This window comes from Dipteris shenzhenensis, chromosome 7 (assembly GCF_047967505.1).
Source record: "Dipteris shenzhenensis isolate YYH24624 ecotype China chromosome 7, Dip_SZ_1.0, whole genome shotgun sequence".
NCBI classification, from domain to species: Eukaryota; Viridiplantae; Streptophyta; class Polypodiopsida; order Gleicheniales; family Dipteridaceae; genus Dipteris; species Dipteris shenzhenensis.
In genome coordinates this window covers 34,154,167-34,226,255 of record NC_141602.1, presented here as the reverse complement: position 1 = coordinate 34,226,255, position 72,089 = coordinate 34,154,167, and the positions used below count along the sequence as shown (strand labels likewise).

Genomic DNA, 72,089 nt, shown 5'->3' with positions numbered 1-72,089 from the left:
CTTTTACCTCTGACTAAGTGATCTAGTCCAATGGTAAGCCTTTGTGTCTATTTGTGACTGTCCGTCAAGCACATAGGGTGCCATCCACATAGGCCCAATACACATGTGCTTACCAATGGCCACATGCTGTGGCCAATGGACAGTAACCCCTCAATTCAACATCGGCCAACACCTGCAGAACAACGTATCAACTATTCTACCATCATGCCACAAGCATGAGAGAAATTCGGACCTGCCTTGAATGTCGTTGGCTAGCCTCCACACCAAGAGGAGGACAGGGAACCTGCAACAACCTCACTTTTCTAGAATTGGCAATGAGGGATGAGCATTTTTCGAGTAAAATCTTCCGAGCGTCCGAGCAAAGGAAAAAAAAAAAAGCTTCCAACTATGTAAAAATATGGCAAAAATAGATCGGAACAAAACATAGTTTCACTTAGAACTATGCAAAGTATTATAGTAATGTCTATTTTATACACAATTTTTTACATGAATCTTTGGAAATGGTGAGTAACATAATGAGATGCCTTTTGAAGAAACCCACATGTAGAGTAGACTTCTCTATGAAAATTCGCTTATGATCCTTCTTACAACTTTTACTTAATAGGGAGTGACATTGAAAAACCTCTCTCAACCTAGCCTCATGAAAGGGTTTCTCCAAAGAAACCTCATTGAAGCAAGCCATCAAAATAGTTTCACCAACGAAACCCCTTTGAAGTAGATCTTCTAAGGTAGTTTCGCTAGTACCATCGACAACAGTTTTAAAAGTGACATAACTTTCACATCCAAGTTTCAAATGTAGTCATTCAACCAGTCAAATTGATCGAAAACCCCCATTTGAGCACATATATAGGATTATGTTTTTAAAAATATTACATGTATTTTATGGGAGTGATATATAAGCCCAAGTTAATACTTACTTATTATAATTTAAATTTCTTTAAAAATATATCCATGAATCTTATTTATGCTATTAAAACACTAAAAAGCTCATCATATTGATATAAATGTGTTTAATAAGTAATTATATATGTATAATATTATTACATTGAGAGTAATTATGAGAGATGTTTCTTAAAGGAATTATTTTGCAACACTTTTTTAAGGTAATAACAAGGGTACAAAGGATGTCTATGAATAAGAAAAAATTATGTTTTATAAAATTGAATGAATGACAATTCTCTATATTTTTATGATAAAGGGATCTAATTCTAGTAAAAATAAAAGTGTTAAAATCATGTTTCCTAAAGAAATACAATTTTTAAAATCTCTTGAAAAACACGCTCAAATAAACCTGCTCATAGGTTTCTGCTCATAAAATTGACGCATCCCTGACAGTGTAGCGAAGGAACAGAGAGTGAACTTCTCAATACTCAAGAGCGGGACTAAAACCCTTTGCACGTCATTTGGACCCCCACAAAATACATTGCTCGCAAGAAGGGATGCATACACTCTCAAGACTTTGAGGAGCAAAAGAAATGACCCCGCAGAGTAGCCAGCCATTTGCTGCATATATGTCCTACCAAGAATGCCATCAAATTCAGCATAGCTGAACCTTGGCATTTGAATATGCAGCATACTTGGAAAGTTCAGCATGAAAGCCATGAAGAAATATTGCTGCTCACTATATGTCAATAAAGAGCCCATAGCCTGATTAAAGGAGATAAAATTAAAATGATGAGATATTATTCATATGCACAATGAACTAAGGCTTAATTTAATTTTTGTCATGCCTTTCCTTGGAATCGTTTCACTCGATGGATCTCACCTCATTCAATGGTCAGATGAGAATCTATCATGAGTAACTGTTCAAACCATTAAATGTTTAAAGTAATATCTGCAAATTTATCTCCTTCATGCTGAATTTCAAAAGATTTGGAAATGGCAGAAAAAAGGCAATCTGCAGCTAAAAATGTACATGGGAAATTTACAAAAATGCTCGTGTCTTATTCATTTGTATTGTTTGAGTACATCTCGGCACTTTTCTCATCTAAAGAACCCCTGGTAGAAGGGTCCCAGTTTCAACATGCTTTGGGATGGGCCCCTTTGTAATCACAATGCAAATCTGCTTGTGAGGAACAAAAAGAATGTAGTGGGTTGAACAGGGTCTGCTTTATCAAGGCATAATGGCACCAAGGTAGCAGCTTTCGAAGTATAATGAAATTTAATCTCAAATGTAACAAGTTGCAAGCAAACAGATGCCAAATTTTACTGAGTCGTAACACTCTTGGCCAAGTTTCGGGGTTGATCAACATTGTACCCACGGAGGACTGTTAAATGGTAGGACAGAAGCTGCAATGACGAGAAAGATATCAACAAAAAAGAAAGGGAAGTACAACAAAGATGAAGCATCAAAAGGACTGATGCATTACATGTAACACCATCTTGATCTTGCATGCAATAATGGCACAAAAGCAAATGCCATTTCACAGTAAGGCAGGGTATAAACAGGCAAACCTGGAAAGGGATGATGTTGATGATTGGCTGAAGACAATCCTGGACTCGAGGAACCTCAATGACACGTGATACACCATCAGGACACATGGATGCTGCATCACCCTCACTGCACATCACGATCAACCTTCCCTTTCGTGCCTTCAGTTGTTGTATCACTGATTGTTGCTTGCTGCAGACAAGCCACCTCCCAAGTAAGCGGTAGTAGTTTGCCATCTGGCATCAAAAAGATCACCTCATAATGTTGAATGTCAAACAAAGAGAAGGAAATATTACCCGGAAGATGCATCACAGGTAGCTATGACAATGATGGGTAGTGTCTCATCAACAAGAGCTAGAGGTCCATGCTTCATCTCGCCTGCTAGAATACCTTCACTGTGCATGAGAGCAACCTCCTTCACCTTTAGAGCACATTCCAATGCAGTGGCATAGTTGTAACCGCGTCCAAAAACAAGCAATGATTGTTCTTCAATTAAAAGCTTTGCCAGCTCTTTCATGTCGTGATCAAGTTTCAGAACCTCTCGAACTTTATCTGCAGAAGGGAGCAAGCATGATCAGCGTCATCCCCCAACACATCTCACACGCAACTTGGAAGAAAATATGAAATCAATGCTTTGTTAGTTCTTGTTAACTTACTTGGCAGGTTGAAGAGGTCATCAATAACAGCTTCTCTTCTGAGCTGACTTGACAATGAATCATCACCTAAGGCCAAAGCTAGCATAATTATCACAGCAATTTGACTTGTGTATGCCTGTGACAAGAATGATATGGAGATATAATATTTGGTCAGGTGACAACCTTAATGGGTGGTTTACAATGCATTATTTCACAAGAATACTCTCTGCAAGAGTCTGACCTTTGTACTGGCTACACCAATCTCACATCCCGCATTGATGTGTACACCGCAATGCGTTCCCCGAGCAATAGCACTGCCTACAGTATTTGTAATGCCCACACAAAGCGCACCATTGGCTCGTGCATATTCGAGTGCCTGAAGAGTGTCTGCTGTTTCTCCGGATTGACTCACAAAGATAGCTGTATCTTCTCTGTAAATGGGACCCTGTCTATCAAGCAAGTCACTTGCAATCTCCATGGTGACAGGAACACCTGACAATCACAAGTATTGTAAATTTGTCAGCAGAGAATAATGGAGTTTGACTTATGCAAAGCAGGTACATTTGAGTAGCGAACAGAAAGAGACTAGAACCTTACCAGATAGTTCCTCAACAATAGGCCTTGCTGCCAGTGCAGCATTGTAGCTTGTACCGCAACCAATGAAAATTATGCGCCTACTCCGTCTGATAGTCCGAAGGTGATCTTTTAAACCCCCCAAAAGAACCCCTTTAGCTTTTAAATCTCCTCCTCGTATAAGCCTTCCTCGCATTGTAGTGGTGAGTGACTCTGGTTGCTCGTGTATTTCCTTTTGCATGTAATGCTCAAAGTTTCCCTTCTTGATCTGCTCAACTTCCATCTCCAATGTTGAAAGAGCACGTTGAACTGAGGCAGGTCTGTGTATACGGGCCAGACTCCTAGCTTTGTCAAATTCAAATTTGAATATTGCTACCGTACCATCCTGAACAAAAATTAAGGTTTTCAGTGTCAAAAGTAACATCCTAATGGAACCGCTTGTATATCCTAAAATAAAGCTTCTCAAACCACATTTTCCACTCTTCCATTATCTAATTCCCAACCACCCAAAAAAAAGAAGGGCATGATAAATAAGTGTCTGTAAGTATCTTGTGAAGAAAAAAAAAGGGAGTCTCAAGTTGTGACATATGCATAAGGGAGGCAAGCCCATGTATATTCTGTAAACAAGGATATATATATATATATATATAACTTGATGAATCCGAGATAATGCCCGAACTCATCACATAAAACAGGGATACTTGCATTCTTTCTTGGAATGCAACACGTATTGGGACATGTCTACTGATTGATTACCAACACCCACGAAGAATATCAGTAGCACACCAAATATAAACAAACATCCTTCATGAAGGTGATGAAAACAAATTCGTTCGATCTTTAGACCATAAAGCATAGACTAAAGCATAGACTAAATCCGGTTGGCAAAAAGTGTCCATATTGTGTTTACAGCAACCTTGACTCTTCCAATTCAGGAACATGAGGGCTGGTTTCCTTATTGCTTCTGCATTGTGTAATGGCATTCTTGTTAAAATGGGCTTAGATGCTCAACCTACTTTGATGCGTTAACAAAGCACGACTCATTACTGTACATTGCACACACGTTGGGGGCTCAAGTAGCAGGTCAGACATTTATGTCTATAGAAATCCCCTGAGCAAAAGACTTTTGATGCAAGAAACATTTGCTGCTTACTTGTCCTCCACTGCAGTCAACTCTAACTTTGATTGATGGGAAGGGGGATCATTTAATCTAGCTTCCACATAGCTTACAATGACACAATAGGTTTGTGGTTTGTTTTGACATAATGATAAAGGAAACCTGTGATTCTTCTCTGCAGATGTGTAGCACACCTGCACTACAAAAAAGTGTCTCTGGACATGACTGCATGGCAGGCCTTCACATGCATACTGACTAAAATCCAACCAGCAATTCTATACAGTAGATACAAAGAAAAGCTAAATCTGCACTTCTAAGAATGTATCAAGCATTCGCCCATAAGGCATAGTTACCAGGGAACGGGAACATTCCGGAAAGGGGAACAGAAACCGGAACGCCGCGTCATATGACACGTCATCAATTCATATGAAATATACCAAATTATGAAAAGAAAACCACTTTTAGCAGCTCTAAACATTCAATTCCAGCTTTTGACGTTTAAAAACACTCTTTAAAAACTCAAAACTGAAATGTACATGTTTAGAAAGGGGGGCTGAAGCTTGAGAGAAGGGGGAAAGAGTGGAGAGAAGGGGTGGAGAGAAAGGGGTTGAGAGAGTAGAGGGGAGTGGAGAGAAGGGGGCTGAGAGAGCATAAGGGAGTGAAGAGAAGGCGCTGAGAGGAGAAGTAGACTAGGACGGTGGTCGTTATTTCAACTACTGGTTTGCAAAAACAAGAACTAGCACAGTGGCCTTGGAAGGGGCCTGGAGTAGTGTAGGAGCTGCACTAGAGTAGGGTGGGAGCAATAGAGCAGCTGGAGCAAAAACCTGCTCTGCAAAACGGCCAAAAACAGCCACCGTTTGGGACTGTTACCAGGCTGTAAACCCGGAACGCCAGATTTGGGCCGGTACGCGTTCCATGTTCCCGGAACGACATTCCTTGGTAACAAACTGCCTGGGAACATTCTGGCCGAGTTCCAGGGGTTCCCTATGTCTCTTCTGGCCAGAATGGCACTCCAGACATTCCAGATGTTGGAACGCCGTTCCGTGGTAACTATGCCATAAGGACAAATGGAACCTCTTTCACTGTCCTTCTGTGTTCTCGTGATATTTTTCAGCACATAAATCACACCAAAGGAAGGCAACATGGTCAAAGAGGAAAGTGGCCACACCTTCATGTGAACTACCTCGTTGTCCTCAATCACTAGCACTTTTTTTGTGTGTTCAACTATTGCATTAGCATCACTGGCTAAGAAGTATTCCTTTGGCTTGTCATAGTCTTTGGCAAGCAGCAAATCACTTTCAACAAATGAATCTGACCTGTTGAATCCAACTTCCTGCAAGAGACCCCAAAGGACGTTATTTTCTATCACAGCCGACACGTCATAAGTTGTATGTTGTCAACAATAACATCATGTAGGCAGAGATCTGATTAACTTGCCTTCACACCAAGCAGAAGAGGACTCCCCCGTTTGCAAGCAACTAATTCATCTGGATAATAAGGACTCTTGAAAATCAATGCATATGCTCCTTCCAGTTGCCTCATTACCTCCATCACCACTTGCGTGAACGGAACGCTATGGTCACCTGCAATCAGCCACACACATCAAAAAATTGCACACTGCTATTGTAAAAATGCGACGTTCTCATCTTAGCAGCCTGAAGATTAAAAAGCAGTAGCAAGGGTGAGACGTCACCTTCTCCATTATTTGCCAAATCTTCTGATAGGCTGTCATAAACAAATTTGGCCAGTTTTGGAATAACCTCAGTGTCCGTTTCCGATTCAAATTTAAATCCATGTCGCAAAAGTGTTTCTTTAAGGACCTATGTACAAGGAAATGGTTTTATTAGTCCAACTATAAATGACCGAAGGACACATGTATCGTACCACACTTATCCCTCGCAACCAGTGAGATGCTCAGGAGATCAATCTGCCATCTCATACTCTCCAAAACTCCAATATTCCAGACAGACATGCATGGCATGCACATAGGTCTATTAGCTAAAGCGGATGCTTTATTCCTGATGCCTTCAAATAAGTTCACCGACCTCAAAAGATGTTTAGTATTCTACTATGTGTGTCTACAGCCCTATGTGTAGTTGGGCCTCACTTGCCTTGTAATCATCCTGGCCTTCACCAGTCTGCAATAAGAGAGCTTGCTTTTGCTTTGAAACTTTTCATGGTCAAATGAGTTAGTACACCTTCGTCATTGGTAAGCACGCAAACAGGAAGAAAATATTGCTTCTTGTGGATTGACCTCACCTCAACGATATACCTTTTTGTTCCCCAATGGAACTTTCTAAATCTAACATCTCATACTCTCCAAAACTCCGATATTCCAACTAGACGTCCAAAGTGTGCACAAAGTGGATTTGCGGGAGTGCATTCTTCTCCTGATGCTTTTAAATAAGCTCACTAGGAGTTAGCGTGTGTGTGGATTTTGCCAATGGGTGGTGTATAGTCTTCTGCTGTGTGTGCCTATGCTTTTTTTTCACAGTGATATGTGTGTCTATACTTGAGCCTCGCTTGCCTTGTAATCACCCTGGCCTTCGCCAGTCTGCAATAAAAATTGCTTTGTGACTCTTCACACCCAACCCCCTCCCAACACACACACACTTCCCAATGGAACATATGACACTATGGTATAAGGATAGTGTCGTGCAAATTGATAGGGCCAAATTTGACATTTGGCTGCCAAATTTGACATTTGGCTTCCTACAAAACAGGCAAATAACATACCATGTAATTTGTTATGATCCCATTATGAACGACAAGAAATTCGTTTCCTTCTCCTGACGACTGGGGATGGCTGTTTGTTGGGGACGGTTGGCCGTGCGTAGCCCACCTCGTATGCGCAATGGCAGCATGGTTCAAAAAAGACTTTTGCAAATCCAAGTCCGTAACATCCGCCTCTGTTGCCAACGAAACAGACACGTCATTCTACTTCACAGGATCTGAAGATAGGCGGTTAAAATTCCCCAATCCGCGACCAATCACCCACAATCCTTTCACATAATGCGCACAAAGACGTGTGAAAGTTGATCGGAGAAAGTTCCCACAGAACGGGACTGCTGAAGCCTGCAATTCGCTACCAAACATGTCGGTCCGACAATGTGTCGGCTACTCGCCCAACATTGAAACCTGCAAACGGCCTCCGTCAAATACAAAATGACTACTTCGGGAATGGCTCACCGTGATAGAAAGTCGTCACAAGCTTCTCGATCTTGCCTTCCTGTCGAAAGACAAGGGGGGGAGGAGAGGGCAAGGAGGCACCAGAGGAGAGTTTGAAAGGGGCGGGGAGGGGATCGGAGTCAAGGGAGATGCCGGAAGAGTCGTAGCCACGATATTCGAGGCGACGGAGGCCATTGAAGAGGATTTCAACGATGTGGCGACGCTCGCGAGAGGAATTGTAGTTAAGGTAAGCGAAGATTCCACACATGGCGAAGGCGGGAGAAGGGAAGGCGAAGGCAATGGCGAGGGGAGCTTGAGCAAAATGGCTATGGCGATGAAGAAGATGATGATGATGAAGAAGAAGAAGAAGAAGAAGAAGGAAGCTTTAAGCTCTGGCTATGGCGATGACTTTCTCTTTACACTTTGCATTCTTTATACACTTTTGTTTATTAGTCAAACTTTGACTTGACTAAGACGTTCATCAGGGCTTAGTCTAAGCCAGATTTCCACGAGGGCCAAATGCGAGCACCTAAATGCTAAATTCGCACTTCACACGACTAGGGCCCCCAAATTGAAATTTGGGTCCATTAATTAATTAGTTCGCGCGCAGGGAGGAGCGAAATGCACGATTACGCTAAGCCTTGGCAAAATACTGTGCGGGGGGGAGTGGGAGACCATAATTCATCGCACAAAGCTTCTTGGAGAAGCCTCTTTCTCTTCAAAACGTTCTGCAGGCTAGTATTTATACCAGGGCAGGCTGAAGGAAGGAGGGTAGAGAAGAATGGGGGCCTGAGAAAGGCTCTCCAAGACAAAATGGGAGCGGTTGAGGCCAAAGGGGAGAGGGGAGTAATAGGTGTGGGAAGAGGCAGAGAGGGAGGTGAGGGCACAAGGAGGTGAGAGAGCGTTGAGGCAGGGAGGGAGCGAAGAGGGAGAGAGGGAGGTGACGAGGGCACAGGTAGGCGAGAGAGCAGTGAGGCAAGGAGGGAGCGGTGAGAGCAGCTGAGGAGGGGAGAGGTCCGAGCAGAGGAGCGGATGAGGACAAAGGAAGCCGGTGTAGAGTAGGTTAATATTTGGAAGCTTAGGATAAGGAGCAGAAAGGAGGTTAATATTTCGCAGGAAGCTTAGGATAGAAAAGAAAGAGGTGATGTAATTAAATAGAAAAAGGGAGAGGAGCAAGGAAAGAGTTAAATTGAGGAGAGGTGCGAGTGGCACGAATGCCTCCTATGGCACGAATGCCTCAAGTCTTTGTGAGATTTGTTTGAGCACCCAGAGTGCCAGAACGTGGGGCAGTGCACCCAGCCAGGATGAACACGCCACGTGTTCATCCCTACCAAAGCCTCATCTGCCTCCCTCCCTCGTTTCACAGTCTGCAGCTATGGAGCTGTTGCATTGCCGCTACGTGTGTACTAAACTGGGGTGCGCATATCGCCACCCCTAGGGCTGTGGGTGCCCAAATCGACATTTGCACCCCCTACTCATGGAAACAGGCCCAATCTCGTTGGCTCACACGTCTGGGTTTTGGAGGTTGCTCCCTCGGCCCCTACTCCAACCTGGGCCCTCCTTTCAAGTAGGGGCTAGCGGAAAAGCTTGGCTACTGGTTACGGAGAGGGTCGTTTGCAAACCACCCCTCTCGCGTGAACGCATTCTTAACCCCACAGCTAGGTTTCAAGCTCAACCCATCCATTCCTTTGGGTATTGTTGCATATGCCAACTGAAGCAAACACGTGCGAGTTTTGGAGACCCAGATCATGCTGACCACCTAAGACAACTCCCTGTACAGCCACCAAATATCTCTTCACTCAACATAGTCCGTCCCACGAACTACTCCCCTAGCCATCAACAACCTTGTCATTGCTATTTAGCCATCTCAGAATGTGGCACCCTTTCATGAGACCAACAACCTTCCACAAGCATAACTAGCAAATTTCCCTTAGTTAAACACATCCGGTTCGTACATTGCCCTCATTGTTTAATGTCAAAAATTAGGTGACACTTCGTGGGCATTGTTTGCCTTCTTTAAAGGTACCTCTTGTAGTTTAAATTTCTTAGACCTCCTTCAACATGGAGAATTGCCGCATAAGGTTTAAGTATCACAATCTTTAGACCCTTGTGTCATGCAAAATGGTAATTCAGCTTCATTCACATGAGACAGAGGCTAGGGAATGACGACAAGGTTGTCACCTTCCCTTTGGATTACATTGATGATGATAGCCTCATCTCATACAAACTTCCTCACTTTTGTGATGTCCTTCCCCAATGTGCTTGTCACACTTTCCATGTCATCTCCATAAAATATCATGATTTTATTTGCTTTTCATGGATCACGTGCCACATTTCAATGCTTTCAAGAAAGATGGGTGTTGTATGATAAGAGTTGGGCAATCATGAAAAGTATGAAAGTCAAGACACATAGCCCAAAAGGTAGGGCCTGATAGATTAAACTCTACTTGACAAATTCTTTGCCATTAATGTCATTATAGGAAGTGCAAGGAAACTTTAACTATCAATCCAAAGTTGCTACCAGTGACTGAGGCAATTGAAGTTGCAACAATCAAAATCTAAATTGAAGGAGTCCCACAACATCTTTTCAAACTACAAGGTAATAGGGACCCCAAGTAATCGAAGGGGAAAAAAACTAATTAACAAAGGAGAGAGTGGATAGTTTAACAGGATTGGAGTATATAGAGTTTTTGTAGTATACTTGCACATGTATTGAGAGGATAGTTTGTAGGGCTCACCTATCTCTTGGGATATCAAATCTCAATAAGAAGAGTAAGAGACCACAAGAATATAAGAAGAGTAAGTATGTTGCAAGATTAGTAATAGATTGATAATTATGTTATTTAAGGATGTTATCACACTTTGTTGATACTCAACATTTTGTTTATTTTTAATTTTGCTATAAAGACACTTCTTAAACTAACAAAGTTTATACATACTCAAGAAAACTTAAATTGGCACCAACCTCACTCAAGGCAAAACAATTAATGCTCATGCTATTTTTCTAAAGAAGTGAATTTTTGTGCCTATTGGATGCTATAAAGAGAATGCAATGTGCTACCTTAACTCATGATATGATACTATGACTAGGTTATTTATCAAATAAATTGTCAAGCATGCGATTGCCCTACAAATGTGTTCATGCATATTGGTTGGCACCAAAAGAATCATACATGCACTTGTCTCCCAAAAGTCCACACTTGCAAAAGATCGCTCCCAACAACACGATACCACTTCTTGATACATAACCTAAAAGCACCTTCACACTTTCTCATTGCCAAAGGAGCTCAAAGAATATAATATTGAGCTCCACAATAGGCAAGGGAAGTATTACTTATAAATGATGATGAAAAGGTTCATGTTAGCCTTTTTGGAACTTGCATCCAAATGGGTTTGTATTTATTGCATGGTTATAGAAAGCAAAAGAAACCAATCATGAAGTACAAACACAAATCATAGAAAAGAATAAGTCTCATCTTCAACTCATTTTATTTCCTACAAGGTGTTCAAGAAATTAAAAATCCTACAAGTGAGAGCAACACTTTTTTATTTATAGACACTCGTAAAATCCAAATTTTGAAAATGGACTAGTAAGTTGAAATCAAAGGCATAGAAAATTAGCACCTTTAAGATACAAAAACATGGCACTTGAAACTTTGGAATTTGAAATAGCAAATTCAAGTTAATGAATATCAAAACTTTCTTTATTGAAATCATTGATTGAGTGCCCCATAGCTTCAAAGTTGAAGGCACCTATGAAGGTCTAGGGCTTAAGGCCTGCTTTTGACCAAATTTTGTAGGTCTTTGACCACCCCCCTTATTTAAGCTACTTTTTATTTAAATTTATTTATTTTAAAAAAACACCCATGAAGGTGAGCAACAAAGTTACTTAGAATCCATACATATGCTTGGAGTGATCAATCCAATATAAATATGATGATCTGGATATTATTTTAATTAAAAAAATTTACACCATATGTAGTCTAGTTGTGAGTCATATAACGTATTGATTTCTCAAAATTGCAACTTTATATTGTCTTCCATTATTATTATAATTTTATAGACTTAATGATGGAGATGCTTTTGTGAACATGACAATATTAAAGTCTCCAAAATAATTAGTTCCACTTCTGTCAAATAATTTTAAAATTTGGGCAATATTATTTGTGGAGATTTATATTTAGATGTGGGTAGTTCCCAAATGTTAACTATAATGCATGACATGGACATAGTAATGATTTCTATGCCTTCATATTGGGGTATGGTTAAGTAGTTTATTGTGCTTTTATTATTAAGTAGAATTCAAATATCTACGCTCAAGAATTTGTTAATAGACTTGAAATTTTTTGGCGTGTATGGTTTTGACATTTAGGATTTTCTACTTAAGGTTTTGCATCAACGGAGTTTGTAGAGATCGCTTAACCATGCAAAAAATGACAAGCGCACACCTCCCTCCTCGTTTCTTCTCTCCCTCTCCTTCTCATCCAAGATATGTCTATTCTCACTTTGCCCCTACCCTGCCCTCTCTGCCCCCCCCCCTCTCTCTCTCTCTCTCTCTCTCTCTCTCTCTCACGCGCGCGTGCCTCTTCCTTCCCTACCATCCCCTTGTAGGCAAGGACTATTGATTGCCTGTATGGCTCCTCTGTCTAGTGCTTGTTGCTTCTCCACCTATTGCTTTGTTGTTGATTGACCCTCTATTATTGCTTGTTATGCTACTACTACATGTTACTTGTTTCTTTACTTCTTATTGCTATTGCAATTGGATGCTTATTGTTGCAAGCATTTTGTTAACATTTTCATTCAAATAAAAGTAGCATTCACAATAGTCATTTATGGTCCCAAAGAGTGAGAATAACGTCATGACATTGGTAACCAGGAAAAAAAACAATTAATTGGATAATATTACCTATCGGTAGTGGCCATATTACCAACAATAAAAGGCATATTATTGGTAGTGGTAGACCTATTAGTGGCAATAACTAGCCTATTACTGATAGTAGTAAGCCCTATTACCAATGGCAATATGCTTATTGCCAATAGTAGTAGCCCACGAATATTATCGGTGGTAATCTTTCTTTAATTTTGCTTGTTGTTCACACAATGAGTGTTAAAGTTGCAAGCACTTTTTATTCAGCAAGATTGTAGTCCATAGCTCCTGCATCTTGCATACTAGGGTAAGGTGGACCATAATTGAGTCATGAGAATCTAAGAGAGGGAGAGGGAGAGAGTCAAACAGTGTTCATTGCACTTGCAGAAGTGGTTGGCTACTCCGATATCTTTCATGTTGGGGTAAGGGTTCACCACAACTACAAGCCAATGAATGCAATTGTAAACATGCAATGATGGGTGAGGTTACCAGCATTTACTTTCCTTGAAAAGTTAGATTTGGTTTCTTTGGCAAGATTGTAGTCCATATCTCCTGTAGCTAGTGTACAGGGGTAAGGTGGACCATAATTGACCCACAAGAATCTAAGAGAGAAAGATGGTGAGAGATTGAGTGTGCATTGTGCGTGTAGAAGTGGTTGATTGCTTCAATATCTTGCATGTTGGGGCAAGGGCTTACCATAATTACAAGTCAATAAATATGATTGTGAACAAGGAGTGATGGGTGAGGATTACCAAAAAGCGAGCGAGGAAAAGCGAGCAAACCAAAAAAAGGGAGAAGGCAAAAAAAACAATCAAAACAAAACAATAATAGATTGACAAATCTTCTATTTTGGTAGCAAAAATATCTTAGTTTTTCAAAAGTCCATGAGAGAGTTGGACCTATGTCATTGCCAAGGCATCATTAGTAAAGACAGGCCCTATCTTCGCTCACTTTTCCTCATGCATTTTTTGGTAATCCTCCATAATCAAGTTCTCTCTTTGCACCAACATGAGTGAGATCACCAATGAAATTATCAAAAGTTTCCTAGGACTCCTTGAATAGAATACTCCACATTAGATGCATGTCTCTATGCTTGGTTTTTGAAACTCTATTCACACTTGGAATAAAGCCCATGTTTTCTGTTTGCAAAAATATCCCTCCTTAATGACTCACTCTTTTTTTTTTTCAAGAAAATTACTTCATTAAGTATGATTGAAAACCACGAGAGCAAGCTCAAATGCGGGAATACATCATGCTATGCATGAGGAAAAAGAAAACAGCTCAAAAGGAGCTAATAAAAATCCAAGGTAGAGGCTGAAAATGCCACTCAACCCTGAAGGAGACTCAGAGAAGAAAGGAGATCCTCTCCAAACTCTGAAAAAAGTAACTCTCCTGGCAGTGGGCTACTCTAGAGGATCCTTGCATGCTCGCCCAGATGGCCATCAGAGTGTGTACTGAGTCGGTCCAAATACTGGCCATAGTCTGAGAGGGGTGAACCTGGTTACCCTCCATCGCCACTGCAAGAACCTATTAGGGGAACCACCGTATAACCAAAGTCTCCAAGACCCCAGTGGAAGGAGAATAGGATCGGGGTCAAGATACCACTATGAGTCCGTGCCCCACTCCATGACACCTACAATCCTGACATTAGGCTAAAAGGCAACCTCCAAAAGAATATTATCAGAATATCTAGTAAGTTTGCCTCCCGGCTGAACATCAAAGACTAGGGTATCCTTATGTGGATCTTGCAGGGCAATAATCTGTAAAGGAATGCCCATCCCTGAGAACGCTTCCCACCAAGTGATTCTGTGATTGGCAAGTCGTATGTGTCTATCCACTCTGTCGGAATGGCTGCCTCTATCTGATGTATCATGGCTGCACTCCCTCTAAGGTGGCCAACTTCTAAGAGTCTCTAATCCTCTTGAAGTCTCCTAAAGGCTTGCCAGGTGCCTACTATAGAAGCAAGTCCCCTCTCCCATCTAACCACTGCATATAGTGTGACATTCCAAGTGGCCTGCCATGGTCATCCAATATCGAGTAATTCCACATGACTAGATGCCTATGAATTTCTTCACAAGAGGTGGGTGGAACTCTGCAAAGAGTGTTTTTGAAGCTGCCCCAAGCTTTCAGAATAGCAGCCATGAGAGGGGAAGGGGGAGATTTGAGATGGGCTGAAGTAAAGATCCATCTAATGTTGTCCATCCACTCTCCCCCATGAGATGCGGTACAAGATTGAATGTTGCACGAGAAGAAATCTTTTCAAGGCTCCTGTTCAGGCATCAATCCACGTACTAGGTGGCGACTACCAATTGTAATTGACCTATTAATGGAGAGTAAGCCTATTATCAGCTAGAATCAGTCTTTTATTGGTAGTAATTCTCCTATACTAGTGGTAGTGCCACAACAATTGGTAGTAATCAAACCGTTATTGGTAATAGTCCATGAGTTTCTATCTATTGTACCCGAAAGGTGCATATGGATGATTGTGCCCATCATTACATGAGAACATCAAGCACATTCATAAATCTATGGCTATGCCGAGATTGCTCATCCCTTATATAAGCTTCTCATAGTATTTATCTGGATAGAGGAATGCCAAGACTCCTTTGAAACACTTAAGCTTGCATTGGCTTCAGCACCTATATTGCAAGCATTGGATTGGAACTTGGTATTCCATGTGCATATTAATGCCTCAAAATTTGCAGTAGGTTGTGTATTGGTGCAACCAGGTGAGCTCCTCTTATTCATCCATGAATATATAAGTGCATGACAAAATGGCGTAAGTCATGCATAACAAGTTAAGATCATCATCAATTCATTTTTTTGCCTTTCATTTGCCCCTCAAAAAACATATGTTTTTATATTTTTCACATGCTATGTTGTATTGCATTCATCTAGCATAGTCATCCATACTACTTGTTGCTTCTTTACTGATGAATCTCTTGCTACTGCTTGTTGCTTCTCTGTTTTTGCTTGTTGCTTGTTGTTGATTACTTCTCTACTCCTCCTTTGCTTGTTCTTTCTCCATTTTTGCTTCTTTGATGTTGTTGATTGCTACAAATGGCTACTCTTACTTTTCTATTGCTTCTCCTCTTGTTTCTCTCTTCTTTTTCTCTTGCTACTCCTTTTGCTACCTATTGCTACTCTTGCTTCTCTATTAATGATGCTTCTCTTATTGCTTTTCTAATACAAATTATTTGATGCTTCTTCTCTTTCTAATGCTTACTACTTGCTTTGTCACCATTATTGCTTTTGCTTTTGTGCTTGAGCAATTAATTCAAATGCTTTTGAGTAGCTTGCAGTCAACTCAAAATGTTTTTGTGCTTGAGAAGCCTTTCAATTTGAAATATATTGCATTTGAGTACCTTGCAATCAATTCAGTAGCTAGATTTCAATATGTATTCAATCTTGCTCTTTTGCTTTATGCTCTCTCTCTCTCTCTCTCTCTCTCTCTCTCTCTCTCTCTCTCTCTCTCTCATGCACACACACACACACACACACACACACACACACACACACACACACACACACACACACACACACACACACACAAACACACACACACACACACACACACACACACACACACACACACACACACACACACACACACACACACACACACACACACACACACACACACACACAAACCCAAATGACCATTGCTTTTTAAAAACACAAAAGAATATTGCTTCTCTTCAAAGGGAAAACATAACACTTCTCAATGCAAAATAAATGTTAGGAATAACAACATTCATAGGAATGGGTGGAGATAGCACTGCAAAAAGGGACATTGCTTTTTATTAAAATTTGAATATACAAGGTGTAAACTATGGCTTCCCACATGATCCCTAGCATTGTTCTATCCATGGGGATGTGCCCACATCGATGATGTGTACAAGTGGATGGCCATTCTCTTGGGTAGCCATAGAATGGGGGTAGGTATACTCTTAAGTGACCACGTGGATGGTGTGTACAAGTGGATGGCATTCTCTTGGGTGATCATAGAATTGGGTTACTTCTTGCATCCAATGAGCTACTCCAAGTGCCATGCAATGCACTCTTTGTCTGGTTCTAGACTAACATAAGGTTGCTAAAGGTCTATGCATGTCCTCACCATACACCCTATATAATAAAAATATCCACTACTCCCATTGAGAGTGAATTCTCTAGTGGAAACCTATTCACTATAATAGCAACTATCCTAATTTGTGACTTTCACTTGTTGTTGACATGCTCTCACATTAGGCTTTTACATCTGTGATCACTTAGCTAGATTAGGTTGCCATTAGGTGGCACTCCTAAACTATAATAGCAACTATCCTAATTTGTGAATCACACTTGCTATTGACATGCTCTCATGTTAGTCTTTTAGGTTTGTGATCACCTAGCTAGATTAAGTTGCCATTAGGTGGCACTCCTAAACTATAGTGCCATCATGAGGTCTCATGAGTAGATGGATGTAGTCTGGATCTCACACAATATTGATGTGGGGAGCACATTAGTAACCATTTGAAACAAAGGTCACTACTTGGTCACAATTGTGCATTGGTAAGCTAAATCTCTCCATTTGTTTGATGGAAGAAATCTATTATCGATCATTACTAATGTTTTGAGAGTTTGGTACATTACCCATGTGCTAGTACACATCACTAGACATTCTGACAAACACAATTTGCATGACATTGCTTGCATCACCACGTGCCCATAATGATCTAGTGACAAACCAACCATCCTTCTCAATGTATTAAGATGCAATTCCCATAGTCTCGATGGAGTAGTGCTGCTTGTTCCACATGGGTACGGTGGATGCCCTCCAACTTCCACCCACAGTTTGTGGGAAATTTTGCCCACGAGGTTGCATGCATAAATCTCCAATTCCCCCAAAACTACTAGTAATATTTTCGAATCCTTGTGAGGAATTCATCATGTTGAAATTTGAAATAAGTGCAATGGTGTAAACTATGAAAGTTGAACAGAGAAAGCATCAAGGATTTAAATATAACATGTTAGCACATTTTAACATAATATGTCAAAGTACTCATTGCTATGGGAGGAGATGCTCTCCTTGAACCAAGTGGAATAGGCAGACATGTCAAAAAAAACCTATAAACCCATCAAAGGTAATGGGTGTGGTGGCATAGATAATTCCAAGTCTAAGGATTCCAAGATGAGCTCTCTTTGTCTAAGCTCTCAATCAAGGAGTCTAGGATTAACTAGCTTTGCCCTATTTACAAGGGAAATGGCTTGGTCTGGTAGGGGGATCTCTTCTCTTCTTCATTATTGATTTATGCCCTCCTAGTCTGGCATAGAATATGCCATCATACACGATTGGATATTAGCCCCAATAGTAACCACACAAAAAATGTAGATTAATAACCAAATATATGTGCTCACCTTGATTTTAGGATGCTAATAGGTCATGTACTCTATTCATTAGGGACATTTGTCTTGCTCTTGCCAGATAGCATGCTATCATCATTGCTTATACATACACCCCACCCCTATAGGAACAATCTAGGACCTCATCATACCTAGCACAATGACCTATATATCTCCCTCTTGGATGAGCTTCACATACCATTCACTTTTGCCAAAATGGAGGTTGAAAGAGTCAGGTAACCAAAGAAAACACCCTCATGACCACCCTCATGACCTTAGCTCAACCAATCTTGTTGAGCTTTTACAAAGCATTAAAGACCCACACATCTTACCCATTTTAGATCTTAACTACATATGACACTTATATAGAGGAATTAACATAAGAAGTAAAAATGAGTGTGTTGAAGAAGAATATCACCAAGAACAACTAGCTACCTTCTCAGAATCAACATTGGAGCACTCACACAACACACAATAAGAGTAAAATAGGGAGCTCACAACATACAAAATATGGAGCTGGCCCCACAATAGTGAAACAGAAGACAATAATCTCGGTTGATAGTACGCACTAAAGAATGTACAAAGTCATCATGCACACACTGAGACAATAGGCAAGGTTGATAGTGCGGCTTAGAAAATGAGGTATAGGAAACAAAATGTGTTGAACTACACTTCTCTGGCATGTTGGTGGAACACATATGAGCAACTGCCCTAATTTTGGTTGTGATTGGCTTCTCAATTTCAATGTCCATAAGTGATTGTTGATGTTGTTTCTTCTTTTATTCTCTTGAAATCTTTCAATTCTCAATCTAGGCACTACAAATTCCCTTAGAACCACTGCTTCTAATCCAAAGGTTAAATTGAAAGTCCTGTAGCCATTTTATAAATTTCCAAAAAGAAAAAACTGTTGAATAGAACATATTAATAATTTGGATCAAGATTTTGTTTATGGAGTCTACCTCACCATTTGCTTGTGGATAATAGAATGTTTATTTCTCATGTATGATCATGTTGCATTTTGTCAAGTGCTTAATCACATTATTTAGGAAATGCCTCTTTGATCACTAACCAATTCAACTGGACAGCCAAACTATGTCATAATTTGTTCATACAAAACTTTTGCCATAGATAACTTAGTTACTCATAAAGCACAAGCTACCACCCACTTGGTACAATAGTCCATTGCCACAATAATGTATTTGCTACTTGTGCCACACACAAAAACCTTGAATAGCCCCATAGAATGCAAACCTCATTTTGAAAACAAAGGATCTTAGAGATATTTCTAGAACTTTATCCAAGTTTCCAATGTGAATCAACTTTATGGGAATGCAAATTGAATCATCACTTTGTCCATGTGCCTTGTTAATAAATCCTTATTAGAATGCTTCGTGGATCTGAAATCTAAGGAGAAAGTACACCTAAATACAATCCAATAGGACTTCTTCTTGAGGATCCAAGTAGGTCATATGAAAGATGATCCCCTAAGCATCCTCTTGACCCCCTCAAGATAGCTATAAAAATTTGCCACAAGCCTACTTTTGATGTGATACACATTGCTGATATATTAAGCTAAATTGCCAAACTACAAACTTAGATGTATAATGAACAAGGAAAAATAAGCCAAGTAATATTTTGATGTTCAAGAGCTCCCAAATTTAAATGGAACATAAGAGTCCAATCAATACTTATCCCTCTATCCAATCTTAATGTTGGTGAATCAAGATAGTCAAATCCTTAGCATATTAAAGAGTTTAAAGAAGTCAAAAAAATCTAAACAATATGGTCTTAAACATTATAGACTATCATATCTCAAAATTTGTAGATATAATGGTGCTAGCGTTCATGACCAAAACACACAAGTGGTGATCCTTCCATCTTCAATCAACAACTCTAACTTGGCAAAGTAGTGAAGAAACAAATTGTGGCCTTAGAGTCTTTAGGAGACTTCTCTCAAAGGTTGAAATTCTTTCAAGAGATCCTAGAAACTCTATTCTTATAAGAGGAGTAGAATTTAACTAGTAGATAGTCCAAGATTTCATGCAAAAACAAAGCACATTAATGTAAGAAAAAAGTCTTAATCCTTAACAACGTCAAATTTTTTTAAACAACAATTTGGAATTTGTAGAATCAAGTACAACTTAAGACTAAGAAATGATCATTTAAGTTGTACATTATGTACATACTTCTACTGCATAGATATTTTTATTTGGCATTTATTCTAATTTTTTCATTTCTAATTTTCAAATCTCTCCATTTAAAAAATGTTAAAGTACTTTTTAAAGCACCTCTACCTAGTGCAATTTATGAAGGGTTGTCAAAGCTATAGATCTAGTTGCACTAACTTATGTGGACTAAGAAGCCTAACCCTATCCATTCACTTTATATATGTCAATTTTACTTCATATTAAATTGCGTATAAGTAGTCAAGTGGTGTGTGTACTCCTATCTCTTTCACCCCTTCCATGTGCCACATAATGCTAAGTTTTCCCAATGCCAAGCAAGATGCAAGTTGTTAACCCTATTATGAAAATTGAGCCTTTACACCAAATGTCAAGACTGAGCATAAGATCATGCCCATGAAAAATGTCAAGAGTGAGCATAAAATCATGCCCATGAAAATGTAGGTGCAAATAATTTATCACTAAATAAGTAAACACAAATCAGCATCTTCCTATTGAGAGCATATAGCTGTTTCTATGATTGGCATCGGGTAAAGAGGGGACCCAATATCAAACTCAATGAATGAGTATAGTAGTACTAATTGCTATAATGCTAAGTAGACTTAAAACATAGTGCCAGTGGTGCTAAGGATGACCCAAAACACTTCAAGCCAAAGGCAAGGAACAAATCCAATAGGAATACCAAGCATGAACATGGAGCCACAAAATGGTACTTGAGCTAAGCTTGATCCTAGCAACAGAGATCTCACTTGCTATAGCCCATGCATGCTAAATGATTATTAGTGGTACATTCCCTACCACCCACTAGATATATCCTTTCATCTAGGGAGTGGCATGCTCACCTCAAGCACAGGCTTATAAGGGCCGGTTATTGAATAAGGCATACTTCCCATGTTTTGTGACGAAGTAGGAAATGATGGAACTTCAGATGTAGGGTTCTTATTTGTGGGCCTTTTGGATTACTCCTTTGTCCACTTTGTTCTGGCATTTAAAACTCCTGAGGTTGTCTGGGGACAAACTCACCTGTATATGATTGGCTTTCATCAAAGGATGTATATGGTGGTAGCTGATTGCTAGTAGATACGATGGGACTTGGTTCCCTAAATATTGCTTTCGACACCGATGGTTGGACTGACATTTGAGGTTCTATTCACATTGTATTTTGCCTAGCAAATGGGTTCAGCATGTCTATTGGTTCAGTTAGTCCAAGCCTCCCCATCATGTTAGAGAAGGTTTCCCTTAATCTGGCTAGTGTAAAAGGGGTAGGAGACTGGGGATTGTTAAAGCTAGTGCTTGGAGCCACTGAGGCTCTAACTCTGGAGGGTTCTACCATGTCTCTGTCTAGGCTCATGGACTCTTTTGAGCTAGACATGTCACCTTGTGGTGATTTTATAAGGTGTAAGAACCGATTTTCAAGCATCCTGACCCTAAGAATGTAGAGCTAGGTGTGTAGGTTAGCAAGAGGGTATTCGAGGCACTATGCTCATGCTTAGATCAGCTCTTAGGACTCTTCCTGATCTTAAATGCATGTGTTGGTTAGCAAAGTTGATAACCCAATTCTAAGTTGATTCTGCTTCGATGAGGGGTCTTGGAGCTCCAGGTGCTAATTCCTAGGTACTTAAATTCATTGATCTCCAAGGGATTACTGCATTAATGTTACCAAATGTTACCACAGTGAGTTGCTAATGCAACGACTTGATAATGCGATGGCATGATAACGTGGTGACTTGCTAATGCAATGACTTGATAATGCGACGGCTTGGTAATGCAACGTGTTGCGATATAGCAGCCACTTGGATGCATTAACGACTTAATTGATGCAAAGGGTTGGAAGTCATTGCATAGCCCTAACACTGCAAGTTGACTTTTGATCTGACAACTGTCAGTAGATTTAGTGACATGTGGTAGGCGGTAGATGAACTGTTAGTGGTAGGTGTGTCAAGATTTAATGCAATGGTCACTACGTTATTAATGTAGTGACTTGAGGTCTCTCTGCATTATTAACACAATGACTTGAGGACTCATTGTGTTATGCTTAATGCAGCAAGACAAAGGCACTAAGTTTTGCAGACTGGTTTTTGCAGTTTTCTTAATTTTTACAATTTCTATTCAAGGTTTGAGGTGTGGGGAGGATGCTATACTACCTAATCTACATAGTGCAAAAAACAACAAGAAAGATCAAACTTTTTAGGAAAAATGGGCTATTTTGCAAAAAGTGATAGTTTTCTTCTTTTAAACCACTTTGAAAATCACTCCTAGCATCATTTCTTAGTATTTTTGGGATTGGTATTACACACACCTTGGCAATCACCTAAACTACCTTTTTACAAACTTTGAACACTAAAAAACAACAAAAGCACTTCAAAATCACTCCAAATGACTTTCGACACCTCTCTTTCACTCACACCTTCCTATACACAAAAAACCAACACCTTTCCTATATAATACTCATTGTTGGTAAATGGCTAGATAATGAGAGAAGCACATGCAATGCAAAAGCACACTTGGAACTCCTCGACAATAGCACCAAAAATGTGTAGTCCAGTGGTGGTGTCATGTGGATCTTGCAAGAACACTCCGATGGAGTACTTGTCCAAGCTACTCTGGGTTGAGAGCAATGCATGCAAATGCCATCCACTAGTGTCACTCTAGTGACTCATGACTTGTTCTGATCATGGATCCATAAGGAGAAGAAGAGGGAGGGGAGAGGGAAGTGGAGAAGGGAGAGGAGGAGGAGAAGAAGGAAAGGGGAGAAGAGAGCATGGAATTTACGGAAGGCACTATGAGGGAACGAGAGAAAACTGCATAGAGGAGCAAGAGAGCTTATATTCCAATGTGTACAACCAACAAGTGACCAAAGTCAACCATTTGGCCTTTTATACATGCCACCTTTTGAAGGGAGGTCCAACTCTATTTCCTTATACCACTCTCTTTCCTCATTCTTTTACAACGTCTTGGGCCCATCTGGCTCCAAGGCACAATCCTAACTCCTTCCTAGCTCTATGGACTTGCCACTATCCATCAAATGACATTGCCATTTAATATGGTTAACCTGAGTATTCTAATGTAGGGGGATAAGGGTTGAGTAGTCTAGTGTAGGAGTTTGAGGGGCACAAGAGTAGATAAAGAAAGGCGAGAAGGATTGTGAATGTAGAATGGGTTTTGGATTTTTTTTTTCTTTTTGGGGGGTTTGGAGTTAAAGGAGAGAATAGATATGAGTAGTGGAGACTAGGGATAGAGAGGGAGAGAGAGGGAGAGAGAGGGAGATTATAAGGGATGGAGGGAGCATGGACACAAATATTGATAGTCTTGAGGGAGCATGGACACAAATATTGAGAGTGCACAAGCACAAGACTGTAGTCAACACATACCCAAAGGTTGTGGAATGCTTTGCATATGATTTAGTTTTTATACATGAGCCTTGACACTTCATTTAGGTCTATGTCCTCTTTCTAAAAGATTGATTACAACTATCTTTGTTTTGTTCCCTTTAACAATCTAAACTAAAATCAAAGGTTTATACAAAAAGTTATTGTGTGAAAATGGCATCCATTAAGAGAATTCTGATCCTTTTTCTTGTGAGCCCATTTTGGGCAACATGTTCTCACAAGACCTAGTATTTTGTCTATCTAGAACATGGAATCATAAATTGAGGGATATTATGCCTATGTTTCTTGGAGACTATCCTAATTTCTCTTGGAGATCTATTCTAAGGATAGAGTTTATTACATGTGGAGCTTTGCCACCCAAGACTCAACATATACATGCAATTCTAATGGTATCCTTCATTACATTCTACTTGTACATAGACTAGTGCATTTAGGGTCAATTGAGAGAGAGAGAGAGAGAGAGAGAGAGAGAGAGAGGGAGAGAGAGAGAAAGAGAGAGAGATTTAAATCCTATTTCCCTTAGGATTTTATTGCTTTGTGATAGTCTCACGAATCTTGGAATAACAAGGGTCTAGATTGTGCTTCATTGCATGCTTCCTTTACTTGAATATCTCCAAAGAATAAATTGAATGAGTTATTTTATGTAATGTAAGAGATGAAGATATGTAAGTATAGCAAGTCATTCACACCCAATAAACATCGATGCACAATTGGATAGCAATAAGCTCTTTGTGGCTTGGTCATGCCTTGGTGTTGAGGTTTAAAAACTTATCACAAAAAACTCCCATTCTTTCTCTTCTTGCGAAGAAGCTACTACCGCACACTCCAGAGATACGGCCGGTAAGGGAATTAATCCTTCCAACATATAAACCTAGATTTATTATACGAATGGAGGCTGAAGCGTGAGTACGTGTGCTTGCACAACATGGTGCCTATAATTTCCCAACCATTCTCCATTCTTTAGAGATTGTGGCCCCTATGAAGCCCATCTTCCATGCTCAAAGCAAGAAAATTTGTGACCATAAGAAATTTCTCCTCCAAACAACCTATCCTCTAGCCCTTTCCTCACCTCACACCCATCAAAGCCCACATTTGCATGGACATGCAATGCAAATGGATGCAAGGTTCTTTCAACTTCGAGCAACCAAAGGAGTCATCATACATAGGGAAAAGGGTGAACTTTTGCTCACTCGACTCTCTTTGTGGAATGCATGCATTGAAGTTATGGAGAACTATGTCATGAGACAAATAGTTGATTGCTTGGGAGGAAAGATTGGAGTGGATGTCAAGCACTTGTATTGAATAGAAGGTTGCATTACTTGAATGGAAATAAAAACACAATTCTACACTTTAGGGAAGCATGAGTTGAGACATGCAAAACAAATCATTTCGAAAGCAAAATGGGATGGATTGATCAAGGTATAGAGTCCATTCCAATGGGTGGCATGCCTTGTTAGTGTTTGGGCTACATCTGTTTCGTGAGGAAAGGAAGAGCCTCATACCTATAGCTCCAACCTTCCATAGCATTATGCATCCTCACCTAAAATTGCCATTGCTTCTTCTGCAGCTTGGCATGCTCCTCTCCTTTTCATCTCAAGTCCATTGCATGTTGGGCTTCTTACTTCCTCAACTCTCTCTTCTACTTGCATCCTTTCTTCAACTTAGACACTTCATCTTGGTTTAACTTAGTTCATCCTACTTAGCTTCTTTGGCTCTCATGCTCTCGATGTATGATTTCAATATGAGGATTAAGGAGTTTGTGTAGTCAATGAAAGGTTTCTTTGCTGCCCCTCTAAAAAATCAACATGGAAGCATAATGAATAAGACATTTTTCAAAAAATCATTATATTAACCAATGTGTATACCTTTGTATTTTTTCAAAAATCATTATATTAACTAATGTGCATACCTTTGTATTTTTGTGAGTATATCGCATAATATAATCATCTAGCTTTCTAGGCATATCATTTAAAAACATGGAAACGTGTTTGAGGAAGGGCTCCTTTACACTTTTTCTTACAACCTATTCAAGCTACTATTTAGTGCATATGTTAGCCTTGATCTACCATGAATGTGTGTGCTTTCTGTCATTTGTTATGCTCTTATATCAAATCTTTGATTGCATTTGGCTCCAGCATCACTCCAAGTTCCAACATCTTGATTTCAGTCTATGGGGAACAATTCTAATGTACTAATTTGATATAGAACGTGGAGCCCCCGCAAAGATCGAGGCATTGAGACAATCTAGCCTACCTATGGTGGGATAATGGAAGATTGAGTAGCTATAGAAATGGTAGTTTTTCAATAATTCATTGTATGCCAAAGGCAACAAACCAATCCATCTCTCTAATGGATAGGAGATATGCAAGAAAGCATACTGTTTTATTGGGAGTGGGAAGCAACCGAATTTTGGTAGTTGTTGTACACGCATGGCTCAAAGGAGGCAAATAGCAGGTCATGAAGTGATTCTTTGGAGGATTGGAAACAACTAGATTAAGGGGAGTGTATGATTGTGTGATCAAATTGATTTTGGGAGACAATCACATAGTAGGGTTACAATGCTAGTATAAAGAATTCTATATGCGTGCAAGTGTGAACATGATTCTAGAGATGTATAAGGACAAAGCGCTAGGTAGATGGCTAGCATTGAAACATGTAAAGGAAGGATAGGCAAGGGAGGAAGGGGATTCGCTCTTATTGATTGATTGCATGTACAAGATCATAGCCAAGGCTCTTGCTGACAAGATCAAATTTATATTGGCTTGTATCATTCATAAGAGACAATATGGCTTTGTCCAAAGTAGGAACATCCAGGATGCTATTCTTAATGTTGTTTTGGTAGTTGACTATGCAATTCTCAAAAATGAAAGATTTCTAATGCTTACTCTAGATCCCGTAGGGCCAATATGTAAAAACCCCATATAGCACGCACGATCAAGGGGTATTAAAAAAACCCCCTACCTATGGATTTTTATAACCTAGATACACCCCTTCTATAAATTTTGAGATGATTAAAGTACCCCTGATGTATGAAATTTTCACTTTTTGAATTGAAAAATCCCATATGTATGTATATTTGCTGTAACTCCATAAAAATATAAAACCCCTTTTGTTGATCACACATGCTATCTTACATATTTCTTAGTGTTCCCCTCAGGATCTAGATTTGGAGAAGGCATATGATAGATTAAGTTGGGGTTTTATTCTCTTCACAATGCAAAGATTGGGATTTGGTGAAGGTTAACGTCTTTGCTAGAGTCCCTCTTAGTGGTTATTTCTACAAATGATTTATGGGTCGGTTAGGCAGCAATGCCCGCTTGCACCTTTGTTATTTGCAATTGTCATCAAAACACTACCATGCTAGATTAACTATTTGCATAATCAAGGAAGTTTAAGAGGATTAGTGTTGTCACATGGATTTATGTTGTTCACAATTTTTTGCAGATGATAATACCAAAATACTTCAAGCTACAAAAAACAATGTAGAGAGCCTACAGAAGGTCTTTGAGAACTTTGCCTTGGTGTAAGACTCGAGAGTCAATACAACAAAGACTGCTGCTCTCTTACGTGGCTTAGATGAAATGCTTGAATGGTTAAGTAATTTGATTATAAGTGGATTCAGATCCTGAGATATTTAGGATGCCCTATTGGTATTGGTATTTCTCTTAATGCCAAGTTTTACTGGTTTGAGTAGAAGATGACACTTAAGTTTGAAAAATGGAAACTGAAGAAACTATCTCTTCTAGGAGATTGACTGTCATCAAGAATGTGATCTCATCTTTTGCTGCTTATGCATGTTAGTTTTTTGGTTCCCCTATAAATGCCTTAGTAAGTTGGACACTATTATGAGGAGTTTTCTGTGGGTAGGTCAGTGGCATGCAATTGATTGGGTGATAGCCTTAGCTTTGAGATCAGAAGGAGGTCTAGAATAAAAGAGAAACGTGATGCCTTATGTTCAAAAATACTCACCAACCTAGGATGTAGTCAACCATGGGCTAATATTGCCAGGTACTTGATTTGTCTAAATGGTATTACTAAGCCATGGTAGGATAAAATTATCTCAAAATTTTATTGTCAAAATTCAGTATCGGAATACTTGGTAAGATTGGTTTAGATTTGGAAAGTGAAGGCTAAGATGATTCGCTAGAGAGGGCATAGATCTTTCAATGGTGACAAATCCCTTGGAAGATCAATCTGGCTGTCGACTTTTGCTTTTGAACAGGAACATTCACCTATCTAGTCTCATCCAAGATTGGTTTGGAGATGCTTTAATAAAGGTTTCAAAACCTCTCGAGAGTTATGGGACCTTGGCAATCCTTTGATGTATTGGCAGTGAAATTTAAATCAAGGAAGATAGGCCTTCTAGTCAGGTATATAGATTTTCTTATAGTTTTAAGGGTTTCTTCACTTGCAGGAAACCTTTAATGAGATGCTCTACCAAGAACTTCAAGAGTACTACCCCACAAGGATTGCCTCTGCGGTTTGCTTGCATTGGCGAGAACATGCCCTTTGATAATGTTGCAAGGTGGAAGTTCAGACTTGTGAGCTATTGGAAAGCTATTCCTTTATTTAAGTTTAATCTTCTATTATGGAGACTCATAGCATGCAAACTACTAGCTAGAGACAGGCTTTCAAAGTGGAATTAGAGGATCTCACCATTATGCCCGTTGTGTAAGATTAAGAAGGAATCTCACTTGCATCTGTTATGGGATTGTGTGGTAACTAGAGGTTTATGGTTGAAGATTTGTACATGGTTGGAAGGTTTCTCTATTTTTATCCAATCTATTTGGAGAAATTTGTAATCGGTGACAACAAAAGATTGAATGATGCGGTGTTTAGTGTTTGGCAACTTATCAAACTGTTATTATCAGCCACATTTGGAAGCACATGAATGCAGTGGTGTTCAACAGAGGTTTCAGATGCTCGCTTTGGCATGAAGAGATAATTTCAGATATAATTGGCCTACTATAGTTTTTAGGAAAGAGACGTCAACCCTAGGCCTTGGTGGCTAAGGTCATCTTATAGCTTCTCATATTCCTCTTTTTTATTATTTTTAATAAAATTTTGACTTTTGTCGCAAAAGCTAGAATTCTCTTCTTTTGCACATCTTCAAATGATCATCCATCATAGGATTGAATCTGTTGTATCATCTTCTACAAACTATACTGCCAACAATCAGTGGAATCATTGAGTTGAATCTATGTTAGCATCTGCAAACTGTTGCATCTTCATCTAATATAGAGAGATGTCATTTTAATAAAATGGAATAGCACCCACTTTGAAATGGTAAAGCATACACTATGTAATTGAACACATGCTGATCTTTTTTCAACGGCAAGAAGCAAGGTAGTGGTCTCATGAGTCAGGAGTCATTGCCATGCTACAGAGCACCCATACAATCTCAATGCCAATTCTTGGACCTAGGTGAATTCTTGTTATTTGTCAATGATCGAAAAGATAATGCTATCATCCATGCAAAAGAAAGTTGTACATTCAGCAAAAAATTTAGGCTCACAGCTTGCAACTTCACATTGGCGGCGGGTAGGTGAATATCGCCTTTTCAATGGAAGATGTTGAGATTTGTTGAAGACTCAAAGACTTCCATTTTGATTGCTTTGATTTATGTTCCGCTTGAATGTTAATGTCTCCATGGTGTTTGGATTGGGCAACGAATGGAGGTTTGCTTACACTTTAGTGTGGATGCTTTAATGTATTTAGCATAAGCACACATGATACAAACACAAAATGACACAGTCAAGAGTGTCATGATGAGCATTGATTCATCAACCTTAGATACACTCCACCCTCCTTTGCCATCACATAAGTAATGATCTTTTGGGATTTTGTCATATTCACTGTCTCCATTGGCACCCTTAAAATCTTTAGGATATTTCTTGCCTTTAGGTTTTGGGCTCCCTCTTGAATTGGCACTACATCCCCCATCTCCCAAACTACCCAAAATCTCTATGGCATCCACAGCATTCTATGCATTATTAGGGGTCGACAAGGGTGCAATGCACATCCTAGTTCCCCGTAGGACCTTTAATCCTAGTTCCCTGAAGGACCTTTAATCATCTACTATAGTACTATTTCCCACAACCTTTGCCACATCTAGGTTTTGGTGGCAAGGCTGCTTTTGGTAAGGAAGCGCCTTATGAATTGATCGGCTCTCTATTGGATGGCCAAATTTCACAACTCTTGAGGGCAATCTTGATGTTGGTCTTTGTACAAGAAGCTAGTAGGGCCCTCAAAACAACTTTAGCCAAGTTAGCCTTAAGGACTAGTGTCTTGTAATTGACAACTTGCCATTGACTTGTCACAGACTTGAAATCTTGCTTACAAAGGCTACAAAAGAAAAATGAGAATATCAATCCCCCTCTGCTTTGCCTTCTACACAACATCAAGGCTCTATGGCCATTGATAATGAGAAGGTGTTTATTGTCACCCCATTTGGCATTATCTTATGGAATGTTCTAGCCATGCTACATGAATAGTTGGCTTGTCATTTAGGCCTTGTTTGGCATCTACATCATTGCCCTATTCTTACCTTGGGTGAGAGAGTTCAACATAGCTTTCTTCCCTTTGAAAATGTAGTAGTTTGGCAACGTCACTCCATCGCCATCACACAACAAAGGATGGTTAGCCACTCTTATGTGTCTCAAGTCAATCCATAAACTATCCTTGTGCCCTTGTTCATGAGAATACACATGCCTCTATGCTTGCATCCTTATAGGACTTCGATCTCATCTACATTCCATATATTGAATGGAGGATAATCATATTTGCCATACATGTACGCTAAGTATCATGGAATGTCTTCACCACTTTTGGTTGGAGATGATGGACCAAGACCTATTAGTGCTCTCAACTACATGAAAAGTTATGTCTAGGTGCCTTCTTTGTCCCACTAGCTCCTCGCGAGGAGTCGTCCTCGTGTGAACTCTTGCGTACTAGAAACAGGAACGAATATCCATTGTGAGCATTGGTTGAGACCCTTTCTCTATTTTGTTGTCCAACCCCCACCCAATATGTGAGTGCAGACATAGTCATCTTGTATGTATGAATACATTCTCTTAGAGAAACCCCATTATTGGCACTCGTGTCCTCTTGCAAAGTTGCAATAGAGAAGATCACAATCTTCCACACTTGGCTCTTCAATCGACTGGGGTTATGGGATGGCAGTTGGCTATACAGGGGTGTGTAAGGACTGACTTTCCCTCCTTGTGCTAAACGAGTACAATGGGGCACATAATTATCCTCGAAAATTTGTCACTCTCACGAAATGGTCTAATAGGCCCCCTGAACCTTCCTGCTGGTATCCCCCCTCCCCCTCTCCCTCTCCCCCTCTCCCCCCTTCCCTCCGCCCCCTCCAAGACACACTCACTCGCTCACACACTCTACCGATTGTTGCTGATGGCCTACGTACGCCGAGGGGAAGTAGAGGAGATGCGCTAGGGAATGGAAAACAGGCAGCGAGCTCAGGTGGTTGGGCGAATTGCCGATGGTGTATGCTGAGGGGGGCAGGAGAGGAAAGGAGAGGAGATGATGTGCCTGGGAGGGGGGAAAAGAAAACCAAAGTAAAATTTTAACACGGGTAATTAGAATTTATAATTTTCGTTCGTCTTCATCTTCCTACAATGCAAAGCTTCTTCTCCCCGCCATAGCCGGACTCTTTCTCAAGCTCTCTCCGCCATAGCCACACTGCCCCCCAGCCCCCCCCCTGCCCTCCTTGCTTCCTCTCCTCCTCACCTCCCTCCCCTTGATCCGTTTCCCTCCTCCCCCTCAATGGCAGACTCCAAACCTGACTTTTCTCGCGATTCCTCCTCCTCTGTGGGCGCCACCCCCCCCTTCCGCCTCGACCCCCCCTGGAGCTCGCGCGGTTGGTTTTCTTCCTCCCTTTTCTTCTTCCTCTCCAAATCTTCCCTCGTCCCTCCCGCAGAAAACTGAAGGCTTGCGAGTTTTCGAAACAATTTCGCCCCCAGCCCTACCGACGAGGTAGTCGATCCTTCGCGTGCTTTTTACCCTCGCTTCTCCGGCGGTTGCTATCCGCCCCCCCCCCCCGAGGTGCCTGGTTCGAAAGGATCAGAGTATCGCCCTGTTCATGACCAAACATCAAGTTGCCCGTTCTCTGTTTTATGGCTCTCGGAACAATTCTCCTTACACTTCTCGGTGGGCATTAAGTTGTAATGGCATTAGGGTTGTGGGCCCTTTATATGCTCATCAATTAGGGTTCCTGTAAAATGTATTTCTACTATGTCTGTGTGCGCATCCACACTTCTCTGAATGTTTCGTGTCTGCTGTGCATCCAATCGTGCTACAGGAAAAGCTGCATTAAAGCTTCAGTGGAGGCGTTCAGATTTGCGGCGCATAATTATAGTAGCGACAGAATGAGGTTTGAAGAGTTCTATCAAAGAGCCTCCACATGTCCTCTGGCCGTGGGACGTGGTCGAGGCTCTCAAAATATAGTCTTGAGACATTTTATAAGTTCTGTTTCCCTGCTGTGCAAGCCCCTCCCCTAGGCCCATAAGCTCAAGAAAAAAAAAACCCTAGCCTTGAGTTTTGGCACTTGGGTTTTAGATCCATTTAGATCAATTGGAAACCAGATTGTTAGGCAGTTGTGCCAAATTTGAAGGAAATCACTCGTAGCAGACATTAAAATTGTGCTTCCTAGCTCCATGAGCGCAACGAAAGGAAAAGTCCTCGCATGTTTTAGCTGTTGAATGTGACGGCCTGTGAATGTTCGATTACTTCTGTTCTCATTTCCCTTCAAGCCTACCGCGCATGCAGAGCCTACTTTATGGGTCGAAGGATGCTCTCATGTACAATTGACACGTTCTCCTCCTATAAAACATCCATAATTGCAACGGTTGTTGCAGTTTGAGTAGGTCTTGCAACGTGTTATTTTTGGAAGGCCTCTAGTCCTTTGAGGTGAACTTTGAAAATTTGGAAGTACGGCAAAAGGTTGAAAGTTTAAATTGAAAGCACAAAGGCTTTGTATAGGGATCCAAATTTTTTTTCGTAGGAGGAATGTATTATCATAAGTTTTGTGAACTTAATTGTACAGCAAGTGGAAGCTATTGAATTCCTTAGAACTCAATCTTATTTAGGTTTAGAGGTTGATATTTGTGATAAACAACAACCTGAGTATGCTGGGTTAAATATTGTACGAATGCCTGACAGTAACTCAAATATATCTGATATGGCTAAATAAGAATTGGTTATTTACCAATTCTATAGGTTCTTTCTTCTCGGCACAAGTAAGAGGCTCATATCTCTTAGTAATTTAATCCTATTATTTCTCAAAAGGGAGTATAATACAAGGAAAGTAATGAAGAAATCTACAATGTTCCAAATTGTAGTATAACTTTGGAAGTTTGGGTAAGTTTATAAGCTTTGGATATAGAATCAAAATTCGAAATGGGAGATTGAAAGCCCTTTTTCCTTTTAGTTCTTAGCCTTGTACGAATTTTTTTCAAGTTATCTAGTCTTAGATATTGTTTTGCTTTACTATCTCTCCCTCCCCTTCTCCTTATGTAATTAAAAAATAAAAATGAAACAAAATAAAAAATCAATTAAAAAACTTATTTACTTGTGATTGTTTTGGTGTTTTCTTATATTTTCTTTTGTTTTCCTTTGTTAGAATTGGTGCTTCTTTTGTTTTTAATAACATGATCCTCTCTCTCTCTCTCTCTCTCTCTCTCTCTCTCTCTCTCTCTCTTTCTCGCGTCTTGAGTTGGGGTTTTATAGCTTAGTAAGCATTGGAGATTCTAGCTTTTGAAACCCACATGGAAGCTTATCCTTGGGTACTAAGAGAACATAAGTGTAGCTTTGCCTAGTAAGTCATTTATTTTCCCCCCTATAATGCATAATTTTGTTTTATGTCCCTTACAAATCCCTTCTTTTCTTGTCTCTTTTTTCCCTTCCTTTGTCCTTTCGCTTATCTACAAAGAATTTAATTTGTAAGATTGGATATTATCTAGTCTTATGAAGGTATAATAGTATTTTTTCTTTTGAGCATAATAAGAGAGAATTAGTAGAGTATGTTGCCACATGAGCTGAGGTTGATGATCTTTTTATGGGCATTGTTCTTGCCTGAAAAGTGGGCTTCAGAAGATAATTTGTTCAAAGGGTATGCACATGTATGAGCCCTACTCGAGACTCATAAAGTGCCATGATTGCCCATATGATCTCCTGATTGTATCCCAACTCTTGTAAGCGTCTAATGAGTGGGCTCTTGGCACTATGTCAAGAGCCTTGCGGGAGTACACAAAGCAACAATTCACACCTTGTCTCTGTGCCTTGGCCTCCTCGATGATCCCCAAGTGTATGTATATGATCCATGGTATTGTGATCTACTCGAAAGCTGGCTTGTCCCATGGCTTTGAATCGTAGAAGCTCTGCGACGAGGCTAACCTCTGTGTCAAGTATTGTTGCATATATCTTGGACATACCTTGGCTAATCATAATGGTCCTGTAGTTTTCTGGCCTCATGAGATCTCTTGCCTTGTGTATGGGTGTGATGGTGTTAAAAGTCCAAGTTTCTGGGAAGCTTGTGCAAACCGCTTTATTGAAGAGGTTAGGCCCTCAGTCATTGTGAAGCTTTTGGGCTGTGTGTTTGACACCGTCGGCTGTGAAAAGTGTTCATGAAGTGGGGAGAGAGAGAGAGAGAGAGAGAGAGAAGTTCCTTTGTTGCAACACATGGTCATATGTCTTATAAATGTCAATTTAATATGATTTGGAAATGATAGTGTCAAAAAATTGTCATTGTACTATTATCGTGATTTTTGAAATCCTTTTCTTTTATTTGCAGATTCCATAGGGCAAGAGAGCCATATTCCTCTTTCGCCTCAATGGCTCTTTTCAAAGCTTGGAGATGTCAAATCCTCACCGTCATTGGGGGTAGGAGAAATTTCTTCTATTCTTTAACACGTTCGCATAGAATAGAATATGTGAACCACATTTTACCTTATTTTGCAAATATTGACAAAGTATGCAATGGGACTCACAAGAATCTATCTTGGCCAAATAGGTAGTATTAGAACATGCATGTTGGTTTACAATTGATGATGTATTGATGGGATACAAATGATGTTTACTTTAGTTGCAAATATTGACAAGATTCTATCTTGGCCAAGTAGGAAATGTTAGAATATGCATGCTAGTTTACAATTGATGATGTCCTGATGGAATAGATATGGCGTGTAGGCTCTAATTGTTTTCATGTTGGCACAAGCAAAGGCTTGGGTGTAAGATTGAATTTATTGAAAGATGAGAAATTAACAATGCGCATAGAAGCTACCTATGTAGGTTAAAGGTACAAATTCTTTGAGAACTTGAGACGCTCAAATGGGGCATGATGTTTGAAGTTAACAAAGCCTAGGATAAATCCAAAGCTCTATGCGTCATTTGTTGACAAAGAGTGCTTATTGGCATATGATAGTTGATAGCATATTTCATGGGTTTACTTTTGAATATTTTGTATTAAGAGAGAAGGTCTTTGACAAGTCTCGTTTAAAAATTAGATGCTTCCTTTGGCTTCCAAATGTGGTCTAATGGTTTTGTAAATTGAGAGAGAGAGAGAGAGAGAGAGAGAGAGAGAGAGAGTAGGGATGGATGACGGGGGCAAATTTAATTGCTGCAATTAGAGGAGACCAACGACTTCTATATAACAGAGGCACTCCCCTATCACTTCATACTCCATTCTTGAAGATTACAATTATATCATGGCTGCTGCCTTATTAAACTTCCTAGTCTCCTTTCCCCTCCATTGTCTCTTCCTGCTCGAAGCTTCCCCTAAGCTTGTTTTAATGATTGCTAAGCCCCCTCAATCTTAACCCTTGTTTCCTTTTCTCACATTCAGCCTATCTACAGTGGAATTCCTATTCTTCCATTCAGCCTATCCCAAGTGGCTCTGTTTCAGGGCCTCATGCTCTTATAGGCGCACTATTGGTGTGCCCAATTGATGGGCCCATGGCAGTCTATGGTGCTGCCATATGCCATTGTGCTGCCTAAGTGGCAGTGCATGTGCTTCAAGGTTTATGATATTTATGGCACATGTATCCCTGCTGTTATCTTCACAAGCAGTTGTAACTTGGATAAAGAGGCGTGGACTGCTTTTGGATTATCTCTCTCTTGTAGTGCTAGCCTTTGTAACGGTTGAATCTGCCCTTAACCTCTGAAGTGCTGACTGAAACTCAGTATGAATCCCGTTGTATAAATGGATGCTCAGATTATGTATGGGTGTGTGGTTATGTATGTGTGAGAGCATATGTTTAAATTATGGTCTACGTCCATCGTTGGGCGCTGATTGTTGGTGGGGATGTCATAGTAGCTAGTCCTTGCTATGTGTGATGGAGGTTTTGGTATTCAACCTCATGAGTGACTGTCATGAGATAGAAATGACACTTTTTGTTATGTTTTTAGAGGATGAGTCTGGGCATGTTCCCGGATTCATCTAGATATATGCTACTTGTAGCTTGCTTGGTTCATGTGCCTTCCTAACATGAGAGCTACCAGCATTCTACCATCAGCCTTGGCCCTTTATCTTTTTTACTGGATTTGTGCAGCATTCTGGTATCAGAGCAATTTTTTCTGGACGATTCTTGCTTTGATTGGCCTTAAATTTGGAGCAGAGGCAGCTGAGGTGGAGGCCCACATGCAAGCCAAGCATCATACATCAGGGGGATATGCCACCTGGTTTTCATGTAGGCAGATTCGCCCTTTGCAAGGATGCAAGACATGTAGCCCGATTTTGAAAATGTGTCTTGGGTAGAATGTCGCTCAAATTATAATCAAAACTTGTCTTCTGTATGGAAAGTTCTGAAAACCCCCTTGCCTGGGTGTCAATACCCCCAATTTTGTAATGTTCACACCATTTTTGGTGTGCAGGACCCTAACAGAGGCGAAACCTGTTGTAACATCAAATTTCAAAATTTCATAAGGAAATCCTAAATACGAGGTCGCCCTCTTATGACAGTCCAAAGTTCAGTTGTATCTGCTTATTTTTCACACACACTTGCACCAAACTTGGTGAGTCGTGGAGATGTGGCAAACAACATACTCACGAGAGTAGTTTAAATCGTTTTCAACATTATTTTAACTCTTTACACGCCTTGGATTGATTAATTTGCAGGTTTTCTTATTGCATTTCCTGCCGCAAATCGTGGTACAAATGGGCCCACAGAAAGGTTTTGGGTTCAAGTGGAGAAAGAATGAAAGTGTGATGGCCCAGAATTGGCCACTTGGGGGTTCTGTTAAAAGGTTCTATTCTCATGGTTAACAATTTCTTGAAAATCTGCTCAATTAAAGACTCAGCTTTAGAAACAAATTGAAGTCTGACACCAGTTGAGAGGCCAAAGTGGGGGCCCCCACCTGTAGGCTAACTTTATTCCAACACAAGCCACCTTCAGGGTTTTACCTGAACAAGACCTAGGGACCAAGACAATCATATAAAGACTGACCAAGCTATGACAAGACCTTGATTGGGTTGAACATGGGCGAGTCGTGCCCATTCAAATGTGATCATTGTGGTCTCTTTATGACACGATCCTTTTACTGTTATGCCTTACGATGAATTGATAATCAATCTTACCCAACTAGGGCCTAGAGTGATAGAACAATCTTACCCAACTAGCACTCGTCTGATCACCCTTACTGAGCTAGGGCCCAGGGGACTCTGAGTAATTTAGGTGAACACTGCAGGTGAGGAAGTTGCTGAGGAACTTTATAGCAGCAAGGAGTGATCTTGCAGTAGAGGCTGTAGGACTGTTGAGCAGCAAACATTTTGTTGTAGATTCCTTTCAGACCAGAGTTTTCTGCCAGGGATTTATGGCTCTGCACAGAGGTCACTGTCAGGGTACGATCAGCAAGCACAAATGAGACTGGAAGCAATTCGAATGGCAGTGTGAGAGACAGAGCTATGGTGAGCTGAGCAGAAGCAAAGTGAGGCAGCAGACTGAAAGGTGAAATGGGATGTAGGGAGGCCCAAGCATTGGCTGACTGGTTTGTTCCATTGTCGTTGGAGCTGACCCGCAGCTGAGATGATTTGGATGGGTGCTTTCCCGATTGTTGCTGGTGGTTGCTTGGCTGACAGAGGGGTGTCATACTTCTCCATTGATTCGGACTCTCTAGCTTACAAGATCCAAGCTCAACAGGTCTTCTGGATATAGGCACAGGATGCGACACCTCACCTTGCACACGGCTCAATGGGTAGGCTGCTACGTCATTTCTGGACGATTGCACAAACCACACATTGGTTACACAAACAAGTACTGCCCGTACAAATGAGACAAAATATGTATGAACAAGACACAATATGAGTCATGCGCAACGATCTGGGACAAGCTAATTCTTCATGGATAAACTTGGCACTGCCAACGATAGAGCGTACTGCACCCACGAGCTGCGTGCAGGCCTACATAATTTCATACACCATCTCTATGCTCCTCTAACCACTTGGAGTTTGTCAACCAAATATTAACTTTCCAAATGGACGGATGAGAAATCTGGTCGCTGTTCTCTACTTTTTAATGGAGTGATTCACTTTGCACTTTAATAGCGAACCCCAACACATACTTGACACAAATTAACCTACCACACAAATATGGACTAAGCCTTCACGGACAATTGTGTAATTAGCTGAAGCTGTAAAAATAATCGGTTTTTAATTGGGATTCACATTTTTTAACAGTCCAACATGAAATGCTATAATTATCTGTGAACTTCGAAGTGAAATGCTGTGGATCGTGAAACTTTTTTGTGGCCTTTATGTTGGGATTTGAACCTGGAGCTTTTGCCTTTGTATTTTGCCTTGTCATGATACTCTGCAGTTTGCTTGAGAAAGGCCTGCCCACCAGCCATTTGTAAAACATCCATTGCACTCTGCATCATCAAAACAATGAAATAAATATAAGATGTTATGACTTTCTTCCCATCAAAATTGGCAAGAGAGGTGACCCATCAAGTAGTCTAGGCTGTTTTTCAGGTCTATTATGATACTCCAAGTCTAGTGTTATCTAGAACAATGGTGCCCTCAAGAAATGGATATGAAGTATTTTCAGACCCTGTATAATTTTTGACATTCTGATTGATTCTGCCTTTTCTTGCACTAGAAAATTGATACGGGAGTCAAAATTGTGATCCTCTAATTTTGTTTCTTTATAGGGATTGCTTAATTGTCAATTTGTCTGTCAATTGTATGCAAATAAAACAATGAAGGATGCCGTCTGGAGATTGAGTACATACCTATGGGCATTTCAATGCACTTGCTTTTGGGTCTGTTACAATGCGTGTATGCCCATGGTTGACTAGAAACGTTGAATTCATGTCTTTTAGTACCTGTGTTTAACTTGAATTCATGTTTTTAAGTACCTATGTGTAACTTGAATTATGTGCAAAAGTGACTTACTGTCACCATCTTGTGTAACATTTGCATCATATGCTTTGCAAGTGGTTTGCATCAGCCATTGTTTATGAGACAGTCTTTTTGAATTTTGTTCAGAACAGGAAAAAAACCCTGTAGAAATTTTATCTTTGACGTGTCGGCATTTAGCCCGGAAAGGGTTTACTTTAGATGCCATGTTGTGAAGTTAACAAAATTAAATCTTTATTCTACGGGGCTTTGCTGTTTTTCAGGAGTCTCCCCATGTGCTTGGGATCTCAAGTCAAGCTGGAAGTGGTATTGATACTTCAACAAAGGAGCGCTGGCGGGATGGGGCACGTGAGACTGACCGGAGGAGAGACTCTTGGCGCAGCATGTCCATGGAGAGTGAAGGTGGACGCCGAGAACGCTGGTGGGAAGAGGAGCGGGAGAATGGTTCTGTCAGTCGGCGTGATAGGTGGAAGGAAGGGGAGAGGGAGGGCGGTGAGATCCGGAAGGGAGACAGATGGTCGGAGGGTCCAGGTATAAAGGAGATGGGTGAGAGCAGGCGGCCTCCATTATCAGAGCATCGTGACACTACTTTTGAGGCTCGTAGGGATAGCAAATGGAGTAATAAATGGGGTCCAGAAGACAAAGATTATGAGTCTCGTAGAGATAAATGGATAGAAGCTGAGAAGGAAGTTGATGGGACTCATGAAAGACTTGGTTCTGATCGTGATTATGATTCTTCTCGTGACCGGGATAATATCTGGCGACCTCACTCCTTTGCTTCTCGTAATCGGGGTGAAGTTCCTCCTTTGGGAACAACCCCGCCCAAGCAGGCCCCCGGTTTTGGTATAGGTAGGGGCCGGTTTGATACACCTAGTAGTGGCTTTACTGCAGGCAGAGGTCGGGCTAGTCCTTCAAGCAGTGGTCCTCATAATGGATTCCCAATCTCGAGTCCAGTGGGGGCTCCTCTTGCTGATAAGTGGGATGCCTCTGTGCAAGGTTTTCGCTATTCAAGGGCAAAGCTATTGGATATCTATCGCCAAATCAATGCATTAGCCTCATTTGCTAAGTCACCAGAGGGTCTTGTGGAAGTTTACCAGCTAACAGCATCAGTGCCGCTCAGGCCATTGGCTCTTTCTGCCCCTGACAAAGAAGAAGAGGTAATGTGGGACCTTCTTTAAGGTTATATTTTGTGGACGATTTGAAAGGTCCATGTCAAGAACTTGCATTTCCTTGATAAATTTTGCTTGTGGATTCTTGTACTTTCAGGTGAGAATACTTTGAAATCCTGAGTTTCTGTTCTGTTTCCTTATTGCTGCTTTTTGGGGAGAAACATGATAAAGCTGGACTGTGTGACAATGAGTTGGAATTAACATACAGTGAATGCTGTAGGCTATCCTGGAAGGGATAGGGAAAGGAGACATTATAAGCAGTGGAGCTGTTCACAATGCAAACAAAGATTCAAATAGTAGCAGGAATTCTGATGAGGCTTCTCGCACTCGTGGACGAGGGAGGGGTTATGGTAGGATATTGACTGAATTATAGTGGTTGATCTCTTCTTTGGGGGGGTGGGGTGGGTGAATTGCATTTAAAATATAACTCTTGCATATGTTCTTGGTTGTGCAGGTCCGAAAGAGTCTTCATTGGATAATATTGAGGATGAGGCACTTGATGTGCACAATGTAAGGGAGTATTCTACTGGAGATGGCATGGCTTTGAAACATAAATCTTCATTTGAGTCTGTAGAGAGTCGTGATGCATGTCATTCAGCGATACACACAGAGGTCCACATAGAGTTCGAAGGTAAAGAGGCTGGCATGTATCAGAAAAAGGTCTTATGATTCTTCTGATATTTCTCTTGCTTATGGGTAATGCCTGTGTGCTAATTGGATCTTGTTCATTTCCTTATGATTTCAGGAAGTGTCAACGATTCAAATGCATGGAGGCGTTGTAGAACTCTGGAGGTTGATGATTCAAATGGGAGAAAGGACACAGCGATTCGGAGTGATGGGATCTGGAGGCGCACTAAGTCGGGGGAACTTAGGGAGGAGAGGACTCGAAAGATGGACAAGGTTGCTGCAAAAGAAGATCAGGTCCGGGAGCTTGGCCATTCTGAATTGGACACCTCTTCAGCTAAAGAGGGCAGGAGTTGGAAGCTTGAGAAGGGAATAGAGGAATCAGAAAGGGAAAATAAACAAAGTAGAGGTGCTGCATACATCTCAACCTCGAAGAAGGATGTCAGTGAGGGGGTTGGACCTGATGATTCAGAAAAAGTAACAGGCCTATCATATGGAAGTAGCTTCCATTCAACAGGTGGAAATTCGTTTGCTAATAAGTCTAGAGATCAAGAGAGGAGAGAGGGTTTTAAGTGGCCAAACCGCATGGTTGCGCCTGAAGATCTCTCTCTCGTATACACTGATCCTCAAGGAGAAATCCAAGGTCCTTTTCTTGGAGCAGACATTATTGGTTGGTTTGAAGGTGGTTTTTTTGGCACAGATTTGCCAGTCCGTCTTGCTGATGCGCCTGACGGCACTCCTTTCATGGCATTAGGCAATATGATGCCACATTTGAAGCCAAAACCCCGAGTACCGCCGGGCTTTGATTCTTTCAAACAGTCAGAGGAGCCTAAAGACATAGCTGAGAAAACTATTGTGCATACTCTTCCAGTTCTTCCTCCAAATAAGACATCACTGAATGCTTTTGGTCGAGAACCTGGTGAGCGATTATACATGCCTCATCTTGATTCAATGGTTACTTTGTTACTGTGAAAAGTACTTTTTTTGTAGTTTTCAAACTGCCAATATGTCCAAGACAATATGCTGCCTCTGTTTTCTCTTGAAGAAGCCTTGGTTGTGTTTTATACTTAAATGTTGTGTAACTGATTGTGTTTTTGGCTGGACAGTTACAGCCATGGACACGTTCTTTGATTCTCAAGGAGGAAGTCAATTGGAATCATTGTCAAGTCCAACAACTGCACCGTCAAAAATGACAGACAGGATGGTGGTAGATGTAAATCTCTCTTCCAGTGTAAGCCTGCCACATGAAGTATTAGATCCGTTTAAAACTCACCTATTAGAGCAGCAGTCAAGGCAGCAGGCAATGCAGCGGATTGGTCATGATCCTGTGAGCATTCCATTTCAGCATCAAATGAATCAGATGCAACAGCCAATAGTTTCACATATGCTTCTGCAGCAGCCCATGCCAGGAACACCTGTTTTGGGACAACTGCTGCATCCAGGTCTTCCACCAGACATTAATTTGAACATGTTGCAACGTCAGCTTTCAGCACCGCAACCCTTACCACCAAGGCAGCCAACTGCCCCTGTGCTGGACCAGTTTTTAAGGTTGCAACAGCAGCAACAGCAACAACAATTGCCAATTCCTGTTCTAATGGAACAGTTATTTAGGCAACAGCAAATGACAGCATCGGAGCAGCTCCATCCCTTTGGTCAAATAGGTGCACCTCAAAACCCCCTTGCAGGTCAAATCTTAGTGAGACAGGCACAGGATGTTTCAATGGCGGACTCACGAGCACAACAGCCCCTACTTTCTGGAAGTTCTGCCTTGGAACAGCTGCTTCAAACAAGACGCTCTCAGGACTTATCCCTAGAACTTCTAATGCATCAACAGCACAAGGAGGAACAGCAACAAGCGTGGCAATTAGCCCAGCAGGGTAACCTTGATGGTAGGTTTTCATCAGGAATACGAGATGTGGGTGACGTTGGCCAATTTATGCACACACTGTCGTCTGCACCTGCCGGTCTGACTCATGAAGCATCACAACAGCAGGTACATCAGCAGGCACCACAGCAACATCTGGAACATCAGCTGAACTTTCCATCTGTGCACATGCAGCCTACATATTTTTCTATAGATGCACAGACACTGGATGAGATGCAGCAGGGGAAACCTGTGTCTGATATGTCTGTGCAGACATTACCTGCTGTGATCACTGAGAGACTCTTGCCTCTGGAGAGGAGTCCCTCGGCAGAGCCAGATGTGCCAGTGGTGAAGCATGTGTCAGATTTTCAGGAGCATGTGACACGATTTGGAAGGCAGAAGAGTGTAGGAGCATATGAGTTGTCATCACCTTGCTCTCCAGAAATGGATCACTTCCAGAACGAAATGCAAAAGATAGAACCAGCTGCAAGGAATGCTTATGTTCCATCAAGCATTGCATTATCATGTAGCGAGGCATGCTTGCGCGATAAGCCTTTCTCTTTGGACACTGACAATGAAGTCATCACTGACTTAAATGAAAGGGAGCAGTCTAATGAAAACGTACAAAAATACCAAGATCAATTGTTAATAGATGGCAAGGATCTGCAGAAGTTCAGCCATGGAGTTTCTAAACGAGAGGAGCTATCTTCTCTCTCCATCTCTGCTCCAGTAGGGCATCTTTCAACAGCTCCTCCAATTAGTCCAATAACCTCTAATGAACTGAAGGGTTTGATTCTACCTTCTGTTGAAGAGCTTGTAGACCATAGTAAGACATTTGGGCCTGTGGAATCCCAAGCCCCTGTGCAACCTGCATGGAAGATTTCACCCTCTCCAAAGCCAAAGTCACTCATTCAAATACAAGAAGAAGAAGCAGTGATGCAGAAGGTGGAATCATTCCGTAAGCGGGAAGAAGATGCAGCTCATAGCTCAAATGTGGGATCATTGTCAGCAACAAGCAACATTGGTCCATGGACGTCATCATCTGATACAATAGCCTCAAAGTCACTCAGAGAAATTCAGGAGGAGAGTGCAATAAATGCAACAGTTTCTGGTGGATTACTAAATCCAAACGTTTCTACTATAGGAAAGGTTGACGATTCTGTGCCTTCATCCTTGCCTACAGTCACAGTCAGCTCAACAGTGCTTCCAGTTGATGAGCTACCATCAAATGTTACTGCTGACATAAGTTCTGAAACGTTCATCAAGCTGGGTTATCATGGTGGTAAACTGGCAGTGTCTGCAGCTCAATCATCTGAAATAGATGATAAGGATTTTGTGGAGCCTAAGCTGGTTAAAAAAAGTAAAAAGCGCAATTCCAAGGTGAAAGCGGCAGCTAGCAAGCAAACTCCCGTGGTCATGTCTGACTCGGCCTGTGTTGCATCTTTTCCAACAAAATCTTCAGTGTCCCGGCAGAATACCAAGGAACTTTCTGAAGAAGCATTACCCGCTCCATCGCTAGGACCTTCTCTTGGAGACTTTTTCCTGACAAAGGAAGATTCGCAGACCTCTCAGCCCATGCCTGCATGGTCAGTTGATCCAAGCAAACAACATAAAGCTGCAGTTTCTCTGAAAGAGATTCAAGAGGCAGAGAAAAAAGCGAGGGAAGAACACCAAAGGCAGCTCCAAATAGCATCTCAACAGCAGCTTCAAGCTCCTGCCATTCCGAAGGCATCAATCCCTGTTAATTCCAATAGCTCTAGATCAGCTTGGCAGACTTCTGCAGTGCCGTCATTGCAGTCGCCAATGAACAGCATTAATACCTCTTCACAATCACTCACGACTCTCGGTAGATCCAAGAAGCATGTTCCTGAGGATGATGAAGAGCTTTTCTGGGACTACACTGGAGTTATCAAAGCCAGTGGGGGTAATTCAAAGCCATCTGCCAAGACAGAACGGTAAAGTCCTTGATGACATCGTTCTTGACCTCCGTTCAAAAAGGGAAAGAGCCTCTTGTGGAGGAAATAGGTTTTTTTTAAAAGGACACTATCTCATTAGACTGGTTGATAATAAGGGACAAGAAGCTGGTGACTGTCACTTTTGAGGGGCTGTAGTCTTGTGGTAGGCCAGGTCCATGGATTAATGGCTATTGATTTGTGTTGCAACAGGCTAGATAATGTGGCAGTTGCAATTAAAAAAACTCAGGCTTTGAAGGCTGTCTCTAAAAAAGAGTCAGCAGAAGATGACCGTGATAGCAACCATAATTTAGTTGCTGCTATGGGTCATAAGGCTAGCACCCACGACTTTCCATCTTTACAAGACTTGTCTGCACCGATGAAGTCCTCTGGTCCAACCAAAGGAAAGAAGCAACAGGCAAGCAAACATGCAATAGCAGGTAGGGTTTGTTCAATGGCAGGCTTTTGTGGCTGATTTCTAGCTTTTGTGGGTAGAGGCCAATTGATATGCATTTATTGATGTTCAATGTATCTAGTGTGATTGATGTTCCATTTTGCAGCAATGACACGCTTCAAGTTTACTTTTTGCTAAGTATCTCCTTATTGTACAGCATCATCAAAGAACGTGGCTGACAGTGCAATTGCAGCCTGCAAGGTTTTTCGACAATGGTGTGAGGCCCAGTTGAAGAAGTTCACAGGCAGTGATGGTATCCTTCAGCAAGTTTTGTGGGAAATATTTATGCTTAATACCATTTGAAATGGAATTTGCAAACTGGTTATGCATATAATATTTAGTGATAAGTGAAATGTTCTCGATAAATTGAACATATGTACATGTACATTGTGCACATGCACGAAGATCTAGATTCACGAGTAAAAAATAGATATATAGATACACTAACAAACCAACCAACCAACCTGCCTCTTAGAGGGACCATCCTATCTCTTTCCAGACCCAATGGAAAGGTCCTGTACAGATACAACAGAGTGCTCTCCCTAGTTAGTAGCCACCAAGGCTCCTTGTGGATGAAGAGGAGGAATGATGAAATGGGAGGGGTGCAACCTCTTCTTATAGGGAGGGCTGGAGCCTCCCATATGATCTGGCCTGGCAGAGGGTTGCAACTCCAGCCTCCCCTTTGACCAAACCTGGCAGAGGGATCGATGGCCAATCCTAGATGGCCTGCCACGTTGCACCTTGACCAATGTGGCCCCCTTGTTTTTGATATGCTTGGCCTACCCTCAGCCCTGCCCTTGGCTGATATATTCTCATCAGCCTAGTTCTCTGGTCCTAGCTTGTCTTTCTGATTGTTCTCTCCTGATATAGGATCATTAGTGATTGAGCAACTGAGGAGTGACCTAGAACCTTGAGGGGGGGAGTAATGGTATTCAATACAGTTACAAAATGCTAATCACTTTGACAAAGCAGGCTAGGCACAAGAGCCTTCTTGTCAAACTCCTTGCAAATACTGGCAAGGTGGTCTTTGATGACCTTCAACTTGGAAGAAGTTCGCATCAATGAGACTAGTTGACATTCTTGTGAATTTTTAGGTTTGCAGTCTTGTGTCCATCCTTCTAGATCATCCAAGCCTCTCGTGCTTGAGCTAACAAAATGGGGTAGGGTGTCTAAAGGCCAATTTTCACCTAAAATGAATAACTTGCAGAAACGTACCTGGTTCTTTATGGTTGCCAGCAGGCCCATACGGTCTTGTCTTGTTTATGAGCAATATTTGAGAGAGGAAATGTCTTGGAAGTTGGGTGCACAAAACAGTAGTTGTGAGGGAGTGAGTATAAATGAGAATGTGGTCCATTTTAGAACTAGTTGATTAGGATGTTATATATACAAGCCTCATGTATAGTGTGCACAGCTGTTACATCACTCAGTAACTCTAGGGGACTCTAATCCCAAGCTGCCCTCTGTTTTATCTTACTCAGCCCACTGTTGAGCAGTCTAAGAAGAGAAATAACGAGAGGGAGATTTAAACATCGGTTTCTTAGTATTTTATTTGAGCGACCAATAAGCAGTTTTGAAGAGCGTATGAGAACCTGTGTTCTCAAGGCTTCCTTTAATGCACTGACCCGGTTTTGTAGTGTTGGATCATGCTGGCAGAATACGTTGCTAAGGTGCATTGAACATGCTGAGCTCCTCTTGACCTTGGAACAGTTACTGCTGGCACAAGTTGGGTTCTACTTTTTGTTTATCTTTAATTTTAATCCCACCAACCATGCGATCACTTGACTGCTAGTTATACATTGCTTCGGAATTGAAATTCAGCTATAGTCATAATAAGAAAGTCATGAGAGAGAGAGAGAGAGAAAGAGAGTTTCTAGTTTTTTGGAAGTTTTTGTTTCTTGACTTGCTTGTTTATTTTTGCTTAAGTCACCTGCTTCGTTTCTTCTTTATTTCTTGTTTTCATTCTCTATTGTTTATTTGACGTATTTTAGTAAGCACTGGGTTTGCCCAAGAGACTCCGCGGGTCTTTAGAAACCCAGTATAGCTTATGCTTGGGCACTGATGACGACATAAGTGTTGCTTTGCTTGCTTAGTATGTCTTCCTTTTGCTTTTCATAAAAGTTTTTGTTTACCTCTTTTTTCTTCTTTTTCATTTTCTCTCTTTTTTTTTTTTTCCCTTTGTAGATTTTTGATCTTTAGAACAACAAAATTTCTAAATTTGTATGATTGGACTTATTCAAGTCTTACAAAGGTATATAATAAGAAAGTCATGAGTCCCGAAGTTCAAATATGCAGTGCATTCATCAAGAAGGGAGTAAAGGTAGCGAGGAATGCTTAAGGAGTTTGAAGGGCGGTGGGGGATGTGTTGTGGTAGATATTTAACCTATTCTCTCTCTCTCTCTCTCTCTCTCTCTCTCTCTCACGTGCATGCTCGTGCGCATTTCTTTTTCCTATTTTCTACTTCGTGTCTTCCTTTTGCTATCAAAGTTTTTGTTTCAAAGCCTAGTAAGCGCTGGGTTTACCCAAGAGATCCTGAAATCTTTTGAAACCCAGATGGCAGCTTATACTTGCAAGTGTGGCTTTGCTTACTAAGTTAGTTTCATTTTAATGTTTTAGCATAGCTTTGCATACGAAGTTACTTCCATTTTAAAACTTCTGCCATATCTGGTGGTATAATATGAGCCGGGGTGGACATCAGAATCTGCCTGAAAGGACTGGAAAGCTAGCCTTGGTATCTTTCCCTCACTTCGCTTGTATGGCAACTCTTTGCGCCCCAAAGGAAAGGCGATCAAACCAGAGGGAAAGGGACAAGCAGAAAGAGGGAGAGGGTGAGGAGGAGCAGGGAGGGAGGGGAGGCTAGGGGGAGGGCTGCCGCAAGGAGGGAGGTTCACCAGGAGCAGGGAGGCCGATCAAGCGATGCAATACTTACGGGGAGCTCAGAGTCGGAGTGCTTGAAGAAACCATAGCTAGTGAAAACGTGGCTGTATCTCCATCACCTTAACAGAAAGGTTTGGATCTCCATAGCTATCTAGTCCAAGCTTTGGATTCTTGGGGCTTTAGTGGGCTGAGAAGATACTGCACAAAACAGGTGGTACCCTCTCCTTGACCTCCCTGCTGCCTCTGGATGCAGCCCATGGTTCACCTGACTCCTCGCCTCCTGGTGCAGCCAAAGTGTGAGACTCTCAGTGGATCCCTGGGTCTTTCTGCTGCTGGAACTGCAGCCCTATCTGAGGCACAAAAGGATGCCTGGACCCCCAACAATGGGGTCCTATTTTAGCTCCAATGAGGATGAATCCCTCCGTATCCACCAACACGAAATGTGCTGGGAGCAAAAAATCAAATGTATGTGTGATCGATGTCGAGGAAACGATTATGCGCTCAATACACAAAGTGATGCTGTGGATGTGAGTGAGAGAATCAGAGGGAGAGAATGTAGTGGACCTCCGAAGAGAAAAATAGATACAACTGAATAATGAATTCTCAAAGGGCTGAAACCCTCACTGTATGAAGGGGCTGAAACCCTCACTGCAAAACTGGAAGACTAGACTACCTAGAGGAAGTGAATCCTCACTAGATCCTTGAAGAGGCTGAGGCCACCGTGCTGCTCTGCTGCGGTGAGGCCTCGGCTCTGTTGCTTTGAAAGCTTGAAGGCCTTAGGAGTGGATGAAGAATGAGGGCCAAAATCTGCCCTTTTATAGCTATTAGGTCAGCCTGGCCGACTTGGTCAATGCCACTGTTGACCAGGTTGGTCAAAAAAGGTCAACTCTGTGTTTTTTGACTAGCGATGACATGGGGTTGACTGTCTGTTGACTGTGTGTTGATTGTTGACTACGTAGGGCTTCCTACATGGCTGTACGGATGCTTGCGTGGCAGTTGACCTGGCTGCCTACGTTGCACTAGCTAGCATGGCCACGGGCTTGTGGATGCCTGAGACATCAGATTTGTCTTCTGCTCTGCCCACTGGCATCTCTCTGATCCCTCTCTGTTGCTGGTCTACCTCCCCCTTGTCCTCGTCATTTGGGGCTCACAGGTGGGGGGTGACCCCTAAAGGTCCAACAGAGTTAGGTAGTTATGAAGATGCCACGTGGATGTTATGCTCAAGTGCACCTTTGATGAATTATACTTGAGTATAGTTTAATCAAATTGGAAGGAGGTTGCATAATGGACAACAATGGATAATGTTATACCCCTGTAAACTCGAGTGCTTGCTCCAGTGTCTCGCCTCTGCTGCACCTTGCTTGTCTTCCCTGTCGCCTAGCCTACTTGCAACCCTACCTATGGAATTCCTCATCGCCTTAGTAGAGCTTTGGAAGCTCATGATGTTGGTGGGGTGTTCTTGAACAGCTGAAGCTACGTTTAGCAGTTTCTCTCAACAAGTTGGCTATGATCGAGCAGTGTAGCAACAACTCATCTATATTGCCTTGGCTGCCTAGCCTTGGCTTATTTCCCGTGATGGCTGCTTGCTCTTCAAGGACTTGATCCTTGAAGTAGAGAAAAGAGGAGTGAAGAGTGAATGAAAGAGAGTGGATGGAGTGTGGTGGCTTGGAGAGGCCAAGCAGAGTTAAAGGCAGGGTGAGGCAAGCGGATGTGAGAGGTATTTCAAATAGTGCAGCTCCTGTCACTTTTTAAGTTCTGAGTGATTGTAGATTCATACTTGTGAAAGTTTCCTCAAGGAAACCACGCTCTGCAAAGATGTAGTAGGGCTCTTCTTGTCAAATAGACCACTGTATCATGGGCTTAAGAATTTCCTTTTAATCCAACGTGTACCATTCCGATTCTGCTATGATACTACCTGTTTATGTCAATATGTTTTTTTCATTTCCTGTCTTACTGAGCAGTAATAAGCAAATGAAAGCCTTCTGATGCAAATCACAAATATAATTTATATCACCTCCATTATCACGCTGAGTTTCTTAATGTGTTCTCAGGAAGCTTTCAACACTTAAAATCTTTCCCTTCATGAAGAGATCCTAGGGTTCTTAAATATTCATTCGCGAATGTGATATAATATCACGATGGTTCATTTGTTTGTGCTCGAGCAAATCATCAAATGTTTGCATGGTTGATCTTTGAGATATTTGTGCTTTTGGAACAAGGTATCCGAGAAGTTTATGCTAATGTTTTTATCAGTTTGTTTCTCAAAAAGCTTTGCGATCTCGATCTCAGTAGTAAGTACTTTAGAGGTTTTGCCATTTGTGGATGAAGTAGATCGAAGCTCTCTCTGAATATTCTTTTGACATGAGGTTTTTTCACCGATCTCAAAGTCATTTGTGGTTGCTCCCAGGCATCTCTTCCAATCTGGGGTGGTTCATCTTAACATCTCTTTTAAGATGTATTTTGTACATCTGCATATTAGTTCCAACTGGCTGTAACTCTGGCATCCTTTTGGTTCACTTGTTTTGATGTCTTCTCCCTCATCTCATTATTAGTGGACTGCATAATTGTAGGCCATCTTCTCCCAGTTCTAGTGATGCCCTATGGGCCCTGGTATGTGCCTTGTAGGCATAGTTATAGGCACTTAGTTTATTTTGTGCCTTTTATGCCACATAGGACACTTAGTCATATGTAACACCTAGGACACTTAGTCCTAGGGTCTAGGTACAAGTACTATGTACTTCTCTTTTCTTAACACTCTAGTTGAGGTGACGGCGGATATCCTTCGACCCTTGTACCTTGTACTTGCTCTTTCGTTTATCGATCCTATAGTGGTATCAGAGCTCAGTTCGACTTGTATCTTGCCCCCGGATTTGCATCTACTTCTTCATCCGTACAGTTCGTACGACTGTACGGACACCTATACACACAGCCTGCACACAGGACGTACAGCCGTATAGAAGTTTTCGTACTTGCTCTGTATTGCGTCGTACACTTTCTATACAGCCGTACGCTTTGCTCCATACTGTGCTTCGAACCTGTTTCGTACATTGTACTGACGTTCCGTACAGTCACGCACCTGCATCATACATGCATCTGTACAGCCACGTACTTGCATCGTACATGCATCCGTACATTGTATCTGCTCCGTACATCGTACCTGCACCGTACATTGCACCTACTCCGTATATCCGTACAAGTATATATGTAATGTTCATACAGGTATACTTGCAGTGCTGCCCGTACAGCTCGTACTTGTTCCGGGAGTTCCGTATAGGTTTTGCATGTGCGAAGCTATATACATGACATTCTCAAAATTTGGGGCTTTTGAGGGCTTTTGCTGCCCTTACCTTCCTTTTACTGTTTGAAGTCTTATCAAGCTATTTCAACAGTTTGGAAAGCCTACCTCTTGAGGTCTATACGTTGGGACAGGGGACAGTTGCACTTTTGCAGTCACTTTGTGGACAGCAAGTCCTAATTTTGCAGTTGCAAGCCTTGAGGCTATCTTTTGGGATTTGGTCTGCAATTTCTTGTTTGATTGTAGTACATTTGGGTCAGATTGCAGGATATCGAGTCACTTTTACAGGACATTGGGTCACATTTGCAAAAATCTCAACAAAATTTGGGGCTTTTTAGCATTTGCCCTCTTTTTGGCCTATTTGCCCTAATTAAATTTGGGGCTTTTGCCAGATTTGCTGTTTTTTGCAGTGAACATTGCCTGACACAGTCACATTTGGGTCAAATCTGCATTTGCCCTTTGATTTGGGTTGGAAATTTGTAGAACATTTACTTATAGATATTTGCTGTCATTTATGATCTATTTGCTGTCATCTATGGACAGCCAGCTCTTTGCAGTGATAGCCTTGAGGCTTTTGGGTTTTCAGGTCTTTTTCAGGGTATCCCATTTGCAATGGCTGGCAACAATCATGATCTATTTGGCATTCTTCGTGAAGATGATAAGTTGGATGGCACCAACTATCCGATGTGGTTGTATCTCATGAAACATATTCTTGTTGCAAGGCATTTTTGGAATATTGTTTCTGGGGTTGATCTGAGGCCAGCCAATGCTACAGTGGTTGCCTCTACTGCTGGTCCCTCTGCAGAGGGTACTCCTCCTGATGCCTTACCTTCTAGCACCCCTGTTGTTGCTCCCCCAACTCAGGAACAATTAAGATGGGATGCCAAAGATGCAAATGCACATTCCTGTATTGCTTTATCATGCAAGAGAATCATTATTCCACACATCCGATCTTGCAGGACAGCAAAGGATGCTTGGGACAAATTGGCTTCTCTTTATCAGATTCACAATAAGGCACGTGTTGCATATTTAAGAAGGCAATCGCAGGAAGTCAGTATGAATGAAGGTGACTCTATGGATGCATACGTGACTAAGGTCAAGGACCTCATGGAACAACTTGCCAATATTGATGAGGTGGTGCCAAATTCTCAGCTTGTCAGTACCACATTGAATGGATTGTCAGATACATATCAAGGGTTTGCTACAACCCTTCGATTAGTGGCCATGGGTAATATAGACCACTACTCTTTTGATCAGCTAGTCACATTGCTTTTGCAAGAAGAGCAAAGTCGAGCTAATAGACAAGCTATTATTCCTGATCATGTATTTGCTTCACAGCAGACATGAAGAGGCAAGGCTTCCAAGCCCATGGGCAAGCCTAAATGTGCGCATAGGAATGGCAATTCCTCCAATGCATCAGATAAGTCAAAGAAGAAAAGATGCATTGGAGATAAGTCAAAGAAGAAAAGATGCAACTATTGTCGCAAGCCTGGACATGACATTTCAGAATGTAGGAAGCGCATTGCTTCGGAGAAAAAGACAGCAGGATTGACAGTTAATGCCTCACATGCAATTGAATCCCACGAGCCAGAAGATGCTTCACATGCACATGCTCTTCAGGATGATTGGGCATGGGCTGTCCATTGCTCATTTGATCCCTCCAAAGTTGAAGCACTCTTTACTGCTAATGAGGGGACTTTGACCAGCAACATGAGCCTCCTGCAAGCCCTGCAACAAGCAATGATCAGCCAGTACCCCATGCTGATTTGCAGGTTTCTCTCATAGTTACTAGGGAACGTGAACGGCAATGAAACATTGACCCCTTGCGGAATGGGAATGCCCAAATCCTAGGGAACGTGAATGGGAAGGGAACGCCATGTCACCATACCCATAAACAAACATACTGTTCTATACATTAGAAAGCTTAAACTTAGAATCCAAGACTAAATTGCTTTTGAAATTTGGAGTAAACCTTAAGGACTCAAGACTCAGGACATAGATGATAGTTCACGAATAATCATTGATAATAGAATCTAGATTAATCATTATAGCTTGCCAATGGCATACAAAAGCAAAGTCCATCAGAGACAAGGCACAAACATATGAGATTATCTTGAGTCTTGGAATCTTGAATTTGGATAGAAGAAAAGGAGAGTGACACCTCCTACCACTGAGGCTCCTAGAACTTAAAAAACTAGCTGCTACATGCATGATCCACTCAACACTGTCAACATGAATGATCAATCTTAATCTGCAGCATTGTGGTTGCTACCCTCTTCCTCCTCTTCATCATCTCCATCATCTGGATGATCTCCATCTTCTTGGTCATCTCCAACATCATCCATGGATGCACCCACCACAGGAACAATTTACTGGCGTGTTGCCTTACCATTCTTCTCCTGCCATCCAATGAATTCCTCATGGTTGTACCCCGCATTCATCTTTTGAAGCAAATTTGGAGTAAACCTTAAGGACTCAAGACTAAATTGCTTTTGAAATTTGGAGTAAACCTTAAGGACTCAAGACTCAGGACATAGATGATAGTTCACGAATAATCACTGATAATAGAATCTAGATTAATCATTATAGCTTGCCAATGGCATATAAAAGCAAAGTCCATCAGAGACAAGGCACAAACATATGAGATTATCTTGAGTCTTGGAATCTTGAATTTGGATAGAAGAAAAGGAGAGTGACACCTCCTACCACTGAGGCTCCTAGAACTTAAAAAACTAGCTTCTACATGCATGATCCACTCAACACTGTCAATATGAATGATCAATCTTAATCTGCAGCATTGTGGTTACTACCCTCTTCCTCCTCTTCATCATCTCCATCATCTGGATGATCTCCATCTTCTTGGTTATCTCCAACATCATCCATGGATGCACCCACCACAGGAACAATTTACTGGCCTGTTGCCTTACCATTCTTCTCCTGCCATCCAATGAATTCCTCATGGTTGTACCCAGCATTCATCTTTTGAAGCAAACGTAAGAGCTCGAGCTCTCATGGGTTGAGCTAGGCTACACAGGTCAATAAGTGGGGGTGGGAGGCCACGCTGCCAGTGGCTCAAGACACTTAGTGGTGGCTGCACATAATGCCAAGACTACAGGAGAATGGAAGCATGAACATGGGGGTGCGGAGCAAGGGAGGAATGACGAGTTTGCATGCACAAACACAAGGTCACCTGCCTTTTGTGTCCCAAGTCTATTCCTCTTCTTTGATGCAATGTGCCCAAAGCTACTCCACAAGCGCTCACAAGGAGAGGAACTTGCTCCTTGACTCAAAATGTGGATAGCCAATTTGTGCAACAAAGGTGTATCAGCCCCATAATCCTCCCACCATAGAGCAGATCTTACAATATACCTGTCCCTTTGTGCATCCTCAGAGCCACACATTCCATATTTCTTCCTATAAAAAGCCAACTCATCCTTTACTTGCCTTCGTTCTTGTGCATCTGGTACCATTTGCTTCAGTATCTTCTCCCATCCTCGCATCACCTCCTTATCTGACTCTTGCTTGTTACCTTGAAATTTTGGATCCAACACATAAGTTGCAGCATGCAAGGGTGAATGATAGGAGTTCCACCGCTCCATTGCCAAGTCTACTAATTCTTGCTTCCTGTCAGGATTAGTCACCACCTCCTTCACATTTTCAATCATTTTGTCCATCCCCTCATAAACTTTGCCAATGCATGGCTCATCACTATCCGTAAGCCTCATCAAAAGGATGATGGGCTTCACTATTTTCACCATATGATTGACATCCTCCCAATAGGCATCAGATAAGCATAAAGACTTGCATTCCAAGGCATTTGCACTCTCTGATTCCTTCCACGCCTCCCATTCATTACACACAACAAGCTGCCTTAGAGCATTTTTTACCTCTAGAAGACGCTCCAACATGATGAAGTTGTATGCAAAACGTGTCTCTGAATACTAAGAGGTCTTTGGAGGCAAGCTTACGATACACTGCAAGAATGTAGTGGTGTCGTGTGATAAAACCAATAATATCCTTTGCAAAATCAATTATTGGATGAACCCAAGCAAGCTTCCCTATGTCCTTCAGCAAGTTATTCAAGCAATGTGCCATGCAAGCACTAAAAGTGAGCTTAGGATAATGTGCCTCCAAAATGCGACCTACTGCCCTATTGGAATTCTCCCCATCTGCTATGAATTGAATGACATAATCAGCCCCCACCTCATTAATAGATTCACTCCACAAATCAGCCAACCTCTCTGCTGTCTTTTTGCCCTCTGAGTTATCAATGGACTTCAAGAAGCATGACTTACCCCTGTAATATGCAACTATGCCCTGAATAGATCGACTACGTGTATCACTCCATCCATCACCCATCAAGGTAGCACCAAATGTCTTCCATTCCTCTTTAACAAGCTTCAAAGCCTTCTCTATGCTGTGCTTCTCTCCTTCTAAAATCTTGGTTCTCAAAGCTTCATAAGATGGCGGTGTGTAAGAGGGAGGCTTAGAGCTAGGCAGGCTTGATTCTCGGGTTGAGTGGCAAGGGTACGAACTATTTATAGCCAAAAGCTGCAATAGCCCTCACCATATCCACAAAATAAGGATTGCGGGCTTGATTCAAGGCAATGTCACCACTATAAAAAAAACGCCCCACTGCATCATCTACCTGTGCTCCCAGGGTGCCAAGTGGCATCTAAGGAAGCTTGTTTCTTGCCCTTCCCAAGACTGGAAGTGGCAACTGAAATGGAAGGCATTGCTGAGACTGGAATACTTGTAGACACTGCACTTCCAACAGGCGTAAAAGCTCAAGCACCATGCTTAGATGCATTTGCCAATGCTTTTAAGCATAAAAGAACATTTTGTGGCATTGAAGGACATATGCTAATGCCTTTGTTCTGCTCTCCTAACAAGTGAGCTTTCACTCTCACTGAACTGCCAGTCTTTGGCTGGCCACAATAGCGGCATGTCCATTTTCGTGAACCTCCTGCAAGCAACTCCTCGGGATTTAGAAAGTCCACTTCCTTCCACCAAGGGGATTGGGCATCAGGGCGTGGAGGAGCCATGAGAATTCAAACTTCAAAGTTGATTGTTGTAACTTGTTTGCTGCTCTCACAGTTCACTGTTAAAGCAACAAATTGAAGTCCATCAATATCAACTTGGTACATTGCACAATAGGCTAGCTGTGCGTAGGCTACCGTAGCGTAGGCTGAGCGATGGTAGCGTAGGCTAAAGTAGCTTGATAGGCTATAGCGTTAGCAAGCTGCTAGGCATAGGCTAGGCGTTGCATGCAGCCTTGCAGGTCGAAGCAAGCTTGCAAGTAGCGAACACGCAGAGCATGGAGGTTGACTGCAAGCGGGGAACACAGAGCGGCGAATTGCGCCGATTAGATTAGGATTAGATAATTTGCCCCAAATCGTTACCTGCATGAAGGGAACGGCTTAGGGAACGTTCGGTAGACGTTCCACAAGGGATATGGAACGTTCCATAGCCGTTCCAGAGGCTAGACGTTCCATAGACGTTCTCTTCAAGCTGAGTGAAGAGAACGCCGTTCCAACATTCCATAGCTATGGAACGGCGTTCCCTGGCAACTATGGTTTCTCTTCCAGCACAAAATGATCCCACTATTCATGATGCAGTGATTGAAGAAAGAGCTGTCAATAGACAGCAAAGGCAAGTTCCCAGATGGCTTCTTGATACATTGAGGGACAGCAAACAAGATCAGCCTTTTGCTGCCCGGACAAGGTTAGGGAATAGATAGATGATTGTCACTTTCTTGAGTTTGCACTCCTTGCTACAGCTTGCAATGAAGAGCCTTTGTGTCATAAAGATGCATTTGATAGCAAAGAGTGGATGGATGCAATGAGAGCTGAGTTACAATCCATTGCCAAAAATGACACATGGGAATTAGTAGATCTCCCTCCCGGCAAGCATGCCATTGGTACGCGGTGGGTCTACAAATTAAAAAGAAAATCTGATGGCAGTATAGATTGACACAAAGCCCGTCTTGTTGCAAAAGGGTATGCCCAACAAAAGGCAGTGACTTTGAGGAGACATTTGCTCCCACATCCATGATTACTATCATTAGATGTGTCATTGCCATTGCAGCCCATCACCATTGGCAAGTGCACCAACTTGACATCAAGACTGCTTTTCTTCATGGGGATCTGCAGGAAGAAGTCTATGTCACACAACCTCCTGGCTTTGAGGTTATTAAGTTTGAAAACAAGGTCTGTCGGCTTAGAAAAGCCCTTTATGGTTTGAAGCAGGCTCCCAGAGCATGGTATGCTAAAATTCATGCACACTTACTATCCCTTGGTTTTCATAATAGCTCGACAGAACCCACTCTTTATGTCCGTGGGAGTGGATCTGATTTTCTAGTGCTGATTTTATATGTGGATGATATGCTCATCACGGGCCCAGATACTCAGCATATTGCAGCTTTCAAGGTTGATTTGCAGCAGGTTTTTGACATGTCAGACATGGGACAGCTCCACTATTATTTGGGCATTCAGTTTGCTCATGTTGAGGGGGGTATCATGATGTCATAGTCCAAGTATATTGGACAGCTCCTTGTTCGTTTTCAGTTCGCGGATTGCAAGCCAATCTCTACTCCAGTGGACCTTGGCTTCAAATTTTCAGCTCATGATGGGAGCGCACCATGTGATATCACTCTTTACCAACAGGTTGTTGGATGCCTCATTTACTTATGTCACACCAGACCTGACTTACAGTATGCAGTATCTCAGCTCAGCAGATTCATGCACATGCCCAATTCACAGCATTCGTAGGCAGTGAAGAGAGTTTTCAGATAGCTCAGAGGCACTCAAGATTTAGCCCTCTTCTATGGTGATCAGGGTTCACTTACCATGCATGCTTACATGGATAGTGACTGGGCAGGTTGTTCTGACACCAGAGTGTTACTTATCGGCAATTGTTTTTTGCTTGGCAATTCATGTATCTCTTGGCTTAGCAAGAAGCAACCAGCAGTTGCCACATCTAGCTGTGAGGTTGAGTACAGGGCAGCCTTCACCGGTACAGTAGTGTGTCTGTCTTCGACAACTACTTACAGATCTTGGTATTGGCCAGACATTCTCCACTATGGTCTACATTGACAGTTAGAGTGCCTTGGCCGTTGCTCGTAACCCAGTGTTTCATGTGCGTACCAAGCACATTGAAGTTTATTATCATTATGTTCGAGAGCGGTTGTCAGCAGGAGACATAGAGTTGTACTATCTTCCTATAGAGGACAACATAGAAGATTTGTTTACAAAGGCACTTTCTCGTCCCAAGTTCGAAGTCTTCCGACAGGCTTTACACTTGGTTCCCTTTGTTACGTGATCTGACATACCTTGTACATTCATAGGTGGCTATATCCTTTTGGATGAACATGTGCCACCATGACGAGAAAATACTAGGTATTCTGAGAGGTTTCCAGAATACTTCAGTCCATACCATGGAGGGGGGTCTGTAGGCCATCTTCTCCCAGTTCTAGTCATGCTCTATGGGCCCTGGTATGTGCCTTGTAGGCATAGTTATAGGCACTTAGTTTATTTTGTGCCTTTTATGCCACATAGGACACTTAGTCCTATGTGACACCTAGGGTCTAGGTACAAGTACTATGTACTCTTTTCTTAACTCTAGTTGACGTGACGGCGGATATCCTTCGACCCTTGTGCCTTGTACTTGCTCTTTCGTTTATGAAAGGGAAGGTCAGAGGGAGAAGAACAACAGAGAGAAGGTGAGAGAGAGAGTGACACTGAAGATGCGGGTGTGAAGTGATAAGCCACACCACAAACTCATAGGTTTTATTAGGATTAGGTTTTCCCCCTATGACTGTCTTAAGACAGTCATAGGTGTCATATCTTTTAATAAAGGGGTGGCAATGTGCCTTTACCCCAACAACCTCCCACCTAAAGGCCAATATGCTTAAAGGGGAGAAAAGAATAAAAATTACAGCAATATACAGTTACTGTATACAAGACCATAAAATAAGAGTGGTCTCATCCTAATCCCATGATGTGGCGGCAATGTGCAAACCGCTCTGTAGGCAAGCTCTTAGTGAGCAAATCTGCAGGATTATCATCAGTATGCACCTTCACAAGCTCAAGTCGCTTGTCTTCCAGTACCTCCCTGATGAAATGATATTTCACATCTATGTGCTTGGTCTTCTGATGAAAGACCGGATTCTTTGCCAACATGATAGCACTCTGACTATCACAATGCAAAACTGGCATATCTCCTGTAATGCCCAAGTCTCCCACCAGCCGAGTAAGCCATATTGCTCCTTGCAAGCCTCAGTGGCTGCAACATATTCAGCTTCAGTAGTTGACAGTGCAACGCATTTCTGCAACCGAGACACCCATGATATAGCACCTCCTGCAAATGTGAAAATATAACCGGTAGTAGACTTCCGGTTATCTGCATTCCCTGCATAGTCTGAAAACCATGCACCAATGCATCCTGCCTACCATAGCATATGCACAAGTCTTTGGTACCCTTGAGATACCTCAAGACACCTTTCACTGCTTCCCAGTGCCGCTTGCCTGGATTTGCCATATACCTGCTGATGACTCCCACCGCAAAAGCAATATCCGGACGAGTGGCAACCATGGCATACATCAAAGAAGCAACTGCAGATGCATACGGCACCTTGGCCATTTCAGCCTTATCATCATCTGATCTGGGGCTGTCCTTACTGCTGAGTTTTAAATGTGGAGGCAACGGGGTACTAATAGACTTCCCCCCCTCCATTTTAAACCTCTGCAGTACTTTGTCAATGTACTCCTTCTGTGACAGAAACAAAAGTCCCTTGGACCTGTCACGAGTAATACGCATGCCAAGAATATGGTTGGCATCACCCAAGTCTTTCATGTCAAAAGACTTATGCAGTTGTTTCTTTAAAGCACTAATCTCATGCTGAGATTTACTGGCAATCAGCATGTCATCCACATATAGAATGAGTAGCATCAAACTGCCATCCTTTGCCCGTTTGGTGTACAAGCAATGATCAGTCTCACACCTATGATACCCTTGAGACTGCATGAAGGCATCAAACTTCTTGTACCATTCTCTTGGTGCCTGCTTGAGTCCATACAAGCTCCTTTTGAGCTTACACACAAGCTGCTCTTTCCCTTTAACAGCATATCCCTCTGGTTGACTCATGTAGATCTCATCATGGAGATCTCCGTGAAGAAAAGCAGTCTTCACATCCATCTGACATAAATCCATGTCCTCATGAGCAACAAGAGCTAACACTGCTCTCAAAGTAGTCATCTTGACGACAGGGGAAAAGATCTCATCAAAGTCAATGCCCTTCTCCTGCTTAAATCCCTTGGCAACTAATCTGGCCTTATACCTCGGTAAAGCATTTGAATCCACTTTGACTTTGTAAACCCACTTGCATGGCAAAACCTTTCTGCCTGCAGGTAGCTGCACCAAGTCCCATGTATCATTTTGAAGTAAGGAGTCCATTTCTGACTGCATGGCTTTCTCCCACTTCCTTTTCTCTGTTCTTCCCATAGCTTCCTTGAAGCTGGAAGGCTCACCACAATCTGTCAGCATGATTAAATCAGCCACATTGTTGGCTCCTGGAACAAATCTGTCAGGAGGCCGTTGTACACGGGTGCTCCTCCTAACAAAATGTTCCGGATTAGGCTGCTGTCCAGCCTGTTCGTCATGCATGACGGGTGGCTGTACCACCATATCTGGCTGTTCTACAGCCCCATCTGCTGGCATATCCAGTGGTGCATCATTGGCAAAATTATCTGGCTGATTTCCAGCCTGTATACCCTCTTGAACAGGGTTATCTGCAGCAGCCTGCTGCTGCATATAAAAGGGCATTCTTTGCTGTCCAACATCATCATAAATAACCCTCCTGTATTCCATAGGTTGCACGGGTTCCTTGTGTACACTATCCTCTTTAAAGATGACATCATTGCTGCGTATAATCTTCCGTTTAACGGGATCCCATAACCTGTACCCCATTTCACCTTCGTCACCATAACCCATGAAGATGCATCTGAGAGACTTTGGCTCCAGTTTGGTGCACAGTTCTTTGCGTACATGAGCAAAGCACTCGCAGCCAAACACACGTAAGTGCTTATATGAGGGTGGCTTGCCAGACCACACCTCCTCTGGCACTTTCAACTCCAAAGCCTTGTTTGGCGACCTGTTAATAATGTGAACTGCTGTTTGCACGGCTTCTGCCCAAAAGCCATGGGGCAATGCAGCATAAGACAACATACATCGAACCTTCTCCTGAATAGTTCGATTCATCCGCTCACTTACACCATTTTGAGATGCATTATGAGGGGCTGTGAGTTCCTGTTTGATGCCCTTAGCTTCGCAAAACTGCTCAAAAGCATGTGACACATACCCCCATTATCGGATCTGAGGCATTTCAGCCTGCGACCTGTCCGATTCTCAACCTGAGCGACAAACTTCTTGAAAGCATCTAAGGCGTCGCTTTTATGCTTCAAGAAATAGACCCACACTTTGCGTGTGGCATCATCAATAAAAGTAATAAAATACTTTGCACCCCCTAGTGATAACTGTGGCATCTCACACAAATCAGTGTACACTAGATCAAGCGGTGCTCTATTCTGGGGAGTTCTCCTCTTATGAGGAGTCACAGAATGCTTGCCAAATATGCAATGATCACAAGTAGGCAAATCTGAAAAAGAAAGAGACGGCAGATAACCCAAACGTGACAGTTCTTGCATTCCTTTAACAGACATGTGTCCCAACCGGCTATGCCACAATGAAACCTTTGGCAGCTCGGTTATGGCAACAACATGATTACCCACACTGGAAACATAAAGAGGGTACAAGGTATCACTCTTATAACCCTCAGCCACTACAACCTGGCCATCAGTAATCACCCATTTGGAATCCCCAAATGTGGTGTGGTAACCACTGTCATCCAACAAGCCAGTGCTAATCAGATTTTTCTTGATTTGCGGCACATGGCGAACACCATCAAGCATAAATGACCGTCCATCAGGGAATACTATCTGTATATTGCCAATCCCTGCAATCTGACATGCATAGTTGTTCCCAAGGTGAACAACTCCATGAGTACTTGTGTAAGAAGTAAACCACTCCTTATGAGGAGTAACATGAAAAGAAGCACCTGAATCCAAGAGCCAGGTGTGCATGTCATGGCCATCAATAACCAATGTGTGTGCAATTACAGCGGAAGAACATAATACCTCATGTCTGTCACTGTCACTGTCCTCTGCTGCAACATTCACTGCATCCAAGTCATCTACCTTGGCCTTGCCTTTGCCTTTGCTTCCACTGCCTGCATCCTTTGCTTCAGCCTTCTTGGCTTTCTGATCCCGTATAAACTTGAAGCACTTAGACTTCACATGTCCCTTCTTGCCACAATAAAAGCATTCAATATCCTTTTTACCACGGGACTGACTGCGGGATTTGGACTTACTAGCAGATCTCCCCTTCTGCTGAGTCCTGCCTCTTTCCTGTACCTGCAAAGCATTTGAAGACTTGCTGCCCGCATTATTTTTCCTGCTCATCTCCTCCATGAGGAGAGAGCTCTCTACATCAGCATATATAAGAGTGACATTCGAATTAGACAGGGTGGTCTTGAAAGTATCTCAACTCTCAGGGAGGGTACACAACAAGAAAGTAGCCTTGAACTCCTCATCAAGGTTCAACCCCTGTGCAATCAGCTGTGTAAAGATGGCATTGAACTCACTCAAGTGTGAGGTCATAGCTGTACCTTCCTTCATGCGAAGATCAACCAGCTTCTTCAACCAATACACCTTATTGGCTGAACTCTTTTGGGCATACAACTCTGCTAGCCTTTGTTGCCATACACCATAAGAGGTCTTTTCAGCCTGAACATTGTACACAAGAGAATCACTGAGAGAAGCATGATAGCAGCCCTCGCGGACAGATCTAGCTCCTCCCACTCATCATCTGACATCCCAGATGGCTTGACACCCTTCACCCTTATGGGCTTAGAAATCTTCTTAAGCAGAAGTACATTCAAACACTGTTCTGCCCATAATGCATAATTGTGTGCCCCTTCCAACTTCTTTATGTTCAGAATTGATGATTCACTTCCCCCTGATGCCATATCAGATAAGGAAAGTACCTGACTCCCTGTAAGTCAAAAAAGACTGAATAAAATTCTGATTTCTCAGAAAAACCTGCTCTATCAAGAGCCAGGAGCACTCACAATAGTGCTGTTTTTACTGTCAAAAAATCTGCAGCAAAACAGAAAAAATTTTTCTCCAGTTACTGTACCTTTTGACACACTGTACCGTGCTCAAATAGGCATAAAACAGTAATTTCAGAATGCTGCAGCTGTTCCACAAGTGCTTTAACAGTGCATCATCAGCCGACAAAGCACAAAACACTGCTGTCCTGATCACTTCTCCCACCTCAGATGAGGTATTGCACTGATTTTATATGCATAAACCACTTGTCATACACTGTTTTGTTCACTGAAAAGAGGCTCCAGACACTTCAGCCTGTCACAAACCTGCAACAGAAAATGGGACAAATCCCAAGCAATCACCCTCCTGCCAAGGGGATAAAAGGCATCTGAAGGTCTCAAACAGTAACCCAAGTGCTCTCAAGCAAAATCTGGGCAAAAGCCCTTTGATTTGACACCTGTACCAAGTGAAAAACACCTCAACACTGAGGTAGCATACAAAATATAGCGCTCTCTTGGCACTTTCACCTGACAATGCAATGCATAAACAGCCCTGTGTACACAATAACAACACATATCCCAACGTACAGACACTAAAGAGAAAATCTTTTGAGCACTGTCAACGATGGACAGTTAGGGACCGAGTAAACTCGATGCGCCTTGGCCAAGCGTGGCTCAACTGAGATTTTCAAAAGGTGTCGTACACAAAATGTGACCTGCAAGAAATGTCACTGAGTACACGGCGGAAACAAGACTAATGTGGGCTCCTTGGCTCCACACTGCCTCAAGGCATACACTGCATAAGCTTCCAAGGAAAAGCCCTTTGAAAATGTCACCCAAAAGCTGAGATTTTCACTCAGCAAAGGCATAAAAGTCCTCTGCAAAATCAAGGCATTACCTTCCCAAAACAAGATAACTGTGCAATCAACCACACACTGTGGTACTGATCACCTCAAGCACGAGGGAGACGAAGGTACTTGCTGTACTTTCAAAAAAACACAGTTTTGAGAACTGAAAAATGATCCTGAATGAAGAGCAGAGTGCTCTCTCCTTCTCTTTTTCTCCCAAAAAAAAAAAACTGATGTACCTGCTGTACTTTTGTACCTTTGTACTGGCAGCACTGTAGTACCTGCTGTACCTGTGTACTTGTGCAGGGTACAAATTTTTTTTTTTGAAAAAACAAGCCTTCCTTGACGCAGATCCCTGACGCTGCTCCCAATCAAAAGAAAACACCTCACTGTCGCAGTCTGTATGGTGGTCCGTATAGTACGGTCGACAGTACGGTGTCCGTACGGCTGTACGGACGACCGTACGTCCGTACACGACTGTACGGCGAATGGGCTCGAAGCCCAGCTGATGCCCCGCGCTACTTGCGCCCACGCGTGCGATGCCTACGCCCACGCGCTGCTTGCGCCCACGCCCTGCCTGCGCGCTACTCGCGCTGCTGCCTGTGCGTTGCCCGCGCTGTTGCCTGCGCTGCTGCCTCGTCGCCCCGCGTAGCTGTCCCGCGCCTAGCTGCTTGCTCTATGTCAAGGGCACAAGTCCCGAGGGAGGTAGAGGGTATGGTAGGCAGGGGTAGAGGGGGAAGAGAGGCTGGCTCTGATACCAGTTGAAAGGGAAGGTCAGAGGGAGAAGAACAACAGAGAGAAGGTGAGAGAGAGAGAGTGACACTGAAGATGCGGGTGTGAAGTGATGAGCCACACCACAAACTCATAGGTTTTATTAGGATTAGGTTTTCCCCCTATGACTGTCTTAAGACAGTCATAGGTGTCATATCTTTTAATAAAGGGGTGGCAATGTGCCTTTACCCCAACAGTTTATCGATCCTACAATAATTACATGGAAGCATGTTTTGGGAGCCTTGAAATTGGACCTTGAAACATTTCAGTGGAGGGTGAATATATGATCTAGAGTGGAGCCAGCTTGCCCCAATTCTTGCTGCCCATGCATCTCTGTGTAGGAGCTGATCTCTCTCTGTAGTATTGAGCCGTATATCTCTGCCAGCGTGGGATCAATCATGAGAGTGCAGGTCACCGTATCCATGGGATCTCCTGCTTTGTGTATCGGTACAATGGTAGTGGTACTCCAAGCAGAAGGGAAACCATGACATATTGCATGATTGGACATCTGTGTTGAGATCGGGGCCAAGACCTCCTATCCCATGTACAGAGTGCTTAGTCCGTAGGCCCTCATGGTCTTGGGCTCTCCGATTGTGGAGCCAACGTAATGCAGCTCTTGCGTTCCTTGGGGTGAATAGGTAGGTGGTGGTGGGCCGGGGAAGAGTAAAAACATCGGGTGGTGTCCGAGCCGAGACATCGTAGAGGGATGTCGCATGTGTGACACACCTTTGGATCTGTAATGGGTATAGGTGGCTTCTCCTCAGATAAGAGCCTCGCTCAAACTCAAGGAGACCTTGTTAGGTGAGGTCACCTCCACAAAATGATCGGATCACCTCATCCATCCTGTGTGAGAGGAAAGCTTGTCTCTTATGCCACATCAGGCGTTGTGAAATCCGCTGTGCCAAACCTCGTCAAGTGTTCGAAGGCTTGGTCCCATATGAGGTAGGGTCTCATCTCCCAGCACTCATCGTCATACCAAGGATTCCTGTGGCGTCTTCCTAGTTGGGGAGTGAACTGTAGATTTGGTCGTGGGGAATGATCTGGTGGCAGCATCATGGATCACTGATACCGGTGCACTTGAGGCAAGAGTGATGTCTACATCTCTCAAGGGAGTTGCCAGCCCGTGAGACAGATGGCTCATATAAATTGCATCAGAGCATGATTGAAATGCACTTGAACTTGGGTGGGAGCAGGTGGATCTCATACTATATCTGGCAATGTAGTCAAGATGCTAAATGACAGGTATGAGTGATCGGTGCCAAGAGGGGTGGAGGGAATATGAAGTCATTTACTCGTGTCACAAAGATCGGGGAGCCCATCAAGTAGTCCACAGTGCTGCTGCCCCCTCCATGTGAGAAACTTGTAAGTCCTCCGGACCTCGGTTGCTGGGGAGACCATTATATATATGATCAGGCCATGTATCGCTCCCATATCCAACAAATTCTCCCATACCTTGTCACATGTGATGCATCCTCTGAGTCTCTCTATATACCGAGCTTTGCTGGTCTACCTCTGGGAGGGAGGGAGGCTATTGTTCATCTGAATTGCGGAAGGAAAACCTTGAGATGATATAAACCTTGAGAAAATATTTTGTTGAGATCCGTATTTAAAGCGTTGTGATTGGAATGCGTTGATAAAATAGTGTAAACCCTAAACACGAGGTGGGGAACTGGCAATGTGACTATTGTGGACATCTGTGAAAGGAAAAACCTTGAGGTTGAGATCTGTATTTAAGCAGAGGGAAAACCTTCAGAAAATATTTTGTTGGGATTTGAATTTAAGCATTGTGAATGGAAAGCGTTAATAAAATAGTGTAAACCCTAAATATGTGAGGTTAAAGCATTGTGAATAGAATTCCTTAACTAGCTTCTTACTAGATTTGACTCTATTGGATTTCTGCATTGCCCTTCCTACGAGTAAGGAAGCAGGGGAATACCTCAGTCGCTACCTTGGCAACGATCCAGAGGTCCAAGCATTCCAGGTTGAGTTCTTGCGGCAAAAAGACCTCTTACCTTGTGATGCACTATCTGAAGTTTTTGCACCATGCGAGGCAGTTATTAAAGACAATATTGAGGCTAATGCCAGAAGCAATGGGAGGAAAGGGGAAACGACAGCCCGGAAAACAGCGCCTGATTTGATAAAGGGAGCTGAAGGGGATGATTATGAAGACCATAGTAAAAGCAGCAAGAAGAAGGGTAAGAAGGGCAAGAAGGTCGTGGATCCATCTTTGTTGGGTTTCAGTGTCACAAGCACAAGGATGCTCATGGGAGAAATTCAGCATGTTGAGGACTGATATGTACAATTAGAGCTTGCGGTCTAGGTTCTTTTGTACAGTATGTACAGATAGTCTTGGAAATGGAAGCCTTGAAGCAATGTTTAAGGTCTCCATGTTTTAACCAGGCAATTTTGTTTTTATTGGAATATTATTCATTTTTTGAAAGGTAATCTGGAGTCCCAAGATAAGCTTTTTCACGAGTGTTATATCAGTGGATTTGCATTTTTTTCATGGAGCTTGTTACTGTCGAGCTTCATCTCGTATGATCATCCGCTATCTGTATCAGATAAGTGTCAGCAATGGCGATGCATGCATTTTTATTTCACAGTTCTGTTGATTACCCGATGCTGCAGGTTCATGTGATTATCAGGCATAAATAACCATGCTTGGTTGGTTGCTAAATGTTGAGTAGTGGGTAGGCATGCTGGCTACTTAAGTATTTCTAATGCATCTCCTCTCCCCGTTAGTGTTCTCAAGGAGGATTTTTTTGGGATATGCTTTTACCAAAGCAATTAAAAAACAATCTTCTGTGATCACTCAAAAATGCTCTGAAGAATCAAGGTGAGTTTGACAGCTCATATTTATTTTTTTGGCATTATATATGCAACTGTCATGGTACTGTAAATTTACTTGCTTTTGGTGGCATCAAGTTGAATGAAAGTCATAAATACAGAGGTAGCCTTATATTGTCAAGAGTACCTACAGTAGGTTTAATACTTGCCCTTTATGGGAGATGTTCTGGTGGGTTGCTTCTTTAAAATGTTCTCGATGTAATAGTACTCTCTATAATTTGTCAATGGTGACCTGTATTTTCTTTGTAGGGATTTGCAGAACTTGGTGATCTTTTCTTCTCCTTATCTGCAAGGCTGCATGACTCAGTTTTGCTGGAAATTGTTGGTTAACATCTGTGCCACTGATTGAGACCAGCAGAAAACTGCATGAGCTGCAAAATTGGGACTCATGTTAGGATTATTTTGTGTTGATTAGTAGATTCTTAAACTAGTCTCTATGAGTTTGTCAATGAGCCCAAAATTATAATGAAGTTCTATAAAAGCCTTGAATGTCCTGTCCGTATAATGAGAATGCCTTGCAGAGTTCCAATATTTAAAGGATAGTTTTATTTTAGGCAAGTTCACCTAGTCCCAAGCACAGCCTTAACCTTAACAAGGTTAGTATTCTGACCTATCATTGTTGTCTCTTTTGGAGCTTAACAAAATCAGCATGGGAGAGTCTCTTTGGACAGCGCATCCCTCTGAAATTTTTCTTGCCATGTCTAGCCTGACTTTGCTACAGTGGATGTGTCTTGTAAAGTAATGAAACCTCTTGTATGACCTTGGATGGCTCTCCCACTCCTTCAATAGATGATGATGATGGACATAGAAGCTTGAGTTCTTCCATGACTCAGATCTAAGAATGAATTGATTGATCTAATTACTTCAAACACCACACTCGTAAGCATGAGAGGCCAGGGATGTAGTCCATGCATGATCACGTGCAAAGGTTCTTTTGTGAATTCTGATAGTTGGCCAATATCTCCATTATTCAGGATGGAAAGACGAATTCCATTTGGTCAATGAAAAGAGGGCAATGGGAAGACCAACTGATGTAGACCTCAGGAAGTCTGGCTACACGAGGAAATGCTCACTCATTGCTGGGCATTGGACACTTTGTTGTATTTGAATGCGATTGGTGACTTTTGGGTCGCAAAGGTGGGGGCGTTATATTATTTAGCATGGTTTGCAAGTAGGCGAGCAAATGGAACACAATTGTGTTCAAGTACTCAAAATTTTGTTGTAGTACTCATATTGACTCGTGCATTGCCTAAGGTGGAGAAGATCATAGGATCGAGTGTATGAAGACCTCATTTGCACAATAGGACAAATGAGAGTTCTTTGCAGAAAAACGTTTGGAGGTTCTCTCAAAATGGGATTAGTCACACTTATGGGATAATTTTGGGAGATCCATGGAAGTTGCAAGCAGAGTCCGTGAACTACCAACACTTTTGTAGGATAAGAAAGGATGCAACAATGTGAGCATATGAAAGCTTTCGACATGTGTGGGCTTTATTGGTGTACATAATCAAAGGGGCTTGTAATAAAGTGTAGTTTTAGTAATTTGCTTGTTGAAGTCCTCATGTTTTGCGTTCTTCCGGTTGTTTGAGGTAGGGTTTAGTTCATTTTTGTGCTTGTGTGGAAAAGCTTCCACTTTGTACGTAGAAGTACTAGATACATATTCTATTAGGTTATGTAATTTCTATATGATAAAAAGAAGATATTATAATCTTGTTGCAATGGATTGCAATAAAGATGTCCAATGTGGAGATAATATAAAGCGATGGAGTCGTGCATAGAGAGATTACAAATATGAAGTTTAAGTTAAGAAGGCCATGAAGTTGCTTGTTCTCTTTGAACAATGGAAAAAGGATGGAAGAAGTGGATTGGCCTAGTAGAGTAGGTTTTATGCATGGTTGGGGAGAGTAGGTTTTATGCATGGTTGGGGTGTAATTGTTCTTTGAGGATACTATGCTTTGCAAACCGATCCTTTTGGTTATGTCTCTATCGAAAATGTATTTTTCTTTTAGCTTGTCCAAATTGCCATGTTCATAGCAAAGGTACAGGGACTTGTGTTAGCAACAATACAAAAAGTACAAAGAGGTTTTAGATGTTGTACCGACTTGCAAACATTGCTGAGCAGAGGCGAGACCAACAGGAAAAGAAGGTGGACAATGCGGCTAGTATGTCATACAAGAGGACCTGGTTTGGGGCCCTATACAAGGGTTAGGGGTAGGTCTACGCATGGAGCAAAGGTGTGGCTTGGTCGGGTTGGCCCAATCTAGCCAACCAGGGCCTTACATGTTGGAAAAGGGGTCGATGGTTGAAATGGATCCCGTTGAGGGGGGGGGGGGGGTCGGTGGTTTTGGTCAGGGATGGTGCCCCATATAAGGGGGCATTTGTAGCCCCATAACATATCACTTGGAGCAGCCCTCAGAACAATAGATGGGCAATAGTTGGGCAACCTTGGGCCTACATTTAGGAAGAGAAGGTGACCCACCTAGGTTGGCTTTCCGGACAACGAGGTGGAAGAGATCCTTTGGACGGAGAGTCTACATACGCTTAGTGGAGCATGCGGGCTTAGAGATCTAGAGCTGGTAGGCATGTAGTAAGAGAATGTTCTTGGTATTGTATCTTGTCCAGTTTGTGGATGGACAGAAATATATGAGTTGTTTCTATATTGTTTTGAGCACAGTTTATTTGCTAGTCTGCAGACATACGTGAATGGTTATGAAGTACACACACTTGATGAAGCTTGATTCCATATTGAAACACTGTCGTGTGTAATTCTTGGGCTAATCTATCAGTCTTCCGTTGCGGGATACCGTCTGGTGGGATTTCTATTATCTCGCGCCACTACTAATGCTAATACCTATTTTTGGAACATCGTGGGTACCTATTAGGACACAGTAGACGTTAATTAAGTCATAAGAAATTAGCATAATGAGAAGTTTCCATGAGGGTACCCCAACAAAGCAAGGCTCATAAGACTAGGGAAGGAAGAGTTACAAATATGGACAAATGAGTCTAAAGAAAGAATTTCAACCAATAAATATGCTTAAAGTGGGGTGTTTTCTTCAAATATTTAAAGAATGCAATACATCTGTAAGCACCAATAGCAAGGATTAACTTCTACTAGGATTTCATGCATTGATGGTTAAAGTTTTGGAAAAATAGTTGCACTAGATTCATAGTGCATACCTATAGTAATTACATCTATTCTAGAAATAAATGTAAATAAACACACGTGCTAATTATAGCATTTACAATACTTCCTTTTGGGCTTTGAATCAAGATGGGGACAGTAGGAGTTGTGCCTCTCTCTCTCTCTCTCTCTCTCTCTCTCTCTCTCCCCTGTGCTGTCTTATATATTGTCATTTGCATTGTGTGGAGATAGTTTATGGCATTCCCTATCCTTCTGGTGTTTTGATTAGGATACAAGAGTTCCAATTTTGTCTCTCCCTTTTGATGTGTCATGTGTTGTTTTGACTAGGATACAGAGGTTCTAGCTCTCAATCTTGTGCATTATGAGGGGATACCTCTTCACATGGTTGCTCTTTTCAATCTATGGGGAGGGTAAGAATCCAAATGATGTAGACATAGCTGATGTAGAATTTAATCTAAAGCAATGCAACAAACTAGTACAACACAAACGGAGCGATGGGATGCAATATGGGATTTGCGTAAAAGAGTCCTGAGATACAATAAGAATACCCTCACGTTTGAGAGTTGGGAGAAAAAGTCAAGCATAAATTTTTGGGTTGGTAGAGCTGATCAAGCTAAGGACGGAGGCACTACCATCTTTAAAGGGAAGGTAGAGGGAGTTGAAGTGCAAAAGCTATAGTAGTGAGCTAATCACATAGGAAATGCAGTTACTTTTGTTATATTCATCACAAAGAAAGAAATCTTGCTTAGTGAAAAGTTTAGATCTAGAACATATGAGACTTAGTCTCTAATAGCCTATCACAACACAAATGGTATGCTAGCAATTGGTATACAGGTACTACCAAGACTCATAGACAAGAAGTGCAAAGAGAGGTCGTTAAAGGGAAGGTGGAGGGAGTTGAAGTGCAAAAGCTATAGTAGTGAGCTAATCACATAGGAAATGTAGTTACTTTTGTTATATTGATCACA

The 72,089-nt window shown here is 42.0% G+C and overlaps 2 protein-coding genes across 2 annotated transcripts; one reads left to right on the top strand and one right to left on the bottom strand.

Moving 5' to 3' along the window:
* Nucleotides 1-1,863: 1,863 nt before the first annotated feature.
* Nucleotides 1,864-8,314, bottom strand: LOC147900262 (glutamine--fructose-6-phosphate aminotransferase [isomerizing] 1-like). The gene is made up of 11 exons (XM_087377361.1): nucleotides 7,946-8,314; nucleotides 7,493-7,665; nucleotides 6,450-6,576; nucleotides 6,190-6,339; nucleotides 5,925-6,085; nucleotides 3,664-4,024; nucleotides 3,308-3,558; nucleotides 3,088-3,202; nucleotides 2,728-2,983; nucleotides 2,455-2,623; nucleotides 1,864-2,289 (listed from the first exon to the last, which is right to left on the bottom strand). Exons 1-11 carry the CDS (start codon nucleotides 8,190-8,192, stop codon nucleotides 2,206-2,208), a joined length of 2,094 nt encoding a protein of 697 aa, XP_087233487.1. The 5' UTR covers nucleotides 8,193-8,314; the 3' UTR covers nucleotides 1,864-2,205.
* Nucleotides 8,315-31,391: 23,077 nt separating this feature from the next.
* LOC147900261 (protein ESSENTIAL FOR POTEXVIRUS ACCUMULATION 1-like) lies at nucleotides 31,392-67,601 on the top strand. The gene is made up of 10 exons (XM_087376525.1): nucleotides 31,392-31,624; nucleotides 34,556-34,644; nucleotides 39,379-40,272; nucleotides 40,505-40,634; nucleotides 40,739-40,915; nucleotides 41,030-41,827; nucleotides 42,015-44,727; nucleotides 44,938-45,164; nucleotides 45,336-45,431; nucleotides 67,007-67,601. The coding sequence occupies exons 1-10, from the start codon at nucleotides 31,531-31,533 to the stop codon at nucleotides 67,420-67,422; spliced, it is 5,634 nt and encodes a 1,877-aa protein (XP_087232651.1). The 5' UTR covers nucleotides 31,392-31,530; the 3' UTR covers nucleotides 67,423-67,601.
* Nucleotides 67,602-72,089: the final 4,488 nt, after the last annotated feature.

Coding starts and splice junctions, on each gene's coding strand:
- LOC147900262 (XM_087377361.1), bottom strand. CDS start 8,192: ATGTGTGGAATCTTCGCTTACCTTAACTACAATTCCTCTCGCGAGCGT. Junction 6,577..7,492: donor GGATCATAACAAATTACATG/GTATGTTATTTG, acceptor CCTTGTACATAG/GTCCTTAAAGAAACACTTTT. Junction 2,984..3,087: donor TGACCTCTTCAACCTGCCAA/GTAAGTTAACAA, acceptor TCCCTTCTGCAG/ATAAAGTTCGAGAGGTTCTG.
- LOC147900261 (XM_087376525.1), top strand. CDS start 31,531: ATGGCAGACTCCAAACCTGACTTTTCTCGCGATTCCTCCTCCTCTGTG. Junction 31,625..34,555: donor CCCCCCCTGGAGCTCGCGCG/GTTGGTTTTCTT, acceptor TTTTATTTGCAG/ATTCCATAGGGCAAGAGAGC. Junction 44,728..44,937: donor CCATCTGCCAAGACAGAACG/GTAAAGTCCTTG, acceptor GTGTTGCAACAG/GCTAGATAATGTGGCAGTTG.